This window comes from Elephantulus edwardii, unplaced genomic scaffold (assembly GCF_000299155.1).
Source record: "Elephantulus edwardii isolate Elephantulus edwardi_28Jun2011 unplaced genomic scaffold, EleEdw1.0 scaffold00092, whole genome shotgun sequence".
In the NCBI taxonomy this organism is placed as follows: domain Eukaryota; kingdom Metazoa; phylum Chordata; class Mammalia; order Macroscelidea; family Macroscelididae; genus Elephantulus; species Elephantulus edwardii.
The window spans coordinates 11,386,648-11,448,574 of NW_006399842.1; the positions used below are offsets into that span (position 1 = coordinate 11,386,648).

Here is a 61,927-nt window from a genome sequence, read left to right on the forward strand (position 1 = left end):
AAGATTATCCAAAACCAACTGGAAAAATACATCAGCAGAAAACTGCCAGAAATACAAGTTGGGTTTAGAAGAGACTTGTGACACTAGGGATATCATTACCAATGTCAGATGGATCTTGGCTGAAAGTAAAGAGTAACAGAAGAACATCTCTCTGTGTCTTATTGACTATGCAATGGAATTTGACTGTGTGAATCACAACAGATTGCGGCTAATGTTGAGAAGAATGGCAACCCCAGAACACTTAACTGTGCTCATGCAAAGTCTATACATAGACCAGCAAGCAGCCCTCAAAACAGACCAAGGAAACACTGTATGGTTCAAAATCAAGAAAGGAGAGAATCAGGGATATGTCTTTTCTCCATATCTTTTCAATCTCTATGCAAAACAGATTATTTGGGAAGCTGGACTTTATGAAGAAGAATGCACCATCAGGACTGGATGAAAACTCATCAACATGATGCAATATGCAGATGACACAACCTTGTTTGCTGAAACTGAGGAGAACCTGAAGTGTTTGCTACAGAAAATCAAGGACTGCAGTCTTCTCTATGGATTGAAGCTCAACCTCAAGAAAACTAAGATTGTCGCCACTGGGCCAACTGTCTGCATCATGATAGATGGAGAAGAGATTGAGGTTGTTAGCAATTTCATCTTGCTTAGATTCACAACTAGCAGTCAGGAAATCAAAAGGTGAGTTGCTATAGGAAATCCTGCCCTCAGAGACCTCTCCAGAGTGCTGAAGAGCAATGATGTCAGTCAGAAGACTAAGGTGTAACTGATCCAAGCCATGTTCTCGCAATTACTTGCTATGCATCAGAGAGCTAGACAATGAATAAGAATGAAAAATAAGAATCTACGCCTTTGAGTTGTGGTACTGGAAAAGAGTATTGCACATATATGGACTGCTATGTGAACAAACAGGTCTGTCCTGGAGAGGGTATAATCAGGCTGTTACTTGGAGACAAGGATTTTAAATCTCCATCTCACATACTTTGAGAAGGACCTGTCCTTAGAGAAGGACTTCAGGCTTGAAATAGTGGAGAGTCAGAACAGGAAAGTAAGACCCTAGATGAGATGGATTTAACACAGTGACTGTGGTATTGGGGACAAGTGTATCGGAGACAGTGAGATTGGCTCAGGACAGAGCAGGGTTCAGAGCTACTGTTCATAGGGTCACTATAAGTCATAGTCGACTCGATGGCACAATAACAACAGCATATGCATACTAGGGAACTTGGATGGTTTAGCGTTAAAGAACTGCACTGCAAACTGAAAAGCACTCAGTTCTTTCCCACCAGGTGTTCCACAGGAGGAAGAAGGGCAATACCCTCCCAGGTGATTTAAGGCTTCTGAAAATTCACTGGTAGGTTAGATATGAGTTGGGTAATCCACTCACTGTGTAGAGAGAAAATGCTGTGTGTTTGCCACTTTTGTTCCTTCTTCCTAATCCCATAAGAAGATATTCAGAGGAATATCTTTCATGCATAGACTGTAGTCATATAATAAGAGTTCTTGGTAATCAAATGCAGATCTATTAGGGCGAATTAAGTCAAACACAGACCTTGCTCACAAATATTCCACGTGTAACCATCTACACTCTCCTCCTTTTCCACAGCCATCGATGGAGGCCAAAGAGGCTACAAGTCACATAGTAGTTAGATGACTGATAAATGGGCTTTTACTAAGTCTCTGAGATTTCAAGATTAGCTATTATTGGTGGATATCCCCAGGCTGTAATGCTATTTGGGGGGGGGGGTGTGCAGTGGTGCTAATAGTTTCTTTTTTTAAAATAATTTTAATGAACATTTACAGAGATTTTGGATTTCCATTCATTCATTGCTGCACTTCTCTCCCCTCCCAACCCTCCCCTCCCCCCAGCTCACTCCTCTCTTTTAAAAGTAAAACACTCCCTCCCTGGTACACAATCCCCCTACATTCCTCCCACTGTCCCAAGTACATTCCACTATGCAACCTTAATTGTGGACTCTTGTGATATTTTGTGCTGTTGTGTAGAAACAAACTCATAGTTGACCCTCCAGTCAGTTTTGAGAGACAATAAATCACACTAGAGGAGATTTCTCATCTTTCTCCTGTTGAGCTGCTGGTGGATTCAAATCGCAAGCCTTTGGGTTGGTAGTACAGCTTCTTACCGCAAAGTTATCAGAGCTCCCTATTGCTCGAATACTACCTCATTGATACAAAAGTGACAGTCCATTCTCAAATGACATTATAACCACAAGTACAGAGATTAGCTTTACAATACATAATATTGAGCACAAAATTATGTCTATAGGTAGTTTTTGAAGAAAATCTCACTGTCCTTCCAGATCTGTAACAAAGTGCTTTTGGATATTGAAGGAAAAAATTAAGTCTATAGCATTCCACCTTTTGCCTCACCTTCCAAATTCATGTCCTTTCCACATGACAAATACTTTCATATTACTACATTATCCCAAATGTCATAAGTAAATTTCATATCCAAAGTTTCACTTCTGAACTAATTCAAATTCAATTAAGTATTTAGGTATATTTCCTCCTGAGGCAAAATTCCTCTTCATCTGTGAACATGGGGAATCTAGAACACAAGCTGTTATCCACTTTCAAACTATAATGGTGAAACATGAAAAAGGTACACATTGGCCTTACAATGGTAGAAACTGGAGATTAGAAAGGAATAGCAGGCACCAAGCAAGTATAAAAATCAGCAGAGTAAATAACACTAGCTCTCAACACTTGAAGATAATCCTCCGTTTTCTGAGATCTCATAGCCAATGGTGCTGCCTTCCAGACTCTAGATCCTCGTCATGATCTCTGCATTCTAGCTGGAAGACCTTTGGCCTGGACTTCAACATTGCTTTCAGACTCACAGGAATGACTGCTCCCTAAATTTTGGGGGATCCCATTCTATTAGTTCTGATGCCTCCACTCTGAGTGACTCCATTATCCTAGTTCATACAAGTGTCATTCATATGCTCTTGGCCCCTGCAGGCTCAGTTCTTCTATCCTTGGGGTTTGGCAGCCCTACTCCCTCATATTTGTTCTCATTACCAGTAAAAGTAATCAAACAGAATGCGTAATTTATCAAACAATATTGTTATTATTACATGCAAGCAAAATATTGCTGGAAATTATCCATAAACAGCTAAATTAATACATTGACAGAGAACTGCCAGAAGTCCAAACTGCGTTTAGAAGAGGCCACAGCACCACGGATAATATTGCTGATATGAGATGGATCTTGGCTAAAAGCAGAGAATAATAGAAGAAGGTTTATCTGTATTTAAATGGCTATGTGAAGGCTTTTGACTATGTGGATCATAACAAACAATGGTAAACATTGTGAAGAATGGGAATTTAGAACATTTAATTATGCTTATATTAAACCTATTCAGACCAAGAAGCTGTTGTCCAAATTGAGCAACGGTACATTCCATGGTTTAAAATCAGGAATGGTATCCTTTTAGGGCTGTGTCCTTTGTCCATATATATACTGAGGAACTCTCTTGAGAAGCTGGACTCCATAAAGAAAAAAGTGGCATCAGGATAGGAGGAAGAATTATCAACAACCTGTGTTTTGCAGATGACACAATTGTGCTTGCTCAAAGCGCAGAGGATTTGAAATGCTTACTGTATCAGAGCAAAGATTACAGTCTTCAATATAGATTACATCTCAACATCAAGAAGACAAAAATACTCATTAGCAGGCTAATAGGTAACATCATGGTAGATGGAGAAAAAAAATCAAATTGTCAACAATTCAACCTTTCTTTTATCCATGATTAACACCCTTGGCACCAGTAACCAAGAAACGGAAAGATGTATCACGTTGGGAACGTCTACTGTAAAGGAACTCTCCAAATTACTAAGGAGCAGTGAAATCAGTTTGAAGACCAGGTTGATTCCAGCTATATTCTTTTCAACCACATGCCATACATCTGAGAGGTGGACAGTGAATAAGGATGAGAAAAGAATTGATGCCTGAGTTGTATTAGAGTACTGAATATCCCATGCACTGCCAAAAGAACAAATGGAGATATCTTGAAGAAGGTGAAGTCAGAGTGCTCCTTAAAGGCAAGGAAGGTGAAACTTCACCTCACATACTTTGGGCATGTTCTTAGAAGGGGCTCTTCCTTGGAAAGTGACATCGTATTTGGAATGGTGGAGAGTCAGTAAAGGAGAGGAAGACTCTCAATGAGATGGACTGACACAGTGACTGCAGCAATGGGCTCAAGTTGTCAGAGAAGATGAGGCTGGTTTGGGATAGAGAGGGTTCAGAGCTGTTGTTCACAGGGCTGCTATGAGTTATACATGACTTGATGGCACATATCAACAGTTCAGTCACATACTCTCACATACAACTGATGAAGATTTGACTATTTGAAACCTAGGAGACTGCGATTCTACTCTTTGAAACCAAAGCATCCTTGTTTTCTATGTTTCTTCCAGTAGTTCTACTGCTCCAGGAATAGTCCCTTTATAGCTTGAAGGGTAACAAATGTAGCTCCTTTTGGCCTCTTTTCTACCTGAAAAGGCAAAAGCTTTTGTTCCTTTCAGCCTATCTCCAGTCCCTTCAGCATTGTTGTTGTTACACGCCTCCAAGCTGAGTACAATTTATAGTAACCTGATTAACAACAGATCTGAACCTTGCCCTATCCTGCACCATTGTCACCTTTCACAGTTCACTTTAAGTTCATCTCTATGTACTCACATTTTACTATAAATTGCCCATGAAACACCTTGAAAAATTTTGCTTAGCAATCGCCTTAGCCAAAACACCATGTTTATCACTTACAAGTACTACCTTAAACCAAACATCTTAACTGATTCAGATAAGTCATTTGCTACTGTATGCAAAGCATCACTTGTCTTCCACTGTGAATCACATATTTGTAAATTTCTTTATCTCATCAGTAGCATATTTAACATCCACACTTCTGGCAACATTCTATTGCTGGCACCATGAGTACTTTCTAAATCATATTTCCCTTATTATTCTCCTCACTTCCTTTTGAGCTCTTGCCAGAAGTCCCTTTGATATCCATAATTCAACCAACAGTCACTGCAAGGAAATGAAAGTTTTTACTATTGCTCTTTTGCTGTTAGGTGTTGCCAAGTCTACTGTGACTCATACTTGCCCTTTACACAACTGAAAGAAACCTCACCCAAACTAGCATCATCTTCACAATCTCTATTGAGCTTAAGCCCATTGTTGTAGTCACCTATGTCAATCTCACTGAAAGTCTTCTTCTGTTTCACTGACCCTCTACTTTTCCAAGTATGATTTCCTTTTCCAAGGGCTGGCCCTCTTGATAACAGGCTCTACACATATGACACAAAATCTCGCTATTCTTGCTTCTAAGGAACAATAGTTATTTAGATAGAGTGCCGAATATCCCATGGAATTTCAAAAGAACAATCACGTATGTCTTGGAGAAGAGGCAGCCAGAGTGCTCCTTGGAGGCAAAGGTGACAAAGCCTTATCTCACTTTGAGTATGTTGCTAGGAGAGGGTATTATTTGGAGAGAGGCATCATGTTTGGAAAGGTGGAGGGTCTTGTAAATAGAGAAAGACCCTCCGCAAATGAACTGACAACAGCCATGGGTTTGAGTATGTCAGAGATTGCAAGGATTTCACAGAAAAGGACAGGCTTCACATCTGTTGTTCATAGCATCGCTATGAATATAATACTCTACTTAACAGCACCTAGCAACAATTAGCTGTCTTGAACTCTTCCAGCCTCTACTCATTACCTATATTTAGTACCACTGCCACATTTAAGGAATTTGTTAGACCAGCACCCCCACATCTCAATACTAAATTCTAATGCTGCTAAGAAAGAAACACCACAAGTGGGTGACCTTAATAAACAAAAATTTGTCTTCTCACAGTTAGAAATCACAGTGTAGCTCTATGGGAAAGTTGTTGTGTTTGCTTCTTTTGGGGTGCATGTGTGTGTGCGTGTGTGTGTGTGTGTGTGTGTGTGTGTGTTCTATGGGGAGGGTAAGCTTGTTCAGCTTCTGTCCCTTGGCTCCTTGGTTATCTTAATGCAGAATGCTCTCTATCCTCTCCCAGCTCTGTTCTTTGCTTTCCTTTTTCATCTCTTATACATCAAACAGATACTGATTTAGGGAGCTTTGGTGGCCTAATGGTAAGAAACTCTGCTGCAACGGCTCAAGGCTCACAGTTTGAATCCACCAGGTGCTCCAAAGTATAACAATGGGCAATCTCCTCCCATGCAATCAATTGCCTCTGAAAACCCCTCTGGAGAGTCGGTTCCAACTCTGTGACACAACAACAACAACAACAACACTAATGTCTCATTAACATAACAAAGAAAATCCATTCTCACATAGGACTATAACCACAAATATAGAGGTCAAAGTTTACAACATAGGTTTTGGGGGACATAATTTAATTTGTAGTAGAATCTTAAATAATTTGGCATTTTTAAACTATGGCAAATATTGTCTCAAATATAAGGTCTCATTAACTCACACCTGTGTTGTGAGAAGAGTTTCTGGGTAGTGTAAACAATTAAGTATTTGACTGTTAATTAAAAAAATTGGTGCTTCAAGTCTACCCAAAATCATGTTGGAAAAATGACATACTTCTGGAATACCAGCCTATAGGGCACTGGTACATATGGTGGTGCTACAAGTGGGTGGTGTAGGCGGGTCTAAGGACCAACAAGGTAACAAAAAATCTCTGAACTACTGCTTCCTTGGCTACATTTCTCTAAGGGAAATAGACCACAGTTGAGTTTGAGTCCAAGTTTGCTGTTTAGAGTATGGTCTAATTGATTAGACCTCAGCCCAAATGCAGCATGAACAAACATTTCTATAATGATTTATACTTATTATTATTTTAAATTTAATTTTATTCTTTTGTGTGTGTGTCCCGTCAAATCGGATCTGACTGATACAGGAGATTGCCCCTCCTTCTCCAGCAGAGTATCTGGTGGATTCAAACTGCATGCCTCTCAGATTTATACTTATTCATTTTAAGCTGTATTTCCTCTCATGCACAAAGTGCTAGGTTCTATTGCATCAGAGTTGAAGGATGAGAAAAGAAAAACAAAGCTATGTGACCCAAAGATAGTCTTCTCTAGTCCCACAAAGCCCCAGAGAGCAGGGCCAGTCTTGTTTGGCCTGGATTCCTAAGTGCACTAAAATCAAAGGCAAATTGTATAAAAAGAGCTCATGCTAAGTGAGTCTTTACAAGGTGACTTGTGTTCCAGGCCTCTAAGGGCTAGGAAATAATTTTCTATAGTTTTGCCAAACTGGTAGAATGAGTCCCTTAAATTAGTCCTTTATTCTCAACCAATTCCATTACAGGAGTTCTGGTGGTATACTGTGGTAAGTGCTGAACTGATCAAAAGATTGGTGATTTAATCTACCAGCTGCTCCCTGGGAGAAAGATGAGAAGTCTTCTTCCACAAAGATTTGAAGAATCATCTTGAAGGTACTAGGCTGATTTAACTCCAATATACAGCATTTAGCCTATCAAGATGTTAGCTACTCTAATAACTGACAAGAGTAAAGAACAACATGGGATACTCCAGAAAATATTTTTACAGTGTAAGAAGAAAATGGTAACAGGGTTGGGTCAACCACTCGTGGGCTGATTTCAAAGGAAAAATTTCCATTTTATTTTTTATATATTCCACATTCCCTAGAAAGAGGTAATGAAAGTTGTTCAGACAAGGAAACAGTGTGAGGACTTTTTTTTCCAATGACATGTAAGATAATACATATATTTTAAAATAAAATAATAGCAATATAAATGATATATTCAGTGTGATCCCAAGACATTACTTGTGGTCTTTCCAATGGGTAAAGAGCAAAGATTGTTGCTAACATCTTACTAATAAAAAATAATACACATTCATTGTAAATAATTTTAATTGTGTAAGCAAATACATGTAAACCACTCAGCAAAACACAGAGATTTGGTGGCCTAGAGGTAAAAGGTTGCACTGCAATCTCAAAGGTTTGTGGTCCAAATCCATTAGCTGTTCCACAGAAGAAGGATGGACAATCTCCTGTAATACAGTTAACTGCTTCTGAAAACCTTCTGGAGGGTCAGCTGTGGGTCAGTTCTTACTCAGTGGTATTCAACAACAAGAAGCAGCAAATATAATGCAAAAATAAAACACCCAGTAAAATTTCAGCCTCTTAAGAGGCAGCAGGAGGGAATGAGACAAATGTATGAGAAGGACAAATCATAAAAGAAACAAAGAATGAACTTTAGATGACAGAAGGAGGGAGAAAGGAAATGGTAAATGGTTGGTCTTCAGTGTTTCGTCCATTGATGAAGGGGGAGGAATTGTTTTCTTGTATGAATATAAAGGTGAAACTGAGGAGGATGTCATGCACTTGCTGCAGAGGGTCAAGGACTGCAGCCTCCAATATGGATTGAGGCTCAATGTCAAGAAGACAAAGATTCTCACCACTGGACCAATTGGCAGCATCAGGATGGATGGTGAAGAGATTGAGATTGTTTACAGGTTCAGTTTGCTTGGCTCCACAATCAACACTCTCGGCACCAGCAGCCAGGAAATTAGAAGACATATTGCCATGGGAAAGTCTGCTGTTAGGGACCGCTCCATAGTACTGAAGAGCAATGGTGTCTCTCTGGAGACTAAGGTGCATCTGATACAGGCCATGGTCTTTGCTATCACTTGTTATGCATCAGAGAGTTGGACAATGACTAAGGAGGATAGAAGAAGAATTGATGCCTTTGAGCTGTGGTGCTGAAGAAGAGTATTGAGGGTACCATGGACTGCTAGAAAAACAAACAGATTCATCCTGGAAAGGATCAAACCTGGCTGCTCCTTGGAGGCAAGGATTCTAAGGCTCCGTCTAACATACTTTGGACATGTTGCAAGGAGGGACAGGTCCTTGAAGAGGGACATCATGCTTGGTAGGGTGGAGGGACAGCACAAAAGGGGAAGGCCCCCTATCAGGTGGATTGATTCAGTGACTGGGTAATGGGGATGGGTGTATCGGAGATGGTGCAGAGCAGAGTTTAGGGCTGTTGTACATAGGGTCACTATGAGTCGCAAGCGACTCGATGGCACATACCAACAACAACAACATGAATGTAAAACAGAATGATTTGTTTAGTTACATTAGTGTTGAATAAGAAACCCCTGGGTGGTGTACAGAATTAATCACTGACCTACTGTCTGAAAATTTGGAAGCTTTAAACCACTCAGAAACACCTCAGGAAAAAAGTCTGGCAGTCTGCTTCTGAAAGGTCACAGCCTGACAAATCCTATAGAATATCGTGATTTCCTGCATGTGTGGAGCTCCTATGAGTCTGAAACTGTTCAATGACAATTAACAACTGTGTCTGATATCAAAAGACAAGATTAAACAAAAGAGACTCTAAGGCATATTTTAAAATACAAAACAAGTGTCATATGTGTACCAGGATGTGATGTGTCCTAAAAGGTCTTAACATAATCATATATTAGTTCCATCAAACTCATCGAGACTTGGGGTAACTAAATAATATCCCAAGGTTACAAGCTCCTACCTTACTGAGGTGCTCAATACATGTGTGTCTGTGTCTTGGAGTGAAATATAGAGAAAGAGAGCTTAAACCTAAGCCTGTATTTCCATAATCCTTCCCTGAAGCCTTCTCCAAGCATCCACAGACTCCTAGACCCATCACTTAAAAACAATTTCCAATAAAGGCCTTCTTCTAGGAGTTTTTCATTTCTCAACTGCCTTCTTAGTCTCCTCATTTATTACCCTCTTTTTCTCCCCTTGCCCTGTGAAAATCAAGAAGACACCCACACTTTGGAATATTCACATTCTGCAAATTCCCCCTTTACTTGGAAGAGATGAAAGGATTGTGTTAAGAAGGTAAAATTAAGTTGGGACTTTTTTAGTTCTCCTTCTCAGTAAAAGTAACTATGATAAATGAATTCACACACAGTTGATTATTAAAAGTGTTACCCATAAATGGTGTATTTATAAAAAGTTGAGTTGGTAAAATTTGTATTATGTTTACAACAGTGACTGGAGGGCGGGGGTGATGGAAAAAAATCCTCCAAATCAACAGCAAACCAAAACTAAACCCAGTAGCTGCTAAGGCCACTGAGGTATAGCCAAACACCTTATGGGATTTGTTTCCTTGGTTTGGAAGTTTAAGGTTAAGGTTTCATGGGTCACTTCAATTAATTAGCCTTATAATGTGCTTAGTGCTTCTGTTCTATTTACTAGTTCTTGTGTGATGGTAGGATCTTAAAAGCTTTTAAACTGACATTCAAGACACAGCAATTATTCTCTAATTGTTTGAAATAACAAAGAAAGGAGAATCAGGAATAGAAAAAGGTTACAGAAGGTGTGATTAATTATCTCCATGAAAAACTGCCTACTTTGATACGAAAGTAGATCTGGACAGTGCCTGGTGACCACGATGAACCACTTTGCTCAATGATTCTACAGAAGAATCATGATCAAAAGAGAAAAAAATGCTGAACAAAATCCCAAGAGTTCAAGGAGTATTAAAGTTCTCTAGACTTTGTAATGTCAAGGAATATGGATGAATTCCTAAAACTATGGACCCAAAACAATCTTTAAACCTTAAACCAGAACTTTAAGCTCAAGTCTTCTTAAAGCTGAACAACTAACTAGTAAAAACCGCTTACCTTGAACATTATTCTCTTAAGAACTATATATGAAATAAAATTGAAAACAGCAATTCAATAATTAGTCGGAACCTTGGAAACAGTGAGCTTATGTTAACAAGGGAGGCACACCTCAAAAAAGGACGGTAAAAATGGTTGTACAACTTGGAGAAAAGTATCCAGTGTCAGTAAATCATAACTACAGAAACAGTCGGATTGATGTATGTTTTGCTGTGTCTATACTTGACAACAGCAAAATAAATAAAATTTAAAATTATAAAATCAGAATTCATATATGCTACTGTGGTTTACATGTTTGTTCCTTTGTCTATTCACACCTAAAAATATGTATCTTTGAGCATTGGAAGTGTCTAAACAATCAAAAGTGGTTTACTTAGTTGCTCTACTCACTCAGGGATAAAATTATTTTTACATCAAAATTAAGATCCATCCATCTTCAAGTTTCCTAGAAACTGAAGGAAAGAAAGTACAACAATGAATGACTGAAAACCCTAAGTCTCTGTAAACTTTAGTTAAAATTAATTTAAAAAAATTAACAAAAAGAAAGGTGACATCCTGATTTTGCAAACCTCTAGAAACAGTGCTTTCTTTAGGATACCTTTTTTGGTGTCAACCTCCCCCCGCCCAGTAAAGCCCTTAAATTAGAGGGCACATGTTTAATTCTACACAAAAATTTAATTGAGTAATTCAGAAATTCACTCTCACTTTCTCAAAATGTTGCAAATAGAGATACCATTTGACCCAGCAATTCCACTACTGGGAATATACCCCAAAGAGACCATAACTGACATCCAAGCAGATATATATGTACACCCATGTTTATTGCGGCTTTGTTTACAATAGCAAGGAGTGGGAAACAACCTAAGTGCCCATCAACAAATGAATGGGTAGAGAAACTGTGGTATATTAACACAATGGAATATTATGCTGCATTGAAAAACAAGGAACACATGCAATATTATTCAAAATGGGTGACCCTGGAGGACATTATGCTGAATGAAGTATCTGTCACAAAAGGACAAATATTGCATGGTGACACTGTTGTAAAACAGAACTGAACTTGGGATTGGGGAGAGACTGAGAAAGATGGGTTCAATAATGTATACTATATTGAAACAAATGAGGGAGAAAACTGTTTAAAAGGGATATGTGATTAGGTATTTTTGTCATGATAGAAGTCTAGAGAGAAAGCTACATGGTGGAGTGGATCTGGAGGAGGGTTTGTAAAATAATGAAAGAATTTTTCTTTTACTTTTCCAAAAGGATAGTATACTAGGGGGGGAGGGGAGAAAAATGCAACAATGAATGAATGGAAATCCAAAGTCTCTGTAAATTTTTACTGAAATTAATAATAAATTTAAATTTAAAACATAAATAAATTCATTCTCCATTCCTCAAAGAGAAATGAGTCATTATTTTTTAAAGAAAAAAAAATCTCATACCCTAACCTTCTGAAATGTACTAAAATTTTCCTCTTTCTCTTTTCTCCACATAGCAATTTTTAATTCAATATAAAAAAATGTTATTTAAGTCAAAATTCACAGAGCAAATTCAGCAATTCATACACATTATGTTTTTGTTTTGTTTTGTTTTTGTTTTTGTTTTTGTTTTTGTGGGTAACAATATGAGAATTTTTATTTCTTCCTGGGGTGTATGCTTTATTTTTTTTCTTAAATTACTACTTAAAAGTATAATGGTTGACTGGCATAATAAGTGTGCTTCATTTTCTTTGGAAATTTCCAAACAAGTTTTGACAAATTGATACCATTTACATTCTTTTTTTTGTTTTGTTTTGCTGCACTAAATATAATACCAACATTGTACCAGCTCTCCTCCCGTTTCCTTTCAACGTTTCTTATCTTTTCCTTTCTCGTCTTCTGAAATTTATCCTTGGACAAATGCTGCACTTCTTATCTTGTATAGTTAATTGTTCTAAGGAGGGCATTCTTCATCATATAAACTTGTATATTGTTATGCTAGAAGTTGAGTCAAGGAGTAGATTATAGTTCCAAGTTTGAAGGGTTCCAGTGATTCCATAAGTCTTTATCAGACCAGTTAGCCTGAGTTTCTTTATAATGATAAGTTTTGCTCCAAGTCTTTCTTCCAGTGTATTCAGAGACTTTCTGAATAAACCCTTTACAGTGTGATCAATAGTGCTGGCTGGATCGCATCCAAGTCTTCTGATCTCAGGGTCATGGAGACTACAGTTCACATGGTCCATTAATCAAAAAGACTACCTCTAACAGGTTTTCAGAGGCAGTAAATCACCCGGGAGGAGACTGCTCATCTTTCCCTTACAGAGCAGATGGTAGATTAAAACGGTATGCCTTTGGTTTAGTAGTTCAACTCCTTACCACCAAGCCACCAGAGCTACCTTGTTTTGGATAGGGAAATAGCAATAGATGTACTTTTGATAACTAGTCACAAACTTTGTCCAGTTGCTGCTCACTCAAGTAACATGTAGAAGTATTGTCTTTGTGGAGTAAGTATGTTCCAGAGATCATGGTCCTGAGATGCCAGATTTAACATCCCCTTACCTTAAAGTATTTGTTGTTGTAAGGGTTTCCAAGTTGAGAATTATGACTCATTGCAGCCCTGTGAACAACAGATCTGAACTTTCCCCATTCTGTGCCATCCAGTCCATCTCTAGTAATCTTGAGCCCATTGTTATAGTGACTGTGTCAATCCATCTCCTCGAGGATCTTCCTCTCTCTTTCTGGCTCTCCCCCTTCAAAGCATGATGTCCTTTTCCAAGAACTTGCCTCTCCTAACAACAGGTCCAAAATATACAAGGTGAACTCTCTCTCTCCCAAGGAGTTATCCTCTCCTCTAAGGAGTGGCCTGGATGCACTTTCTCCAAGGTATACTTAGTTGTTCTATTTGTCTTAGACATACATATGGCACAGTTTCTGCCCATGTCTATTAAAAACAAAAAATATAAGAGTAAGAACAGTCTTAGCGGTAAGTGCTAGAATGGTGAAAGATCAGAGTTTGGGGACAGAAGGCAGTAAGGGTAAAAGGTTTACAATTAACTCTGCTAAAACAATTTGCTCTTTGTCCTTGATTTCTGAGATATGATTCTAAAACCTTGAAATGTCCCCAATGATTAAATCTTAATTATTCATGAGAGCACCAAACCACACCTAAATGTTTATGATAGATAAGTAACTGTTTGATTAGTTGTTGTTGTTGTTAAGTGCTGTTGAGTCGCAGGCGACTCATAGCAACCCTATGAAGGAGAGTCAAATAATAGACAGATTCAAATAATTGGGTAATAATTCAACCAATCATATTACAATAGTGAGAGCCTAATAAAAGTCAAGATACTAAAGTTCTGAGAGCTTCCTGGTTGGTGATAGATAGCAATACATAGGTTAGAATTGTGCATTCTTTGAGGTACAATGAAATTACAAATTATATATTATGGTTAAATTATATTTTATATAAAATTAATATTGCATTAGTAAATAATATATAAAATTATATCCATTATACAAAATTATATCTTCTGATTAGAACATTTAACTAAAGTAAAATGGCTTATGGAGGGTCTAGCCTCTGACTTTTCGCAACTTTTATTTCTTGTTGATAAATTGTTAGTCTGTACATAGATCTAAGCCTTAACAAGGAGTGTTTGCCCTGTTGTTAGTCAAGATAGAAGCCACTAGCAGGTTGCCAGAAGTCCCTTAGGGCTTTTTGATGCAGATTGTTAACATGGCTAGTTGTGCTGGATACTTTCAGGGAGTAGACTCCACAATTTGGGGTGCTCAGCATAAATAAAATGGTTTACACAAGACCACCTGATTTAACCTCCATTTAGTCCTAGGCTGTCCTTCCGAGAAAGTGAGTAAACAAAGGAAGAACTGCTAACCCTCAGGAAGACTGTGACTGAATAGAAATGAACCAGCAGGCAGAAAAAGCTTATACAAAGAACTTGCCTGGACATGCCCTAATGGTTTGTCAAAACTAACCAATAAGAATTTACATCATCTAGTCAATCAGCATATTCCTTGCTGTTAACTTCTTGAGTCTAGCCTATATGTACCCTCACAATTTCCACTTGATTTCATGGTCTAATGAGTGGCTTCCATATGCTCAAAGTCTGATTCCCCATTCAAACGTTCTTGTGCTTTCCTTAACTCTCTTTGCTTCATTTCATCAGAATTTCAATTTTTCTTCTTTCTTCTGTGATAGAAACACAAGAAGCCACATGCAGCAGCCTCCCAGACTTGATACCCTGTGGGTCCCATCAGTTGTATCCTTTTTACTATAATAAATACAGTAATATTTATTTATAGCTATATTATGTAACGCTTTTGAGTTCTCTAGGTGATCTACACCATCAGAATGCCTCTATTCATAACCAGTAGGCCGTAAGTAAAGAGATGGGCACTCCCAAAATCCCAGCTGACATCTGAAATCTTGAGCAGGTTTGGCATCTGAAAGACTATGCCCTTTAACTCAGATCTAATCTTGCTCTCGTGGTTAGGCTCAAAGGAAGAAATTCTGCATTTGCATTGGTATTAGTGAGTTAGTTATAGTTTGTGCTATGGTTGGTGGGTGTGTATTAAAGTAGGCACACACAAAATGAGACACTTTTACCATGGAGGAGAACTAGAGATAGAGTCAGACTTGGGAGTCTATTTTCCAAGGCAGACTCATGTTTATACCTCATTAATATGTTGTTGTTGTTGTTGTTACTGTTTTTGTCTACTGTGGAGTCAGAACTGACCCATAATTGACCTTCTAGCAGATTTTTAGAGGCAGCAAATTGCATGGGAGAGATTACCCATCTGTCTCCCTCAGAGCAGCTAGTGGTTTTCAACTGCATTCCTTTGAGTTGGTAGGAGTGGCATCCACTTCCTAAACAACATGCCTCTAGAAACGATGAACTTTGATAAATGTCAATAGTTGTAGAGAAACTTCAGGTCTCTAGGGTCGCTATGAGTCATGTTCAACTCGAAGGCAATCAACAACAACAAGAAGCCACCAGAGCTTGCTTTATTAATATTAGATTTCCAAAAGTGAAAGAATTTCTATAAATACAACTGGCATTTTCCCCTTAATATTATATACTTAAAATGGTTTTAATAGGTAAATGTTCATTTATTAGGAAATTGTTAGATATTGGAATGTGTAAATCACTTACTCCAAGAAAAAGTGCTGTGTATATCATTAATATCACATGCAAGCAAGATTCTGCGGTAAATTATCCAAAAACAACAATAACAGCACATCAACAGAGATGTGCCAGATATCCTGGGTGGGTTTAGAAGAGGCCATGGTACTAGGGATATGATAGCTAATGTTAGATGGATCTTGGCTGAAAGCAAAGAGAAACAGAGGAGTGAATGTCTGTATTTCACAGACTATGCAAAGGTATTTGTGTGTGGATCACAACAAATTGTGGATGACTCTGAGAAGAATGGGAATCCTCCAACACTTGGTTGTGCTTATGCAAAACCTATACTTGGACCAGGAGTCAATCGTCAGAATAGAGGGAAGAAATACCACATGTTTAAAAATCAGGAAAAATGTATACCAGGGGTGTGTCCTATTTCCATACCTTTTCAATCTTTATGCAGAACAGATCCTCCAGGAGGTTGAGCTCTATGAGGAGAAATGTAGAATTAGGAATGGAGGAAGACTCATCAACTACTTTCATTATGCAGATAAAAAACCCTGCTTACCAAACTGAGGAGGGCCCGAGGTATTTGCTGCAGAAAGTCAAGGACTACAGCCTTAAATATAGATTGAAGCTTAACATCAAGAAAACAAAGATTCTTACCACTGAAATGATTGGCAGCATCGTGATAGATGGCAAAGAGATTAAGATGGTTAACAGCTTCCATTTGCTAGGCTCCACAATCAACACTCTTGATACCAGCAGCCAGAAAATCAAAAGACAACTTGCATTGGGAAATCTGCTGTCAGGGACCTTTCTCGAGTACTGAGGAGCAATGATTTCAGTCTGGAGACTAAGGTGTGCCTGATACAGGCCATGGTCTTTGCATGGTCAATCCTATGCATTAGAAAGCTGGACAATGTGTAGGGAAGACAGAAGAATTGATGTCTTTAAGCTGTGGTGCTGGAGAAGAATACTGAATATATCATGGACTGCAAGAACAACAAACAAGTTCATTCTGGAGAGGGTGAAACCAGGCTGCTCCTTAAGACGCAAGGATTCTGAAGCTCCATCTGACATAATTTGGGCATGTTATAAGAAGTGACCAGTCCTTGGAGAGGGACATTATGCGTGGATGGTGGAGGGACAGTGGAAGAGACAAAGACCTTTAATGAGATGGAATAACTCAGTGACTAGGATAACAGGGGTAAGTGTGCCAAAGACGGTAAGGTTGTCTCAGGATAGAGCAGGGATCCATTATACATAGGGAAGCTATGAGTCACAAGTAACTTAATGGCACATAACAACAACATTGTCAAAATGCTTTTAGTCTAGATGAAGCAACAAAGCTCTAAATATCTCTCTAGACTTTAGGTAATATAATCACACAGTGTTTTCAGGAACTCACCCTGAAATCGGACAGACCTGTGTCAAAATCTCCGTTCTGCCACTTAATGATAGAACCATGTTGGAAAAGTCACAGCAACTTCAAGCCTATTTCCCTTTCTGCCAAATGGAATTATTCACAAAAGGTAAATGAAATGATAAATGAGCTATGATTGACATGTAAGATGAGCTCGTTAAACTTCATCCCCTATATTTCAGACATGTTGTCAGGAGGGACCAGTCATTGGAAAAGGACCCCGTGCTAGGAAAGGTAGATGGTCAGAGAAAGGAAGACCCCCAACAAGATGGAATAACACAGTAACTGTTATGATGAACTTGAAATGAAGAGGATGGTACAGGATAAGGTAGCCTTCAGATCTTCTTGCTCATAGGGTCTCTACAAGTAATAATTGACTCAGTGGAAAAAACAACAACAAAAACAAATGTTAGGTGAATATTTTAATAATAAAAAAGAACTTTTATTCATACTTATTGACCTCAGGCTGCTATGAAACCCTACAGTGAAAAATAGAATATGCTTCTCACTGGAAGTTAAGGATGTGAACTCAGAAAAGAAATAATATTTGAATAGCAACCTGAAGCAAAAGGTTACATTGCAAGAGCAAGAGATGTTAGAAAAAGCATTCTATGTTAAGATGGGATGCTGCAGGCAAAAAGACAGAGGCAGGGAAAGAATAAGCCTATTCCCCTTGAGTGAAAATACAGATAGAGTGGGTTCAAAAGCTGACAGAAAAGCTTAAGATGAGTTCAGGGAGGCCAGGCAAAGAAACATAAGCAGCATTCTGCAGGCAAGGAGAGATGCTGCAAGATTTTCAATTAGAAGGGGAAAGGGATAAGATGGCCTACCTGGAGTTTAGGGTGAATTCCCACTCATGATGCTAGTATAAAACAATTTATGCTAATTGGCCAAGAGTTCACCTCATAGGAGCCTCACAAAGCATAATAGGTCTCCTTGAGTTTCCCTCACTGCACCTTCTTAATACCCTGAGTCACCTGTTGTTATCAGTCACACTATTACTTCATTACTATCTCATTCTCCCTACCAGATTATAAATTTCATAAGGATGGAGATGATGTTTGTCCTGTTAATTGTTTGTCTGGCACATAGTAAGTTTTCAAATGCCCCCTGGGTTTATTGCATAGAATGCATCATGGTGTATCTATTATCCAAGATCTTGAACACTCTCTTTTCCATTACATATTGACAGGAAAGGACCTTTCCCTCAGCTTTGCAAAAGAGAAGATTCAGCTCTCTTAACTGAATGGCAATGGCATTCTTAAGGACCATCTCATCATTAAAGTTCTGTAGTCTTTTAAATGGACTAGCAGCTCACAGAGGCCAGCAAAGTAATATTTTTTTTTCATCTCTCACTTCTTTTGTATTATTCAAGATTATTTTGGGACATTGGCATTAATTTTTAAATGTTTGAGTATTTTAATTGTTAGGATTGACTTTCATGTTACTTTGTTTAATGGCACACACTATAAATTCATAGATTACTATTATCTGGCATTTCTGAACATGTATATATTTCACAGCATCTATATCAGCAGCAACATGTTTGTTTTACTTTTTTGAACTCATCTGCTTTTTACAACCAATGATCATTATGTAACCCACTGGTTTTTTTTGTCTTAATTGCCAGGAAGCTCAGAAGTACACATGGGCTAAACTACTGAAACTATTATCAGTCAGGGTTTTCTTTAGTACTTTCCCTTTGCTCTCTATCTTATTTATCTTGGCTGCTATATTTTGTCAATATAATTTTATATGTTGTTAAGAGTATCAGTTCTTAAGCATCTGTGCATTTGTTGGAAGCTGTCTCACAACCTTTTAAAAATAGGCAGGCATTAAATACATGCAGCTATTCAAGACTGAAAGTAATATATCGATATACTCCCCCAGATGTTTTCTGTCTGCACCAGCACACACACACACAAACACACAGAGGGAGGAGGAGAGAGAGAGTTCTGCAGCTTCTAAGCCTTTTTGAGTAGTCAATTTTTTGTCCTGCATCAGATAAAACTTACAGGACTAAATAAATAGTACAATAAAAAATCTGTGAAAGTCAAAACCTGCATGAGACGACACCAAGCTATCAGAGAAGGAAAAGTCCAGTACTTCCCACTAATAGTGATCAATAAAAAAGTGGTAACAAAGCACCCTGGTAAAGGTGGGAATCCTCAGTTTGTGGACTCTGAAAACCAGCTGGAGGATTAGTTATGATTTGGTTCTAACACAACAGTATACAACAAACAATAGCAGAGAAGACTTCTTCCTTATTTTTTAAATAAAATTTTTATTTTATATTGGTTCACTTAAAAAAAAAAAGGTGGGAAACCTGTGAGACCAGACAAAAAGAAGACAGTCCCATCAAGTTCCAGCTCTCCCAGATTTAGATGCAAATATTTTAAACTTCAAAAACTATGCCATTTCTGTAACAACTACTCTATCAGCTGTCTCTTAGAGTGCAAATGAAGTAACAGACAATGCATAAACAGTGCGTATGGCAATGTGTCAAGAAAATGTTCTTTTAGAAAATGAGCAGCTGGCTAAATTCCGTCTGTGAGCTGACGTGGCAGGACAGAGGCACTCCAGTGAATGTGCTAGGACCCTCCCTCCCCAGGAGGCAGGTCAGAGGCAGGTTGGATTGTTTGCACGTGCTATGGGAGTACACCTCATATTCACCAGCATGCACACACCACCACGGAGTCAATTCCAACTCATGGTAGCATTCTGTTGGGTTTCTGAAGCTGTAAATCTTTTCAGAACGACACCAACTCTTTTTCTCATGAGGAGTAGCTTGTAGCGTCAAACCATCAACATTTGGTTAGCAGCCCAACGTGCTATGCACTGTACCACCAGACTCCTTATTTTAAAGATAATTTTTCTTACAATAGCAGTGATCACAAGTGAAATTGAGTAAAATTACTTTTATTATCAATTTAGCACCATCTACATAAGCAATAATATTTTCAGATTATAGTTGCAGTTTTTGTTTATAACTGTTGTTAGGTGCCATCAAGCTAAGTACGATTCACAGTGACCTTATGAAAAACAGAGCTGAACTGTGCCCTATTCTGTGCCATCCCCATCATTTCTAACTTCCTTGAGCCCGCTGCTGCAGTTACAGTGTCAATTCTTCTAGCTACAGGTCTTCCTCGCTTTTGCCCATACTCCCCCTTTCCAAGAATGATGTCTCTTTATGGAATAGCCTCTCCTGACAGTATGTCCAAAGCATATGAAATGAAGTTTTGTCATCTTTGCTTCCAAGGAGCACTCTGGCAGCAGTTTCTCCAAAACACATATCTTTGTTCTTTTGGTATTCCATGGGATATTTAGTACTCTTCTCTGACACCATAGCCCTAAAGGATCAATTCTCCTCCTGTCATCTTTATTAACTGTCCAGCCCTCAGATGCATACCGAGTAATTGAGAATATGATGGTGTCAGGTGCACCTTAATCATTAAACTGACATCCTTGCTTCACAGCTGCATTGGGAATAAAAAAGAGGGTTCAATAAAAACAAGTCATCATATATACAAACTTTACCTTGTTACATGATCCTAAACAACTCTTTTTCCATGCTTCAATTTTCCCATCTGTTTAATAGGATAGTAGTCAATCTTCTCCTGTGTGACTTACAGTCTCTAAAAACACATTACAGGTTTAGTGCTGAATCACCTATGACTTGATGATACTTAAGAGTTTAGCTACTCAAAGGCCAGAGTCCAGGTCAGATAATCCTTAGAAGGTTCTTTTTGGAAATTAAAGGTTCTTTTTTTGGCTTCAGGCATCAGATTTTCCTGGGATACTGTCAACACAGAATGTCAGGCCCCAGTCTGAATTTTGATTTAGTACATCTAGGGCATCATTGTTGTTTGTGCCACCAAGTTGCCTACAACTCACAGCAACCCTATGTACAACAGCTCTGAAGCCTGCCCTATCCTTAGCCAGTCTCACTGACTCCAGCATACCTACCCCCATCGTCCCAATTACCTTGTCAATCATCTGGGGTCTTTCTTTCTTGTACTATGCTTCCACCCTTCCAAGTATGATGTCTTTCTTCAAGGACTTCCTGGCCATGTGCCCATAGTATGTAAGACAGAGCTTCAAAATTCTGGCCTCCAAGGAAAAATTTTGTTTCTCCAAGACAGACCTGTTTGTTCCCTGGCCATACCAGGGTATGTTTAATACTCTTCTCCAGCACCACCAAAGACAAAGGCATGGATTCTTATTCTGTCATCCTTAGTCATTATCTAGCATTCTGATGTACAGCAAGTAACAGTGAAGACTGTGGCCTGAACTAGGTGGATCTTAGTCTCTAAACTGACATCTTTGCTTCTCAGTACTCTGGAGAGGTCCCTGACCACAGATTTCCCCCATGCAATTCATCTTTTGATTTCTGAAGTACTATCCATTTTACAGACGATGTTGATGCTGATGCTTCTGGTCCAGGAACCACACTTTAGACTGCAAGAGAACAAACAGATCCTGGAGAAAATGAAACCGGGATGCATCTGGAAGGCCAGGATGATGAAACTCTGTCTCACATACTTTGGGCATGTTATTGGGAGGTGCCAATCTTTGGAGAAGACCATCAAGTGTAGAAAAGTAAATGGTCTGCTTAAAGAAGAAGACCCTCATAAAGGTAGATTAACCCATTGGCTGTAACAATGGGTTCAAGGGTATCAGAGATGGCAAGAAGGGCACAGAATAGGGTGGGATTCAGATCTATTGTTGTTGTTTTTTGTAGTTGATTTGACGACATGTAACAGTAACAGTATGTGCTAGAGATCTCATCTCCTTCTATGGGGAAGAAATTAAGACCCTAGAGCTAATTCTTAAGATTTTAAAAATTCTATTCACAATTGAAGTAATAAGAAATTAGCTCTTGTTTATTTACTGAATCTCTGATGCCACAGCCTCACCTCAGCAATTAATCACACACTGACAAAGAAGCTAGTGGTCATGCTCACAGGTCATGTGGGAAAGCTGCCAGAGAGCAGCCAGGTTCGCCATTGGAGAAGAATGGGGCACTTGAGAAGAGACAAATATTCCATCAGGCAATCCTTTCATATACATGACTCTTGCATGACTTTCTCTTTTCACCAATACAAAGTCAACATAACCACTCAGAAGGGTTGACCAAAGGTCTAGCACCAACCAAAGCAAAGAATGAGAGAGGCAGTGGAGGCAAATAAATATGGACAAATGGACAAATAAGTAAATTCAAACCATTAAAAAACCACAACACTAGTAAAGTGCAAACTGCCCTCAGTAGCACTCGGCACCTCATGGAGAAGTTAAGATACATGTATACTTTCCCATCTGAGAGACAAATCAACTAGCCAAGTCACACTTGCTCACTCCTTGCTATCAAGTCAGAACTAACTCCTAGCTGACCCTCCACTGGGTTTCTGGGGCTATAAATTGCATGGGAGGAGGTTGCTCATCTTTTTCTTTGAGGATCTGCTGGTGAATTTGAACCGCGAGAGACACTCAGACTTTGTCCTAGTAGAGCAAGCTAATTCGATGGAAGGGAATATGGCACAGAGATGGAATGCTCTGGAGAGGTGGTCTTGGGGAACTAAGAAGATCTGGCTAGGCTGTCTGGAGGAAGTAAAGCAGGCTGAAAAACTAGGACGCATAGGAAGGTTCTGAAGCAACAAAAGAGTGAGGAAAACAGAAAAGTAAGGCTGGATCCACAGGCCGAATAGAGAAAAGAATTCCCAGGGGGACTTAAAAACCTGTCTTTCTATTCCTGCCAGTAGACAGTCCATCTGGACTTTCCCATCCCTGGGTCTTGATTTCCTCATTTGAGAAATGAGTGTTTGGGCTCCATGAGAAGCTTTCTCATTTTGTCCCATTGTAAAGCAGCCCCAGGCAGAAGAGAGGATGAACTAGCTCCACTCCTCACACAGTTTCACTTCCAGAAATGATTTGAAATGATTCAACAAGAAACTCTGCAAAAGGCTCTTTCCACTTACACACTGGATAATTGAATAGAAAAGAGAAAGAAGCCAGTTAGTATACAGAGTCAAAGGGTCTATGTTAATCAGATTAGATTCTGGAAGAGCTTGAAATGCAAAAAGAGGCATTTAAACCAGTCTCCACACTCATTGTTGTCCAGTCTCAACTCATAACTGACCTTCCATTGGTTTTCCAAGACTGTACATCACATGGGAGGACAATGCTTATCTTTCTGCCTCAGATCGACCGGTGGGTTTGAACTGCCAGAGGAGCACAACCTTTGGGTTTACAGTTCAGCCCTCTATGGTCTATGTCACCAATGTGAAACACGCTAAATTGATTAGACCTGATTCTGGAATTGCTTGAAATGCAGAGAAGAGTTTAAACAAGGAGGATGAGGAAATAGACCAACTGGGGGTTTGTGAGTTGAAGGGTATCACAGGGACAGAAGGGAAATCTGGCTCACAGGCTACTAGAGAAACAGAATGATCTGAAAATCTTAACTCCTCAGAAGGTTCTTAGTGAAAACAAAGGGCAATTTTCCCCCTTGTCAGCTCTTCCCACCCAGGACACTACTATATGCAAAAATGGTAACTGTAAGACAAACTTTTTTTTTCCACTGCCCTTCTCAACCCCACAGGACTTCAAGTAGACCAGCACTTCAAGCAAAGCCTTTTTTAATTTATTTTTTTTTAATTTTTCAACACCCACAGCTTCCATTCAATAATCAAAAGTTTTCCATTTTCATCAAAGAGGCTGAACACAGAGGGGTGGGAAGCAACTCATTCTCATCAGTGCTGGGTAGATTACAGAGCCTCCTAAGACCCACTCACTGTCCATGGCCACCAGAGATCTTCCAAAATTCACACTCAAAAAAAGACTGACTCACTCAGCCCCGTTACCAGAACAAAAGAATGTGAATACACAATTCTTCGGAAACCAAGAACAACTTGGGACCAAGGTTATCTCAGACTCCTCAACTACGAAATAAATTCATCGTCATCACTCCAATTAGCCAAAGAAAACAATTCCCGTCTTGCTGCCTCGTCTATTTCCAGGACCTATGATTTTATGGATTCACTGGGAAGAGGATTTCTATCAGCTCCTGGTGTGTAACCTAACTCAGAGGATGCTCAGACATTTGGGAGCAAGGGCAGCAGTGGTAATAATTCAAGCTTAACATTAGACACAGGGCATTTCCTTAGGCAAGTTTGGGAATCATTAACAATTCTCAGCGATACACCAAAACTTGAGTGGGAAAAAGAGGAGTGTTAAAAAGAACTGACTAGGGACCACTGGTGGCCCTAATGACAAGAAGCTGCACTGCAATCCCAGAGGTACGCGGTTCGAATCCACCAGATGCTCTGCTAGAGAAGGAGGGGCAATCTCCTCCTATACCAGTCAGATCCGATTGGATAATAAACACACACAAAAATAATAAAATTAAAATAAAAATAAAAAGAACTGACTACTTGAGATAATATCAAATGATGTTTTCAAACAGCCACTTCTGGAAATAGCAGCTATGCAGTGATTTCTATTTTAAATGGTATTTTGAAATGGATTGTCAGCCAGAGAAAGTCCCTGCTCCGGTCAATAATAATCAGAAATTAATAACCCTAAAGTGTAACCTGGCTCTGTTCTCTCAGAGAATTTATCTACTGCATCTACTCAAATTCCAGACATGGTTCAAAGGCTGGGTTGGGATGTTTAGCAGAAATAGCCCAATGGCATCCACTACAGTATATTCCCATTTATTTAGCACAACATTATTCCATCTTCTCATCATTATAATTATAAATTCTGGCATCTGTAGCCCATGTTACAGCTAAGAAAAATGAAGACATCAGGATTTGTTCAAGTACCCAAAACTAGTAAGAAATAAGGTGGAGACAAATTGAAAGCACTTGATAAAGCGTACACAGTCTAACACCAAGAAGACTGGATACAGCATGGACTTTGATCAAGAAGATATGCACGCCTAAACATCCAGGTTCTTTTGTTAAATAACATTTGTGACTAGGGCCTTGGTAATTTGTATCCTCTCTGAGCCTCAATTTCCCCAACTGTAAACAAATATATGTCTTTCCTCAGAGGTTGGAGTAGGGGCTGGGAAGTTAGACAATGTATGTAAAACTTCTAGCATGACGCCTGAGACAGTATAAATTCAACCATAGAAGTCACATGCACACATGCGCCATAATACAAATACGCCCACATGCATATAGCACACATACATACAGTACAACCTCATGAAATACCAACAATATACACACCGCATATTCACCTCACATATATACCACACAGAACACATGCCACATTCCGTACCACACTACCTCCCTGCTTCCATTCTCACTGCCAATTGCTTCCCCCTTTCAAGAGTGTTGTGGTAGATTCAAGTTTCTCTGTAAGTTTAACAGATCCCAAAACACGCTGAAGGATTTTTATTTGGTTTGGTTTTGTTTTCCTTTCTGTTGTTGCTGTTCAGAAGATCCACATTATCAAATTCCTATTCTGTGACAGTATCCTGAGCTTGCCTCCGGTTGGAGAAGTCTTCACATCTGAGGACTAGTCAAGTATCTTGTAGCATTTCCAGCTCTCTCCAGGATCTAACATTATCTACTCAAGCACTTTTGAGTCATTCCACTGAAGTCCAAGAAAGCTGACCCTCCCCAGCCCCAGCAAAGAGACATTATCTGAGACAGGCGTCCAAGCAGCAGGCCTCGCTGAAGAGAATGTAACGCATCTCGAGCAGGAAGGCGTTTTGTGGCTGAGACTAAGTGAAACAGAAGTAGTTTTGCTCACACACAGAAGGGGAACTGTCATTTTCCTATTCATCCTCTGACATCAGCTACCGTCTCTTCAGTGACGGTTTCTCTGCAATCAAATTAATCCTGGGCGATGAAAAATGAACCTCTCCCCCACCCTTGCTGCTGCCTTTCGCTTCACGCCCCCAGAAAAGGGTTTCTTCACAAGGCTGCCGGTGAAGGTTTTTTTCCAAGTCACATGATCCAGGATGCAGGGGAAGAATCCTTCTTGGAACAGAGATGGGCCCAGAACCAACTCAGATGAGGAGAGATAAGGTGTGATGTGGGGAAGACTATATAAAGAATGGACCCTCGGCTGCAGCAAGTACCCAGCAGTGGGGCCCCTTCTCAAGACACAGCTATGCATATGCCAGCGGGCCCCGTCTCCAGCCACTTGGGGATCAGGACCCAGAGTTATTTCTGCTTCACCACGGCTACCCTGGCATTGTGCCTCATCTTTGCTGTGGCAACCATTATGGTGCTGGAAGTTCAGAGGGCGGTAAGTGGCCTCCTTTATTTTCATTTTCCGATCTGATTTATGTCTACTTTATCCCAGACAGAGTTTTGAGAATAAACTAAAAGTTTGTATGACAGGAAAACAGAATATGTACATTATGTAAAGAAGGAGAGAAAAGAGACTAGTATTTCACTCTCTGAAAGAATTTTACCATTTGGGGGGGGAGGGGGAATCTGTAGCACCATCATCTCAAAACTTACTCAGGTTTGCAGTGCACCAAAAGAATAGAGGAGAGTTATGAGCCTTCAGAAATTAAGATGTAAATCTTGTTGAGCCAGAGAACATTATCAAGGAAGGAAGCAGTAAAGAAACCAGACAATATGTTTACACAACTTGTTATCATGTCTTCAAGACCTTGAGACCAGATTTTAATGTTTCATATAGTCTATCTAATGTTCCTGAAGTGTTAAGAGGCCTCATCAACTACCAAGAGTTTTTAATAAGGAGTTAAGGCTCCAAAGCCAAAAACTCTCAAGCAAAGAGGCAGGTGTAAAGACCCAAGTTCCTTAAAACATTGGGTATCTCAGAGTTAGAGCCTTCAAAGTAAACTGAAAGCTTGCTCACAAGCCATGTCTTTGATGAAGTTACAGTGTCAGAGGAAATGGTGAACAGAGAGGCCCAAAGGAGAAACATTTGTAGACTCCTCAGAAGGCTAAAACCAAAAAACAACTGTGAGGTACACACTGTACAGAGTCAAATCTATCTCCAGACATTTGCTTTGTTTGAAATAAATGTTAAGCTTTGTATCTGAAAACGGAAGATGTGAGAAAGGAGGAAGTTTCTTCATACTTCAGAAAATGAGTATTTACAGAGGACTCACTTGTATGTATTTTGTTGAAAACAGGCAACTGACAGTACATATTGCTTATGGATTTTCTTTTTAATTCAGTAAAGAGGAACTGTTTTTACTCTTAAAGAATAGGTAATTTAAGAGCATAAACCAACCCCCAACCTTACTAAAGTAAAAACTCTTTACATTACTTCGCATTCTCTCTTCTTTATGGTAAGACAATCCTAGCAAATTGTTTCTGTTTCTTTGGTCATCTTAAACTTTTCAATTATTACGAAGAACTTGACATTAAAAGATTTTGTTGTCCATTTCTCAAATACCATAAAATTGAGGCATTTTAATGGAATTGTGGATTGAATTATTAATAAAAGTGAAACAAAATAATCATTAACATCTTACATAGATAGAACTTTTTAAATTATAATTCATTAAACTAATCTACTTATAATTACAATATTTTTAAGTTAATATAGGGCACATTTTTTTCTTATAAGGCTCCATAATTTTTTAAAAATATTTTTATTTGGTGTGAACCAGAAGAGTGACATAAGAATGACCAAAGAAAAGAAAGTCAAGTATCTTTTAAGGAGTTAAGGGGCAATGATAAAAATTGAACAGAAAGGAAGGAAAAATAAAAGGGGGGAAAGAAAAAAGAAAGGAAGAAAGATAAAGTCAAGATGATGAAGGAAGTTGAAAGAGGGAGGTAATAATGATATATAAAGCTAGAGACAACTCCAGCAGTACTCACTTCAAACACCCTATAGTTGATTTAATTCACTCTCACAATACAACTACAGAGGATCTTTCTTCCTCACCTTCACAGAAGGGAAAAATAAGAAACAGAGGAGATAAGATTTGGCCTAAATCTCATCCTTAGAAAGTGATTATGACTGCTTGATTACCATCAAGGGAGAACACTACAATACAGCTACAGAAACACCTAGAAATTTCTTTTCCATCTGACTTTCAGAAGATTTCTCCTTGACTTGCGCCTTATGATGGAAAAAAAAAGGATATGGCTCATGATATAATCACATGGTTTCGTGTGCTGTGATTTCCCAGCCCAAGAAAAATCAGTTACTTTCTTAAAAGTTAAGTCTTGTGATATCAAAAGTAATGTGATAGGGTAGGTAAAGGAGACAGGAAAGATCCGGTGTGAAAAACAATGTATACGAACTTTGTAAGTAAACCACTATAAAATAAAAATTGTATTCAAATTTAAAAAGTAATGCGATTTTAAAAAATGCTAAGTAATTTATGAAAATAATTTCTCATAAATTGTTCAGACATTAGGTATTGCAATAATTAAGAAGGAAGAGAGAGTTCTTGAGTTCTTGAAGCCTTTCTACAGGAAGAGGGGATGTGGTTTAGGACAGATAACGGAGTGCTGGTGGTGTAGTCCATAGAGAATCAATGTGCTTCTAACCCAAAGACCAGAACTTTCTGGTGGTTCTAACCCACTAGAAGTTCCAAGAGAGAATGATGGGCTCTTTCCATGTGATTTACAACCTCTGAAACCCAATTCAAGGTCAACTTTATGAATCAGTTCCCATTCAATAGAACAGGGAGGGTGGAACTTAGACAAATGGAAGGCTCTCACAGGACCTCTGGGAGGCTGGGGAAATAAGTGGAAAAGACCCAAGGAATTGAGGTTTGAAAGAGAAATAGCATTTGACCCAGCTATCCCACTACTGTGATATATACTGTCAGTGCAAAATTTTCAATAAAAGACAGCAAAGACAAAGAAAAGGGAAATGTCTCTTATGTCCTTGAAAGTTAAAAGGTTACATAAAAAGATGGGCTTCTAGGTTGACTCTGATTTCCCCAATGAGTGCAAGCACTTAACAGGCTTTCACTACTAATCAAAAGGTTGAAGGTTTGAGTTCATCCAGAGGCACCTGAAAAGAAAGGCCTGGCAACATGTTTCCACAAAGTATCATCCTTTGAAAACCCTGCGGAGCACAGGTCTATTCTGACATGGAGTCACGATGCACTCAGTGGCAAATGTTTTGTTTATTTGTTTTTATCATGAGGTCCCTAATCTTGGAGGTACATCTGCATTTGAAAATTAAAGATGGGGTTTATTTAGTCTCTGGAAAGATCCCTGACCATTCCAAATGATTAGAGCAGGGCTCAAGAGCATTATATTATACCTTTTCGAGAAGAGAAAGTATCTATTTGCTTTACCATCACAAACAAAAGGAATTTTCATTTATTCTCGCAATATCATTCTACTAGTCCACCAACAATGAACTGAGTACTTGCTTGGGGGTAGTGGTTACTCCTGCTGCTACTGATGTGGTTTTTTTTTTTGTTTGTTTTTAAGTTCATACAAGTATGGGAGTAAGTTGAAATAGCCTATGATGTTTCCCTCTACCCAAATTGCTCTTTATACCTAGCATTCATTCAAAGTATCAATCTAAAAACACACTTAATAAGAATATTCTTAGGAACAAGACTTGTGCTAAACTATGAGGGGAGAATGCACGTAGGCCAGACAGGCCTCCTGTCTTCTGGGAATTCTTTCAAGTTAAAGAGATAAGGCCCAAACACCAAGAGTTTACATTCCAGACAGACTGTGCCAAATGCCATAGGCCAGAAAAATAAGGAGCTTCTACTTGGGCTGAAAAGCAAGGGTGTCAGTCTAGAGACTAAGGTGCAACTGATCCAGGCCGTGGTCTTTACAATTACTTACTATGTGCTATGCATTAGAGAACTAGATAGTGGTCAAGGATGACAGAAGAATTGATGCCTTTGAGTTGTGGTGCTGGAGAAAAGTTTTAAACATACCATGAACTGCCAAGAGCACTAATAGGTCTGTCCTAGAGAAGGTGAAACCAAGCCGTTACTTGGAGGCAAGGATTTTAAAACTCCAGCTCACATACTTTGGGCATATATCCAGGAAGGACCAATCTTTGGAGAAGTATATCATACTTGGAAGGGTAGACGGACAGTGCAGGAGGAAGACCCCAGATGAGATGGATAACTGAGGTAATAAGGGTAGGTGTGTCAGAGACAGTGAGATTGGCTAAGGATAGATAAGGCAAGGGTTCAGAACTATTGTGCATACGGTCACTATGAGTTACAGTTGATTGGACAGCACATAACAATAACAACTTGAGATAAGGTTTGTAGAAATGCAGGGACAAAATCAGATCTCAAGAATTAAAAGATACCTTTTCGTGCCCTAAGTTTCATTATGAAAATTTCGAGACTTACCAAATAGTACAATGATAGAAACCTACTTAAATTTGCAGTGTTAAGGTTTTGCCAAAGTGTTAATGTGTTTGTTTTCTATATATACGTTGCCGATATCATCACTGTTCGACATCAATTACTTCAGCAACTCTACCCTGATTTTTTTATTATCAGCTAGGATAGTCAACATTCATTCCTTCGATAATAATCCTAGTACACAGCCAGCACTTAAACGTCATGATTTGACTGGAAATGTTTCTTATAGCTGTTTGTTTGTTTGTTTGTTTGTTTGTTTGTTTGTTTGTTTGTTTGTTTTGGGACCCAATCTCACTTGAAATAGTGCATTTGGTTTTATCTAGTGTAATCTACAGTGTTGGTATTTAGAGTGACTCAAACTTCCACACCAGATCTACTGTCCCTATGGTCTTGGTTTCTCAGTATTAACAGAAATACCACAAGCGGTAATTTCAAGAAACAGTAACTTATTTTCTTATTGTGCCTGAGGCTAACAGGCTGAAGTCAGGCTTCCAGCTCTATGAGATCTGTGTGATATCTCTCTCTCCCTCTCCCTTTCCCTCTCCCTCTCTGTCTTTCTGTCTCTCCATCTCTGTCTCTCTGTCTCTCTTCCTCTCTCCCCTCTCTCCTTCTTTATGTCTCTCTCTGACTCTCTTCCTCTCTCTCCCTCTCTCCTTCTCTCTGTCTCTCTCTGTCTCTGTCTCTCTTCCTCTCTCTCCTTCTCTCCTTCTCTTTGTCTCTCTCTGTCTCTGTCTCTCTTCCTCTCTCTCCTTCTCTCCTTCTCTTTGTCTCTCTCTCTTTCTTCCTCTCTCCCTCCCTCCCTCCTCATCCTTGCAGTTCCAAACTTGAAGATGATTGTGTCCTCTGATAGTGTTCCTCCCTGTATCTGCTTTCCTTTGTTTTTCTATATTTCAAACGTGAAAAGCTTAAAACACATCCTACACTGAAAATAACCTCAAAGAGAGAAGCCTTGTTCCCCAATAGGCGTGTACTCATAGGTATGTCGTTGAGTACCATTCCGTAGCTGACCCTCCGCAGGTTTTCAGAGGCAGTAAATTGCACGCGAGGAAACTGTACATCCTTCTCCTGTGGAGCAGCTGGTGATTCGAACTGTGTGCCTCTGGGACCACAGCACAACTTTTACACATATTATTGGCAAAATTCACACTCTTAACAATTATTAAATCTGAATCTGTGTTGAACAAGATCCTCATGTGATCTTTTCAACGCACTTTAGAACTTCAGAAATACTGAAGTAATCTCTTGTTTTGTTTATTTTTATAGTAATGACTTTTTTAAATGTTCCAGGCTAGTTCTGTTATAAAATACTTGACATTCTTCATTTACCTTTTTATATCCTCATGATTGTATTCAGATGAAACTTTTTTTCAAGAATAGTACATGTTGTTGTTGTTGTTGTTATGTGTTGTTAAATATGACTCATAGTGACCCTATGAACTACAGATCTGACCCCTGTCCTCTCCTGTGTCATCTGCACACTTCTAGACACACTAGAGCCAGTTGCTGCAGTCACTGTGTCAATCTACCTAATCAGGGGTCTTCCTCTCCTTCACCAACCCTCCGCCCTTCCAAGCGTCATGTCCATCTCCAAGGAATAGATCCTCCTAGCAACATGCCCAAAGTAATAGTACATAACGTTATATACTTCTTATTGTTTCACAACTGGAAGCATATGGGAGGTTGTCTCATCAATGGTGATGATTTATGTAGTCTTCTGATTAAGGTGATGACTGCTAAAAATCTTTTTTGTAAAATACTTTCTAGCATCTGAATAATAACAAAAAAAGGAAAACTTCGAAGACATAGAAATACCCTCCCTTCAATGGTTTGGCATTCCTTGGCAATCTTGCTGTGAACCAATCTTGAAAGTTGAGTGATGATGCTGACCTCATTTCATCTTTGTTTCTCCACTTAACTAAGCATTTTTCTGTACACAAGCACTCTCCATTGGGAGGAGAGGTATAGGTGCAGACCACAGGTCAGGTCATTCTACATGAAGTAAAATAATTATCAAAAGCACAGATGGACAGTAAAATCCGGGTATGAGGAAAGTAGCAATGGAATCAGAACAAAGAGTCGTCTGGAAAGCACAGGGTAATAGCAGGAAGTCAGACTAGGTGGCAAAAAGCCACTTGTCTTTGGACTGGAAGGAGATTCTGAATCTCTGAACCCAACCTCACTTTCATAGGGAAGGAAGGCTTCTGGTGCTCTGATTGCCTATTAAGTGATCTTTAAGCCCTTACTACTCAGAGTGCTCATTGACTCAGAAGCATTAGCATCTGTCTGCAAACCCAGAAGGTGCAAGGTTCAAGGCCCCAGCTGCTCTGCAGGAGAAGGATGGGCAATCTCCTCCCGTGCAACTAACTGCCTCTGGAAATGCACCAGAGGGTCAGCTATTGGTTCAGACCCTAAGGCACTCAACAAAACAAGGCCTCATTCCAGACCTTTTGAATCTAAATCTTCATTTAAATAAGATCCTCATTTGAGGCTACGTCCTCTGAAGTGCAAAAGAGCTTTAAGCTATGGGGTCTATATTCCACAATGATGCTCCCAATGAAAATAACCTTTCAGCTGAGACTTTTCTTTTAGACTCATTTACTTTCCCATCAAGTCTCATCTCCTGGTGAGAAGTTACATTTCCACCCCAGGTATACTGAATTAAAATCTGCCTTTTAACCAGATTCCCCAAGTGATTCTTATTTATACATAATGCAAACTCTCAGCAGATGCTGGAATCAGAATGAACTGGATCAAAGTCCTCTGAGAAACTCTGCTTGACCCTAAAGAAGTAGAGTAGAGTGAAAATTAAAAGTTACACATTCAAAAACAATAGAATTTAAAGCTTTCCTCTGTCTTTCACCATCTCTGGGACCTTCTCCAATAATGTCTTGGGCCTAAGCCTTAGTTAGTTCCTAGTTCTTGGAGTCAAGGAACAGTTAAATGAGGTAAGCCTAGAAAGCACGTTCACCCCAGAAATAATCCTCGTTATTAGCACATGATAACTCAAAAAAGGCATTCCTAAAAAAAAAAAAAAGCATCTCAGGATCATGAGTAAAAACCCGTTGTACAAGACAATTGTGAGGTTAGATGGGAAGAGGATATAGACTTTCTCCTGAGACATACCAGACAAAGCCACCTTGTACAATACTCAATCAGAAGAGAATTTTTGGCAAAAGTAAACCGGGAAGCTCGTTACTCCACACATCATTGTTCTAAGAAAAGAAATGAGCCTTTCAAGGTATTAAAACAAACTAAACACATTATGCCAAAGAAGTATCCAACATAATCTTCTAAAACACTAACACTTCAGATACAGTGCCTGATTATACCCACAATGACCCTGTGGAAATCCCACTGCCATCAAGTCAATTCAGACTCATAATAGACACAGAGGAGAGGTGCCTAAGAGGGTTTTCAAGGTCCTAGATCTTTCTAGAAACAAACTGTCTCATCCTTCTTGCTTGGGTGACTCAGTGGTTGTGGATGTTAGCTGCCACTGAGTCAGCTCCCGCTCAAAGAAGCCCCCCTGGGTAAACTCGAATGAAGCCCTGCTCAATCCTCCGTCATCCTCACTCTCTCCACTGGGCTTCAGCCAATTGTTCTAGTCACTGTGTCAAGTGCAGTGAAGAATTATTAGTATTTCTATCTCAGTTGTTAAAGGAGACGAGGAAACGATTCTAGACAAGGAAGAGGATTTGCCTCAGGTGTGGAAGGACAGGTTGCAGGTCACCAAGCCCCCCGCCACACACAGGGAGAATATTTTTTATCGTTGGGTGATACACACTGATACACATTAAGTCTGAAAAAAAGAGGAAGAACATTCAAATGAAAACAGATGGAAGTATAGTCGGTTGCTAACTTGGCGATGGGGTTTCCTGAATTGTACAACGGAACCACACACATCAAGTTAGGAGGGTCGGCTTGCCTATGTCTGTTTCTATCCTTTGTGCTTCCATACTCAAGGCCAAGATGCTGAGCATGATGGCTTCTAATTTTCCAGTCAGGAGGACTCAGATACTCAGGCAAGATTGCAGAGGGAATAGTAGGGCTGGGAGAATACCATTTCCAAGAAAAAGTTGATAGACAGGATATAGCTTAGTTCCTGGGGCAGAACATGAATCAGTAAATTTTTAAAAGTGTTACTTCTTTATATCCTGCTTCTCCACCACCATAGGCAAAGACTACATGGAAAAGAGGATAGTATCTCTCCTGGGTAATGAAAAGAAATGGGAGACTTATTTCTTGTCCACAATGAGCAGCCAGGAGAAGCTGTGGAGTCCTACTTCTAGAGCACTTCAAATATCAGAATAGTACATTTCTATCTTTATTCCCTGGGACCACAATGAAGTTTATTAAAGGGTCAAGAAGCTTTCCTATACTAATTTTTCCCCTTCACTTCTACCTCTCCAATATCAGGAAAACAGAAATCATGAAAATGACAGGAAGAGATCTACTCTGATGCCCTGTATAAACTAGTCATTAGTCCTCCTCCTTGGTATTACCTCTTACAACCTTCCTACTTAAGTTTGGTCTGTGGACCTTCAGCATCACCTGGGTCCTTGTCAGAACCAGATTCTCAAACTGCACTCAAACCTACTTGGATTTTTCAGGGACTGCCTCCCCAACTAACCCATAAAATCCATCAGGAAGTCTTCCAGTGACTGATGCCATACCTGGCACATGCCCAGTACTCCTTCCACATGTGCTGAATGAGTGATTCTCTGGTAGTGCCCAAGAGTTATTGGCCTCTGAGATGTCTTTGCTGCTCTTGATGTTTCCAGAATTCTCCCACTGATGTCCCTAGACACCTTCGAGCAGCTGGCAAGTTCAACGATCTTGACATCACATTTCATTTAAATGCTCATTCTCTATGCATTTGCACATCATGAAAATCAGTGGTAATGTTGGCAGTCAATTAGATGTGTATTACATTTTAAAATGTTGTTCACTGTCACGCAGAGACAATATGGAGGGGAATTTTGTAAAGTCACGTTTTCCTATGAACTGCATGTGTAATTGAAAGACCACAAATGTTCAGAATGATTCTTTTATGTGGCCCTTAACTAAAGAAAAGGCATAAAATATTATCAAGAAGTAGGGGAAAGCCTTATAAATCATGAACATCTTTCTTTTGTTGAAAAGCTCAGGCCTGACTTCCCTATAGCCTCCAGAGTTGGGTTACATTTGGGCTTTGCCTCCAGGAAATTTCTTTACCTCAAGACTACCACCTACTTGGGCTAAAGAAGAGATCCATGTATCAAAAAATATGCCTTCAGCATAAGACAAAGACCAGAACTCCTAGGGAAACCATGAGTTGTTGTTGTTATATGTTATGTGCTGTTGTTATGAGTCGTTTGTGACTCATAGTGACCCTATGTACAACAGCCCTAAACCCTGCTCTATCCTGTGCCAATCATACTGCCTCTGACACACCCATCCCGATTACCCCAGTCACTGAAACAATCTACCTCATAGAGGGTCTTCCCCTCTTGCGCCGTCCCTCCACCCTCCCAAGCATGATGTCCCTCTCCAAGGACCTGTACCTCTTTACAACATGTCCAAAGTATGTCACCCCTGATGGCCCTACATGGTCATACAGAATACTTTGAACATGCTATGTCAGTAGCTGCAGACATATTGCATTGGCTGGGAAGCTGTTTCAAATATTTACACATATATATGCATGCAGGCAGCTCTGGTGACCTAGTGGGTCAGGAGTATCACTGCCAACCCAAAGGCAGGGGGTTCAAATCCCAAAGCAGCTGCATGGGAAAAAGATGTGAAGCTTCTGAAAATCCACTGGAGGAGAGTCAACTTACGAGTCAGTTCTGATTCCATAGCACATAACAACAGTAGCGTATGTGTATATAGGGAACTTTGGTGCCGTAGTCTGTGGGTAAGCATGCTACTAATCTAAAAGCTGAGCCTGTCTGCCAGTTCAAATCCACCAGCGGTTCTGCAGGAGAAAGATGGGCAGGCAACATCCTCTTGTGCCATTTGCAGCCTCAGAAAAGCTGCTGGAGGATCAGTTATGGGTCCAGTCTGACTCAGTGGCAATGATTTTTGTTGTTGTTGATATGTACTTAAAATTTACAATATCATCACAATGTTTAGCATATAAACATTCAATTAACTCAGAATTTCCAACCACAAGAAAGATAAATATGTACCTTCCCAGGTATGTTTACAACATACTTTGCTGTTTGATGAAACAAATGTGGAAAAAGCTCCCTCATATATGAAATACATGACTCTTGATTGTTCTTATGTTAACTAAGGACATGCTGTGAAGCAATACACTGGGAGTTAAAAACACAAGTTTCTGGCCCCTGAGCTGCTAGAAACGTCCCATGCAGCCTTGCACCAGTCTTCTTACCTCTCTGTCCCATGTACCTCCCTTGTGAAATGTAAACAGTATTTTTTTTATTTATGTTTTTGTAAACAGTATTTTTTATTTTGCATTTCTGATAGATAGTTGAGTACATGGATAAAGAAAAAATATTTCTAAATTAAGTCAGTGAATTAATTTTAAAACTTAAGAGTCTGATGAAGGTATTTTTTAAATTAATTTTAATGGAAGTTTACAGAGACTTAGGATTTCCATTCATTCATTGTTGCACTTTTCTCCCTGCCCACCCCTCCCCATGAAGATAAATTATAAAGTGCATAAACCACTGAGAATATCCAAAAGGGTGAGACAGGTGTCAGGAGATGGGGGAAGACTTGGTTTTTTATGATTCTCATTCTGCTTCTTTTCTTTCTTTTCTAGGACTCTGTTCCCAACCCAGTTGTCAAACCCATTGTTGGAGGTAAGCCTATGGAATTAGGAATAACTGTGTAGTGAATCACACTGATGATGCCATAAGGTTTGGGAGATGATTAGTGGTTCAATCACCATGAGAGTGCCCAGCAAACAGTAAAGGAAGAACTGAGCGGATGCATACAGATTTACCCTCGCAGCCCCTGATCAATACTATTGCCTCCACCAACCTCTCACCTGGCAAGCCTATTAATGAAAATCTGTACCTCAGGCATACGCTTTTGCACAGGCACTGACAGGAAGAAACACAGAGTAGTGTGAAGAACTTGAAATCCAGAGTTGGGCATAGATGGGTATAAATCATGGCTCTACTTCTCTTCAAACCTCAGTTTTTCCTACCTACCTTCCTACACAGACTGCAGAAATTCAAATATCATTGTGATTTTACTGTGCAAAATAAGTTTGGTTCCTTGGTTCCATCCCAATATTCCCACAGCCTCTTCATAACAAAACACTCCATCAACCAAATGATGATTCCCATGACCAGCAGAGAAATTCCTTGTCCGTTTTTTAAATTTATTTTCATGGAAGTATACAGAGAGGTTGGATTTTCATTCATTCATTGTTGCACATTTTCCTCCCTCTCCCTCCCTTCTTCCACCCCCAGTCCACTTTGAAATGCACCTCTTTCCTTGCCAATTTTAAAAACAGCTTTTCTTTCCCCCTCTCTATGTATAAACATTTGGAAGAGTGAACATAATCAAGGTAGATTGTGTGCATTGTGGTTCACTTGTGCACACCTCACAACTCTCTAAGGGTGATTAGAATCCTTATTTTATAGGTAAGGGAACCAAAGCTCAGATTGGTTTACCAGTTTGCCTATGACTTCACAGTGAGTAAGGAATGAGGAAAGATCTCAAAGCAGCTGACCTACTTTGGATCCTTTATGCTTAGCTAGGATCAAAGGGTCAGACACATAGTGAAACTCAGTACTGTTCTAATGCCTCTACCAGCTTTCCACATCTGAGAATCATTTCACACACACTGTGTAAGTGTTCCTTTTTCCTTTCTTTTTATTATAGCTTGAGTGAAAGTTTACAAAGCAAATTAGTTTTCCATTCAAAAACGTACACATATTTTTCCCTTGACATTGGTTGCAAACCCACTCTCCTCATTTCCTTCTGGTTTCTCAGTCCCGTTCTCCCTTCTTTCCCACTCCTTCCTGCCTTCTTCTTGAAGTTTATTTTTAGGTGAATTAGGCCCTTTCTGGCTATTGGCTCACTGTACTGTACTTTCTTCCCTGGTCTTATCCATCATGTTGCAGGTTTGTCTGTTGTTTGGCTGAGAGTTGATTCCCGGTGGTGGGTTCCGTTCCAGGTTTGTAGGGTGTCCAAGGCATATAGTGTCTCAGGGATCTGCCAGTCTCCTCAGACCAGTAGTTGCCACACTCTTGATCACTTCCTCTGCACCTGCCCGCCCCCACGCCCCCCAGCTGCTTGTTTTAATGTCTCATCAGTGTGCTGTTATCCAGTGCTGGGACAGAAGGCTTAAGGTGACCACATATGTAGATTTACATTATAGTTGACGTGGTGGAAATAAAGGTCGTGGTAGAAGAGCTAAGATCAAACTTAAGCCTCAGCTTTGCAGACCAAGAGTTGGGTTCATTTCAGTTAATTCTTTCCATTGCCTGAGAGTTAAAAGAGCTTTTCATCTTTCCTGGGATTGTTATGTGACCTCTAATACCCAGGGACTCCTAGAAGCCATGTAGTTGTTACTTGCCGTCAAGTCAACTCCTACGTCAAGGTAACAACTTCCACAGAAGAATCTGACTGCTATGATCCATAGGGTTTTCAGTGGCTGGTTTCTGGAAGTAGACTGCCATGAATTTCTTCCTAGTCTCTCTTACTCTTGAAGCACCACTGAAATCTCATCATCATAACAGCACAGCCTCCAATACTAAGTAGGTGGTGGTTGTGTATGAGGTACATCGGCTGTGTTAATAACTCGGGCCTCCCATTCACTGTGCCATTGCTTGTCTATCATACAAATCCTGAGAAGTGTGAAACAGAAGCCAGAGCACATATGGATCCTCACACTTTCCCTCTTCTCCCTTTTAATTCAGTCTGCAGTTGAAGAGATGATCTCTCCAAAAGCAGATATAGGGGTTGAAATTCAGACTTTCTTGGCATTCTAGTTCCTGGCCTGTGGGGACCTGAAGGAATGCACTTTTCCTCTGAATGACTTGCATTTCCTTTTTCTAACATAATCAAGGGAGTGAGGCAAGCAGGGCAGGATGACCTTGCCCTGGCATGGATGTCGCCACAGCATTCCATAAGGAACTTGGGTGGCATAATAGGCTGAATGCTGGGCTACTATCTGAAAGGTTGGCAGTTCAAGGTCATCACTGTTACATGGGAGGAAGATGAGGCAGTTTGCATTGACTGAGATTTACAGCCATAGGAACTCAATGTGACGCATTAGTCAGGATCAACTCAATAGCAGGAGGGTACAATGTTCTATAAGTCAATCAAATACCTTAGGACTCTTCATTCACTTTACCTTTCCAGTGGTTTACAACACTTACATAACTCAGGAAGCTATTTTCCTACTTCCATTCTCCTGAAAAATGTGGCTATAAGAGGAGACCAAATGAGGTTGACTTGCTAATCTTTTTATTTTTTGTCTGTTTTAGAAGTTCTGTAATTTTAATCACAGAACTGCCAGAAAGTTTTGGCATAATATCAATGTAAAATCACAGTTCTTTCATTCTTATATATTGGTGCAGTCAGCTTCATTGTGGGCTGTCCCGGGTCCATCTGAATTGACAGTTCCAGAGAATATCCCTTTAATGTAGTGAGGTTTCTTTCTTCTTCTTCTTCTTTCCCTTCATTTTTTAAAATTATTATTAATTTTAGTGAAAGTTTACAGAGACTTTGGATTTCCATTCATTTATTGTTGCACTTTTCTCCCTGCCCACCTCTCCTCCCTAGTTCACTCTTCTCTTTGAAAAGTAAAAGAAAAATTCTTTTATTGTTATACAATCCCTCCCCCGAGGTCCACTCCACTATGCAACCTTCATTCTGGACTCCTGCCATGACAATAATATCTAATCATATATCCCTTTAAAAACAGTTCTCTCCTTCATCTGTTTCAACGCAGTATATATAATTTATCACATCATTCTCAGTCTCCCCCCAACCTCGATTGTCAGTCCCGTTTTGCAACAGTGGCACTATGCAGTATTTGTCCTTTTGTGACTGAGATACTTCACTCAGCATAATGTCCTACTGATGAACCTACCACCATAAGATCAATAAAAGCTATCATTGACAGCAGACACTAAAATAAGTAGAGTAAATATTCGCTATTATCCAGATCTTCCTGATTCTACGCGGCTATGGTCCAGGCAATCAGAGGCCCACCAGACTGTAGACAGGAGAGGAAGTGTGGAAGAGTTAGCAGCCCTCCTTCTAATCGTCCTAGAAAGACTGAAACCTAGAAGAGCCCTCGCTCCTATCAAGGGACCTGTATGGGTGCAGTCTGTAGGGAGTGTGCATGGCTAATCCAAAAGTAGCTCTTCTTGGCAATTCTAATCCACCAGCTGCTCCTCAGCAGAAAAATGGGCAAGCTCCGCCGATGCAATTTGCAGCCCTGGAGAAGCCCCTGGAGGGTCAGCCAGGAGTTTTTTCCACTCAATGGCAATGAATTGGAAGGATTTTTTGGTTTTTTTGGTTAATTCCTATCATGGGGACTAATTCATATGTAAATTGCCTGAATCCAAGAGGGTTTCTCCTGCTTAGGGAGAATGCTCTTGCTTAAGGGGTAAATTGCTTTCTAGAAAGATGCAGACATATTGTTACATCAGTTCCTCTAAACACATTCCCATCATTCAAAACTTATTGCCGTCAAGTCTACTCTGACTCATAACGACACAATAAGACAGAGTAGATTTGATGGGGGAGTTGAGAGAAATTGAAAGAAATCTGTTCTGAGAAACAATGTATTTTAATTTTGTAAATAAATTGGTATAATTTTTAAAAAAAGAGTAGAACTGTCTGTCCCACATGGTTTCCAAGGCTGTAAATAATTCAGGAAAGCAAACTGTCATATCTTTCTCCTGTGGAGCAGCTGGTGCATTTGAACTATCAACTTTTCATTAGCAACTGAAAACTTTAGCCATTGCACCACTAGGGCTCCTTACATTATTCAAAACTACCTTTAAACTTTCTTTCACAGCAAAGCTAAGAGAATGAAAGACCTCTCTATAAGAAATAAACTACAAAATTAGTCTCTTAAAGCATAATAAGATCATGAAGAAACATCCAGAATGGTGGTGATGGTGTGTGTTGTGAGTCTGAACTAGCCCAGAGCTGACCTTCAGCAGATTTTCAAAGGCTATAAATTGCACGGGAGGAGACTGTCCATCCTTCTCCCACAGAGTCACTGGTGCATTCGAACTGCATGTGTTCGAGTTTGCAGCATAGCTACTTACTACAAGGCCACCAGTGCTAGAGGAGTCTAAATCTACTATCCCCGTCCCTGTTCCAAAGAGGAGAGAGGAGGAAAGTGCAAAAGAAATGAGGAAAGGGCAAAAAAGAAAATCATTTGGTCCGGTGAAGTACGTTGAGATTTCATACTTGAATTTAGCACATACAAGTCTATAAATCCAGAGATCTTGGAGCTTCCTACCTTTCAAACTCTTTTCAAAAACTCTGGGGAAAGAATGAAAGAGGAAGGGAAGAAAAGAGGAAGAAAGGAAGGGAGAGTTAGAGGGAGGAACAAAGGATTCTTTGATCCCTAGTCCTCTAACAAGTTTTTTCATATATTTCACTTAAACTCTGTGGATTCCATGCATGTTGGCTTCAATTCCTGTCCAGGAAATGAAAGCCAACCATTACATTATAGCTTATATTTTAGGTGGTAGACTCTGCGCTCATTGTTATGCATTATCCCACTTCATTCTCCCAGCAATTCATCAAGGTTATTGTTGTTGTTGTTACTTTTGAAAAGCCAGGACAGCTCAAAGAGGTTGAACGCCTTACACAAACCCACATACAATTTGAACCCAAGTCTATTTGGTTCCCAAGTCTAGTTTTCTAAATATGCTACCACATCTAGAGCAACTATCAGGTATTTTCAAAGTTACTTGAAAATATTAGTAGAGCTCACTAGATGACTCCACACTTACCTTTCTTTTTAAGGACCCTCCAGAGGATTGCCATTAATTCCAATTTAAACTCAATTTTTTATTTACTGATAAACTGCTATGTGTATTCTATTAGAGCAGTGTACCCTAAAGACTCTTTGTAAATCTAAGGTTACCCTGTTGTTCCTTTTTTAAAAATATATAAAAATGCAGAGTATTCATGTTTCTATAATTTGTCAATATAGGGCCAGTAAGGAAATGGTCAAGTTGAAGTCATTTGAAATGACCTTAAAGTCAAAGAATCCACTTTGATCCCACATTCTACTAGAAATGGAAAAGAATCTCCCCTAAATGTCACTGTTGTGACAACTACCTATTCTACCAGAAAGATAAAACTAATAAGCCAGAAGATAGTAGTGCAGTCATTAAGGTAATCCTTTCTTTGGAAGGATTAAAATGTTTTCAACAGATGGAAGGAAGATTCTGTACACTTTCCTGAAAGAATCAGATGGTCTCAACCACTTAGGTATATAATTGAAAAACTCCAATCCACCAGATAACTCTGGGAGCTTTGCTTTAATGAGTATTTCATTAATCAGATGACTCTACTTAGAGGCATTGTTATATTGTGCCACTCTAGCAAAGAAAAGAAGAGTAAAAGAGAAAAGAACTGCAATTTCTCAGATATCTCCTTTAAACCAGATGACTGCACTAGCCGCTTGACATTTGTAATCTCATTGCATTTCCCAGCATCCTTATTCCCGGGATAAAGATTACTTACTACTTCTCCTTTGCATTGTCAACCAAAGGCATATGGTTCAAGTCCACCAACTACTCTGTGGGAAAAGGATGGGCAATTTTCTCCTATGCTATTTCCTGCCTCTGAAAACCCACTGGCCAGTCAGCTATGAGTTGGTTCCAATTCAATGGTATACAACAATGCAACTTCTATTTTATAGATACAGTAACAGAGGACCAGGAAGGGAAAATAATAGCATTATAAAAGGCTTTGTGGATTCCCTAGATGTTCTTTTGAAGGTGCACTGTGTCTTTTCTTAACACCAAAATTTCTGTAGAGCTGGAAGGTATCTGGCACTCAGGACACATATTATCTAGCCTGAAAGGTGTATTAGCTTTGACCCTGGAGAGCTACTTGCACACTGTTAGGTCTTTATGGAAGCCCGATCCCTCTTAATTTGTTATTTAGCAGGGCTCAGTTCATGAGACTAAAGTCCTCTGCTGAAAATTTTCCTACAAGAGGGAGACCAGAAAGCTTATTAGGGTTTGTTTGCCCAGCACCTCCATCCATCTGTCTCGTCACTTTTCGGTTCTAGTGTCTATGGTAACTGTAAGTCCACTTCTCCCTTCATTTAACCTTCTCTGCTCCCTGGAAAGCCTAAAAGAAAGGGAAAGAGCACCATATGAGAGTCAGGAGACTTGTGTTTTGAACCTAGCTCTGTAACTGTGGAGCCCTCAGCCAAACCTTCAAGTTCTCTGGGCTGTCTCAGCGTTTATAAAACTAGAGGCTCAATTAACATGACATCAAAGGGCTCTTTATGCTTTAACATTGACATCTTAGGGTAAAGTCCACTCTTAAGGTTTCTTTACTGCTGACTTTCAGGAGCATGGTCTTTTCAAGGACGTTGAACAATCTGTTTCCTCTGTGTAACTGGCCAAGAAGGACACAATGCTAGTTCTTTCTCTGTGGGATTTTAAACAAAGCCCAAGAAAGGATCATGGTCCTTCTAAATGAGGCCAACTTATGGAAAGAAAACTTACTAATCTTGTATATCTAAACAAAGTTTTATCTTCAGAGAAATTCACTAAGTCTTGAGTTGTATGCCCCATTGAAAAAGCAAGGAGTTCTGAGCTCTGGTTCTGTCTCTATATTAACTCACTAAGTGACCTTGACCTAGGACAAGTCTTCCATGAAGATAGAGTAAGGAGCACATCTAGTATAGGTTACCAAATCTAGACCATGTGATCACTCAGAGACCTTCTACTTCTATGAACCATTCCTTAAAAACCAGACTTGGGCGTAAGTCAGCTTTGTCCCTAGAGCAAAAATGTTCCATTCCACCACTTCAGGTGTCTAACAATCTCAATGTATGAAAATAGTCTTTTAAATGAAGTTTAAAAATGTACCTACAAAGATGCATGGTGGAGGTGGAGCTAATTCCCCACCACCACCACCACCAGGTCTAGAAGTGCATAGTTTAAAAGATCCTTCTAGATAATCAAATCTAACCTGCATTTCATCTAGAAAGGGAAATTGAAGCCTAGAGAGGGATCATTTTAACTCCTAAGCAATTAACTGATCCACTAATGGCAAATAGTTCTCATTTTCATTTGTCAAAGTGTTCTCTTCTTCAAACTAAGTCCTTCAGTTCCTTTAGTCCCCTCAATCAAATTTAGCAAGAAAGTGAGTGAGGCAGGATGTATTTTTCTCTATATATTCACAGCATTAAAAATCCAGAGACATTACAAGATTCTAGCTCCACATATCATCATCTTTTTATAAGTCACTTCTTCTTGACCCCATATCATAGATGAAAATTATATCATGACCTCTGAGGGTAGTAAGGAGCTTTAAACCGTTCAGCCGATGATGACCTATGAAATGTTCACTTAGCTTTTCTCACATCCTCACAGCCTTCAAATCAGGCCACCTCATTTTTTAACAATACTGGCTAGTCAAATCTTATTTGAGCTGCTAGCTCTGTTGACTTACAATGTGACATAAGTATCCTTAGTTAAGGTCTTTCTATGGCCTTCTCCAAGAAATGAGGATGACAGAAGTGTTGATTATCAGCTGAACTCATCTCCTTAAACCTCTGCTTGGAATCTTTGTGTTTAGATCCTGTGGATCTGGCAGCACTGTCTTCTTGCTGGCAACCTTGTCATCAGCTAGAGGATAACAAGGGTGCCCTTCTCCAGAATGTTCTCTAATTTTACTAGCCCATTTTTCAAATGTTCCTCCAGGGTCTGGCTCCCAGTACCCCTTTCTGAGTCAACTCCAGCAATATCACTTTTTCTTTAGTTCTAAACCCTCTGAAAAGATTCTTTAAGAAAAACAAAATGCACCATGCCATTTGACTTCAGGAAATGCAAATGTTTCACTATAGCTTGGTTTTTCTGTATTTTTTGGTTGGTTTCTTTTTTTCCCATCTTTGGGTTTCTCAGAATTACAACTGAGGTCACTTCACTAAACATGTATAGACCAGAGAAGGGGGGGGGAGAAAACCCAAAGGAACCTGCATGTGTAAGAGGCAACAAGTCAGGACTTGTTCTGCTACAGCACTTGTCTACAGAAGTTCCCTTGAACTTGGCTTGGTAGGAGAAATCTTTGACCCATGAGCCAAACCTGGCATGATGTGCTAGCCTCAGCCGAGGGCACATGTCTTATCTTCCTATATAACATGACTTGCAAAGTCAATTAAGAAATGATCCTTTATTATTCCAGTTCTGGGGAGCAAGAAAACCATGCATATTCACCTCACTGGGGTCACATGTACTTGCCTGGAATCTACAAAGAGAAACAAAGAACATAGGTCAGATGATTCCATTTATAAAATATCTTCTTATAAAATATTTTTGGGGTTCCAGAATTTGGGGGCTGGGCAAACCCCAACCAATCTGCAGCCATGAAGTCAATTCTGATAGTCTGAGACTTCCATAGGATTTTTGAGGTTGTACAGTGCTTAGGAAATAGCAAATATTCAAAAACATTAACTATTATTGTTGCTACTGTCGTAACTACTACTATCATCATCTGCGTAATTATTGGAATAATAGCATAAGGACAGGAAAGAGGTGAGGGATGATACCTGAGGATGCAGCAGGAGTCAGAAGACAAAGGAACACAAATGCCCTAGTAAAGAACTTGAGGCTGATCCTGAAGAAAAAGTGAAGTCAGAAATTCAAAGCAGGAAGAGATGTAGTTAAGTCTGTCTTTCTAAAAATCCTTCTGACTTGTTGCTGTAGGTGGCATGAAAAGCCCACAAGGAGGACGTTGGAGCAGAAGAAATCTCTAATGGCAGTAAAGTTTCATTAGGAGAATAAACCATCCTCAGTACTATGATTCTAATTCTTTAGAGCCCAAGAGTGTGGGCCATGAGGTGAGACAAACAGGGCCAAGGAAATATGTTTGGAGGATGAGTGAGGGATATTATACTCGTCAGGGACTCCAAGGCTGCAAATCTTTACAGCGGGGCACCTTTTGGTTATTAGTGCAACACATAATGTACTATTGTTAGTAGCTGTCCAATTGACTATGACTCATAATGACCCTGTGGATCTGAATTTTGTTCTATCCAATGCCATCTGATATACTTGAGTCCACAGATAAAACACTGTGCCAATCCATGTTGTGGAGGGTCTTCCTCTCTTTCACTAATCCTTTGCCTTTCTAAGCATGATGTACTATAGTATGAAAAAGACTGAGAGTCTCTTGCAATTTAAATCCACCAGTCAACCCAAAGGAGATAAATGGATAGTCTCCTTCCAGGTGATTTACAACATCTGAAAATCTGCTAGATGGTCAGCTATGAGTTGGTTCCAACTCCATGGCAATGAGTTAATTAGTTGCATTGAACCAATTTCAACTCAAGGCAAACTCACACGCTACAGAATTCCATTTGATTTTCTTGGCTATTTCCTCAACAGAAGAAATCCCATTTTCTACTTCTATGGTACTTCTGGGTGTGTTTGAACAGCCAATCTTTAGATGAGCAAACAAGCACAAATTGTTTATGCTGTTCAAGGATCTATATCTTTTTCTGGTGGTTTAGTGGCTGGATTGAGCTAACAATGAGCTATGGGCTGGAAGTCTCTTGGTTTACAGTCAACCAGCACCTGGTGGGTGTGCATTGTATTTAAAAGGCTTTAATTGATTTGGGGATGAACATTTTTCTAAGTGGGACAGCAGTAGTCTATATGCTGTCCTGAAGTAACTTGGGGTTGCTGATTCAGGCTTGGAAACAGGAGTGGCACCTACTTCCTCTTCCTCTTCCACATGCCCCTAGAAACTCTATGAACATAGAGAAATTATGATAATTACAGAGCAAGGTTCAGGTCTTTTGTTCATACGATCACTATGAATTGTACTCAACTCGACAGCACTTAACAATAACAGCAACAGTGGTCAGAAGCTGTTCTGCAATCCCAAAGGCATGCAGTTCAAATGCCCTAGCTTCTCCATGGGAGAAGGATGGGCAGTCTTCTCTTATGCTATTTACTGCCTCTGAAAACCTGTTGGAGGATCAGTTATGGGTTGGTTCTCAACTGTACACTGCACACAGCAAAACACATCTGTGTGTCTGTGTGTGTGTGTGTCTGCGTCTGTGTGTGTGTGTGTGTGTGTGTGTGTGTGTGTGTGTGTGTTAACAATTACAGCTTGCTCAAGTCCACAATCAACACTCTTGGCACCAGGAGTCAGAAAATTAAAAGACAAATTACTTTGGGAAAATCTGCTGTCAGAGACTTTTCCAGAGTGCTGGAAAGCAATGATGTCAGTTTAGAGACTACAGTGCACCTAATCCAAGCCATGGTCTTTGCAATTACTTGCTATGCATCAGAGAGCTGGAAAAGACTAAGGATGACAGAAGAATCAATGCCTCCAAATTGTGACGCTGGAGAAGTGTTTTTTGGTTGTTGTTTTTTTCACGTCAGATGTGTAGCGTGCCTATGTAGTAACAAGGTTTAAATGGTGGCACATGTCATACAGAAGTATGAACACTCAATCATCAAGCTTATGAACTGGCAAAGAATCTGGAGAAGAGTCTTGAACATACCATGGACCGCCAAGAAAACAAATAGGTCTGTCTTAGAGAGGGTGAAACCAAGTTTCTCCTTGGAGGCAAGGATTTTGAAACTATGTCTCACATACTTTGGGCACGTGGCCAGGAAGGATCAGTCCTTGGAGAAGGACATCATACTTGGAAAAGTGGAGGGACAGCATAGGAAGAGAAGAAGAACCTGGATGAGATGGACTGATACAGTAACTGGAGCAATGGGGGTTAGTTTGTTGGAATTAGTGAGACTGGCTTAGGACAGGGCAGGGTTCAAACTGCTATAAATAAGATCACTATGGGTCACAGGTAACTCGGCAGCACATAACAAACACACACCACACACACATACACACACACACACACGCGCGCGCGCGTGCGCACGCAGAGGTGGCCTAATGTTAAGAACCTACACTGCAATCTTGAAGGCACATGGTTCAAATCCACCAGCTGCTCCACAGCAGTAGGATGGACAGTCTCCTCCCATGAGACTAACTGTCTTTGAAAACCTGCCAAAAGGTCAGCTATGGGTCAGTTCCTACTCAATGGTACACAATAACAAATAGATAGATTTTCAGAGGCCTTTAATCTCACAGAAGGAGACTGCCCATCTTTCTCCCAAGGAGCAGCTGGTGGCCTTGAACCACATGCCTTTGAGATTGCAATGCTGCTTCCTGCCTCTAGGCTACCAGAGCTCCATATAGATAGATAGATCTATATCTATCTATCTATCTATCTATCTATCTATCTATCTATCATCTATATATATATTAGATATATACACACATATATATTGTCTAACTATATCTATCTGTCTAACTATATCTATCAATCTATCTCTATTTATATAAGAGATAAAGACAGAGTATCTCCTTTCATGCAATTTACAGTCTCAGAAACCCAATACTCACTACCAGTGATAGATATGAACTCTAGGAGTCAGAACCAATTCTTTGATGGTGGGGATTTTTAAAATTTTTATAGGAACCCTTATCACACAGCAGTTAAAGCATTGATATAATAACCAAAAAATCAGCAGTTCAAACCGACCAGTCACCTCCCAAAAGGAAGATGTGGCAGTTAGTTGCCTCCATAAAGATTCACAGCCTTGGAAACCCTGTGAGGGAAGTTTTACTCCACCCAATAGGGTTGTTAGGAGTTGGAATTGACTGGACAGTAACAGATTTTATTGTTATTATTACAGCCTAGGCAAGTTGACACATAGACTATAGCAGATGGCACCAAGAGAATGACATTGAACCCTCAGACTCATTACCAAGGGATATTTCAGATCAGAGCCTCTTTATGGGTCAACTCAACTCATTGTCATTTAGGGAACCAGCCCATAGCTGACCCTCGAGTGGATTTTCAGAGGCTGTAAATCACATGGAAGGAGACTGTCCATCTTCCTCCTGTGTAGCAGATGATAGATTTGAACTATCTGCTTTGGGTTGGCAGCACAACTTCCTCCCTACTAGGTAGGCCACCTGAGCTCCACGTAAGGTTGCAAACGTCTGCTCATAGCTTCTGCTGAGAATGTTTCTAGCAGCCACTTTGTTCAGACAGCAGGGGGAACCCTTCACTTAACTTTCAGCCACCTTCATCATCAAGGCAAGCTTTGGATCAGAAACTGGGAATGTAATAGGAAGAGATTGTGTAAGGGAAAACCATCTGTCTCCTGCTTTGGCTTCAGGTGTCACAAGCAGTAACCTTGTTCAGACAGCATTGTGAACTCTTCCCATAACTCACATAACTTTCAACTCCTCCTAGCTCCAAGAAGCCAGGAGGGATCTTCTCAAGTCTGTGTAGAGAGGGCAGTGGGGAAGATTCCAAGCCCAGCTGCTACCTCTCAGGGGCCCAACGAGCAAATGCACCAGATAGGGCTGCTTCTGTTGACCATCTCTGGTGCATCACTGAAAAGAAATGTCAGAGTCAGGTCATATTTCCCCAATTTTATAGGGGAACTAAGATCCAAAGAGGAGAAGGGAACTGCCTAGAATCAGTTAAATCTCAAAGTTATTCCAGGAAATGTATAACTTGGTCCTTTGCATATAAAATAGTTAGAATAATGATAAAATGCTAAGTTACAATCATCTATAAATATAAGTATTGTAACAGTAAGGGGTTTGAGCCCTTAAATGTCTTAATGGCATAAACATTATTTTTCCTTCTGCCAAGGAAGCTCCACATAGCAAGCCTCCTGCTGAGATCTCTTTTATCCTATTTTGCCTTTAAATTGAGCACAAGACCATGTTCATCTCTGTTGTCTAGCAAAATAGCCTAGTGCAGGAAATCTGGCCCCTGGGATCAGACAGAAATGGGGTTAATCTCAGAATTTCTACCAAGTTGTTTGTTTTTGTTTTATTTTAAGTATATCATTTGTCTGAAGTAGGAGTGGCATCCACTTCCTAGATAGCATGCCTCAGGAAACTCTATGAACTTTGATAAATGTTTGATAGCCGTAGAAAGGCTTCAGATCTTTTGTTCATAGGATCGCTATAAATCAGGCTTGACTCAAAGACAATCAACAACAACAGATTATTTGTCTCAAAGACAATCAACAACAACAGATTATTTGTCTAGACATCCAAAGTAACTCACTCTCTAGTTGATTATTCTGAGAATTTTATTACTGATAACATTTAAAGGAATTCACACTAGTAACTGTAGACACTTGAAGGACAGTGATAACTCCTGTCAATAAAACCATTCTGACTACTACTGCTTGGCTCAGTGACATGAAACAGTTTGCTCACCCTCTCTGGTACTGTTTCTTTCCATCTGTAAAATGGGCTTAATGACTCCTTAATGAAGTTGCTGTGAAGACTGAGGGAACTGAAGTGGGCAAAGTGGCAAGTATGGCCCCTAGCACAATGTAGCAACTCAGCTCATATTCTTTTCCTTCTCTGACTTCTAAGATCTTCTCTCAGAGCTCAAGTATAACTAATCAATTAAAAAAGATTCTAAAGTGGTTGATTGTTTGTTGTTGTTGTTGTTATGTGCTGTTAGCGTGTCACACCTGTTCGCTCCTGGAATGATGTCTATCGGCACACTTCTCCGTGTGTGGGTTTATTCTAAGACAAATTCTCATATTCTAGTTATGAATGAACCTCAGCGTGCACTGGGACAACTTTTGTTGTTATGTGCCATTGAGTCGTTTGCGACTCATAGCGAACCTATGTACAAACAGCCCTAAACCCTGCTCTATCTTATGCCAATCGCACTGCCTCTGACACACCCATCTCGATTACCTCAGTCACTGAATCAATCCACCTCATAGAGGGTCTTCCCCTCCTGCACTGTCCCTCTACCCTACCAAGCATGATGTCCCTCTCCAAGGACTGGGCTCTCCTTACAACTGTCCAAAGTATGTCAGACGGAGCCCCAGAATCCTTGACTCCAAGGAGTAGTCTGATTTAACCCTCTCCAGGATGGATCTGTTTTCTTGGCAGTCCATGGAACATTCAATACTCTTCTACAGCACCACAGCTCAAAGGTGTCAATTCTCCTTCTATCCTCCCTAGTCATTGTCCAACTCTCTGATGCATAACAAGTGATTGCAAAGACCATGGACTGTATCAGATGCACCTTAGTCTCCAGAGACACACCATTGCTCTTGAGTACTTTAGAGGGGTCCCTAACAGCAGACTTTCCCATCACAATACGTTTTTTTTATTTCCTGTCTGCTGGTGCCAAGAGTGTTGACCATGGAGACGAGCAAACTGAAGCTGCGAACAATCTCAATCTCTTCGCCATCCATCCTGATGCTACCGATGATGGCAATAAAAAAAAAAAAAGAAAAGAAATAAAGAAGTTTTCCTGTTGTCCCCAAAATGAGGATAACCATTTATTTTTTATTTATTATATTATAATTATTTATTATAAAATAATAATTATCAAAAAAGCATGGAAAAAGATCTGGTATCTTCAGTTAATTCCTTAAGCATCAATGAAATTCATTATGTAACTCCTTATTTTTAGGAAAGTACTCAGAGGACATCTTGCGTATCCTGAAAACAATTCCATTCAAGAAATCATGGGCCTACCTCCAAGGTCAGTAACTGAATTCATGGATTTCTAACCATATTAGTCCCACTTCTTGTGGTCTTCCCACAACTCCTAACCCAGGGCGTCACAAGCAGAGACCCACAGTTAAATGTGACTTATAGATGTATTCTGTTCAGCTTGCATGAAACACCTATCATACCTAAAGGGTATGACATTATCGCTCTCCAAAGCTACAAGGCTCCTCCTTCCTCGGCCCCACTCACTCGTTTATGTTGCCCATCTTGTGTTTGTTGGCATTGTTGTCCCAGGTGATCAGTACCAACACCAGCAGCACCACCCCTCTCTAGGCAGCCCCTGCAAGTTAGAGTCAAGTGCACAGTGCTTTTCCTAATGTAAGGGTGGTGGAGTCTAAGCCACTGCCTCTGTGAGGTTATTCACAAAGGAACCACAAAATTGCATTGTCCCCCAGCTCCACAGCTTAATGAACACCTATTAGTCACCTATTTGCTTATCGCAGCATGTTTCAGGTAAGAGCTCCCTTATAAATAGAACCAAAAGAGGAAAGAATGAGATATGGAGAAGATGGCCAACAGTCTCTGAATAGCCATTACGTTCATTCTAAAAATTCAGTTTTTCAGTCAGATTAGCTCATGCTTTTCAAGTGAATTGTATCAAAACTTACAGGGAAAGCACAGATCCAATTAAAACTAATGCATCGGCCTCTTAGTGTTGAAAGGATCCTTACCAGTGAGTGCCGATCATTACTTATTATGATATGAGTCAGGGAGACTTGGTTTCTCACATGAACATGACTTAGAGGGTTTGCTAATTCTCTGCTTTTATGTAAATATCAGATGGCAAAAGCATATATTGTGCATGTGAAGGACATACCTAACCATGTTTAGCTATACCTTTAAATAAAGACATTAAAATTCAGACAATATCCTCAAAAAATGTGGGGAAAAAATACAACTACTAAACAACCTAGCAGTTCCACTCTAGACATAAAACCTGAAAGTTGTTGTTGTTGTTGTTATGTGCCATCGAGTCGTTTCCGACTCATAGCGACCCTATGCACAACAGCTCTAAACCCTGCTCTATCCTGCGCCAACCACACTGCCTCTGACACACCCATCCCGATTACCCCAGTCACTGAATCAATCCATCTCATAGAGGGTCTTCCCCTCCTGCGCTGTCCCTCCACCCTCCCAAGCATGATGTCCCTCTCCAAGGACCCGTCCCTCCTGGCAACATGTCCAAAGTATGTCAGACGAAGCCCCAGAATCCTTGCCTCCAAGGAGCAGCTTGGTTTAATCCTCTCCAAGATGAATCTGTTTGTTTTCCTGGCAGTCCATGATACATTCAGTACCCTTCTCCTGAAAGTAGATACTCAAAAAAGAGACATGTATACCAATGTTCCTTGCAGCAATATTCTCAATAGCCTAAAGGTGAAAACAGCCTAAAAGTCCGTCAGAGGATGAATGGATAAACAAAATATGGTGCATTCATACAACACAATAGACAATAGTATTTAGTCTGTATGGATGCAGCTTGAAGACATTGTGCTGGGGCAGGTGGAGAGGCGGGAATCAACAACAACAACAAAAAATACTATAGGGCTTCCATTATATAAAATTATAAGAAAAACCAAAGGTATAGCAGTAAAGACAAGAGAGGGTGAAGGTTTATTAGTAGTTAACAGGTCCGGAGGAAAAGGAAAGAGCAGATGGAAAGAGTGATGGAAAAAAATCACATTGATTATGGATAGCTTTCCCTGGTTTGTTATTCTAATTGCTGTCACTAAATTGGACATTTGTCAAAAATTGAATTAGTATAAGTTATGTAATAGACATATTTACAACAGCAGCAAAGAGCAGCTGCTAAACCAGCTTATGTTCAACCAAACACCTCATGGGATTTGGTTCCTTGGTTTGGAGGTTGGAGGTTCAAAGTTTCACAGGATCTCCCAGCTAGTGGCCTAATAACACGTTTGGTGCTTCTATTATACTTTCTAGATTGCTGGGTGGGTTAAGAGCATGCAAGTGACCATCACACAGACAAATGCACAGCACTTGGTCTCTATTTACCAGTACCAAGAGAGAAAGGAGTATCAGGACTAGGATACGAAATATGTGATTAATATGCATCAAACAACTGCTTCATGTGTCACAATACCAGAAGAAGATGGTGCCCACCCTCCAAAAATGAAAATTTCAATCAAACATTCCATAGAATAATTTTTATCAAAAAGGAGAAAAGCAAAATAGAATTTCAAATTCTCATGGAGTATAGACTTTGCAGAACCACAAAAGTTAGAGAACTCTTGAGATTGTTACTCTGAGATAATCTTAAAATCTTAAACCAAAAATATTCCCTCAAGTCATCCTAAAACCCAACAGTAGTTTAACCTGACCTAGTCCATAGGGAACGGCACAGGGAACCCAGATACCAGACCTTCCTGGTGGTTTGACTCTCCCTACTGTTCAGACGGAAAAAGATGGACAGTCTCCCCTTGAGCAATTTACAGCCTCTGAAAATCTATTGGAGTGTCAGCTCTGAGTAGGGTCCAACACAATGGCAATGAGTTTTAGGTTTGAGAGTGAAAAGCAGGTCAGCCTAGAGCATAGTGCTCTTTTAAGTACTATCTATATGGTATCAAATTGAAAATAGTAACTGAAAGACTCAAGAAATTTAAAGAGCAATTAATTTACGCTAATGAGGGAGGAATAACTCAGAAAAGAAGGTGAGAATAGTTGCACAACTCAAAGAAGGTAATCAACGTCACTAAACTGTACATTGTCTTTGCTGTTATTTGTCATCAAGTCAGGACTGACTCATAGATCACACTTCAGTGGGTTTTCAGAAGCAGTAGATGGCATGGGAATTGATTACTCATCTTCCTCAGCAGAGTAGCTGGTGGGTTTGAACAGCATGCCTTAGGATTGACAGTGCAATTCCTTACTACTGGGCCACCAGCCTGAAAACTAGTTAATTGATGTGTGTTTTGCTGTATATATTCTCAACGATTAAAAAATGTAAGAAAACATCAATGCATCAGTAGGTTTTCATTTTTGCTGTTGTTGTTGCTTGCTGTCAAGTCTGAACTAACTCATAGATGACCTCCAGAAGGTTTTCAGAGGCAGTAAATCACATGAGAGGAGACTTCCCATCCTTCTCCTGTGGGACAGCAGGTGGATTTTAACCATGTGCCTTTGGGATTGTAACAGATTCTCATATTAAAAAAATAGGTAAAGGATATATCCTACTGTGGAAGTTAACAGATTGAGATGTTCCTGAACCTCTCAATGCCTCACCTTTTTAGTAACTGGAAAGTATTAAGAGTTTCTAGTTCTGGTGCTCTGTTCAGTGTCATTCAAATATTAAGTTCCCTATCAAATGTTCATTAATAGATTGTATCAATGAACAAAATAGCTCATATCTTGTGAGTAATATAGACCAAGGACTTATATTCTAAAAAAAGGAAAGAAGAATACCATAACAATTATTAAAGGGAAAAAATTTTATTTTAGTTGGAATAGCTATAATACCGATGATGTTCTAAAACTTTAGCACTGAGATTAAAGGGGTGGGGGGTATTACATAGATAGCGACTGGAGAAAGTAACATGGAAACGATTCTAGATAGTTAACAAAAGCAAGTAATGCTATAAAAACCATGGGCCTGGGATGGGAAACCATGAACAAAACAACTTTTCAACCTCTATCTGAAACTTTGTCAATAATTCTGGTCTTTTTTTATGTTTCTCTTCTCAGTGTCGAAGCATTTAAACCAATCCATATTGTCTTGGAATTCAGATGGAATCATTGATGGAATCAAATACGAACAGGGGCATCTGGTGATCCAGTCCCCAGGTCTGTACTTTATCATTTGTCAACTGCAATTTCTTGTGACTCGATGCCCCAAAACTTCTCTAGACCTGAAGCTGGAGCTTCTCATCAATGAGGTCCCCAAAAAGCAGGCACTGGTGACAGTGTGCAAGACTGGCGTGGAAAGCACAGAAATATACCAAAATCTCTCACAATTCTTGCTGGAGCACCTTCAGGTCAACTCCACCATCTCAGTCAGGGTGGAAAAGTTCGAGTTTGTGGATACAAACACTTTCCCTCTAGATAACGTGTTGTCCATATTTTTGTATAATAATTCAGACTGAGTACTTTTCCCTGACCTTCAGGATGAAAGAAGCTCTCCATCATCCAAACTCTTCATTCATTTAAACACTTGGACAAAGAAAGAAATTTTAGACCAAGACTAAAGCCATAAAGAGTATTAAATAGTCGTCTTCTCCCTCTTTCTCTTGGGAAAATACAGCTCCAGGGAAAAGGCAGGGAAATGATGTTTCCTGGTGAACAGAGCCCCACATGGGAACCGGAAGGGATGATACTAGCTCTATCACTAACATGCTGTAGGATCTTGAGCCATTCTTTCACCTTCCTGGAACTCACAATTCATGTCTGGAAAATGAGGGGACTCAATCTGATCTTCTTCAAGCTCTCTTCCATCTCGGGAAATCAAGCTTTCTCACGACAGACCTGTGAGTCAAGATACTCCAGTTTTATGGAAGCCCCCAACCAAAAGAAGACGCTTACACCTCTACAAAATTGATAGTACAAGGAGCCTGGCTGCAGCTGACTTCAGTGAAATCAGAAGGTGGAGACAAAGTTCAGGGTGCCTTGCAGGACTGTGAAAATTGCACAAGCCAAAAATAAATAACAAAAATGGTCAAACTGACCATCTCCAGCTCTAAAAGACTCTCTGAGTATGTGGAAAACCATTCACGGAAGCCTTATTTCATTCCAGCTCATAATGACAAGAAGTTGACAGCAGAATAGTGTATGTCTGTCCTGTTCTGAAAGGGCTATGAATTCAACAAACAATCTATGCACAATGGCCAAGACAATGAGTCCTTTAGACAGGGAATAGCAGCTGTCATCATTCACATGATCTATTGTCATTCCCTGCTTCAAATAACTTTCAGAAAACCCTGTTTCGTCAAGAACTCCTAAGTCTCTACACAGCTGGAAATGATGAGGAGAACTTCCAAGCAATGGAAACCTCCTCACCAGGCTTTGGTATGTATAGGACTTCTATAGTTATAGCAACTTTTCTATTTCTTCATCATCTTTGAAGAAGCACCTTACTTGATATCAAAGACTCTGACAAGCCATTGAAGTTGGCATGGCAGTTCCTATGGTTCTATTTCAGTAGGAAAAAGACTGTTGTTTAACTGCTATGCAAAAGAATGAAATGCAATGTGCATTTTTTTAAATTTCCTCATGAAGGAGAGGATAACAGAAAAAACAAAAGGAGTAGGAACCTAAGCAAATTTGTCTTAGATAATATTTAAGGGAAAGAAAGACCTAGCAGTGGTGGTACAGATAGTGTGGACTGGGGAGAATACAAAGTCCAAGAGAAACATTTAAGTCATTTGCTGAGCAGCGTGTATTGCTAACCACCTTCTAGCTTTCCTTGGTGAAACAGTCAAATCTGCATTATAATGATGTGTGTGAGGAGATTCTCTGGCAGAAGCTTACATCTGAAGAGGTGTTGACATAGCAAGCCAAGTGTGGGCTGTTTGTTTGTTTTTTTAAATGTGTTATGTGGAGTTACTAAAAAGTAAAACATTTGACGGATTTTTGAGAACCCTGAAACTAGTTAAGGAGAACATCTAGTATTTGAGTTATACTGCAGCTATATAGGAAAAGAAAACTTGTTTAAGCTAATGCATGTACTCTGAAAAATGTAAGTTTGTGTAATCAAAAGCAAATTTTCTACCATTTTAGAATATAATTCTCCTTTTCACCAAGCTTCCTTTGAGAGATGGTACCTGACCTCCCCAGCCCCTTATTCATGACCCTCAAAAGACTCTTCACCCACCTTCTCCTATTTACTCACTCATTCACGCACTCACTCATCTCCTTGCCTTTTCATTACCAGCCATAGATTTGGAATTACATGCTTCCAGGTTCCAATTTTCACTTCCCTATTTAGGATAACAAGGATTCTTTCTAAGCTACAGGTGTTGTGGGGTGTTTGTTTTGTTTTGTTTTTTGTTTTACTGATTTGCTTCTTTTGCACTGCGACCAAAGCCACTGCCATGGAGTCAATTCTCACTCGTGAGAAACCCTGAATTAGGTTTCCAAGCCTATAAATCTTAATGTGGGCATACTGCTTCCTCCTCACACAGAATGGCTGATGGGTTATCATCACCAACTTTTCGCTCATTTCAGTCTCTGTCAAACAAAGCTCCAAATGTCAAAGACATAGAGGGTCAAGGTATTTAAAGGGATCCTGTAGTAAAAAAAGTATCATTACTAACTCAGGTGATAAGTACCTACAGGGTAGATAACCCAGAAAGATAAATAGTAAATTCTGTCATTCACTGGTGAACCAGCCACTGGAAATGTTATGAGTAAATAACACTGTTTTTGTAAGGAAAATCAATACTTTTTATATCTAGGAACCTAGGCTACTTGAGACCTCTTTGATAAAAGCACAAAATTAATATAGAATCTGTAGAAAGGGAGATGTGTGAGATAAGAAAATAATACCAAATCAATGTATGCTAAAAATGCCTTTGGAAACTGTAATACCGCTTCCTTCCTTCACATTTAGTAAGTTTGCTTCACGTGGTCTCCCCACTACTCACTGATATTTCCTGTATCCACGAGTCACGAAAAAGTGATGTTAGTCTGTGTCTTCTCTGGAAAGATCCTTAGAAAGTACTTTAGTTTTAAATATTTCACATTCTTACTAAGAATTGGAAAACAATTTTGGCAATTTCTTAAAAAGTCTAACATACACCTTCCATTTGGCCCAGCCATTCGGCCCAGCCATTCTACCCTTAGGCATTTACTCAAAAGTAGTTAACATATATGTTCACATAAAAACTGTATACAAAAAAAAAAATTGAAAAACAAACAGAAAAAAACACTGTACACAAAAATGTTTACAACAGCTTTTTTTGAAGGCGCTTATAATTAAAAAGTAAAATATATAATGCAGTGGATGGACAAATTGTGAAATAGCCATACAACAGAATATTCCTCAATAATAAAAAAAGGGGAAAAGTTAACATAAATGTCAAAATAATTATGTTAAATGAAAAAGAGTAAACGCTGAGTAAAAATTAATTTATTTTCTTTAAAAAAATCTAAAACATACAAAAAACTCTAAGAAATGCAAACTCTTTTATAGTGACAGGAAGTAGATAAATAATTGCATGAGATGTGATGTCTAGGGAACAGAATGAGGACAGAAGGGTTACAAAGTGGCATGGAAAAAATTTTTTGGAGTAATGGACACTTTCACCACCTTGCTTGTGTAAGGTGATAATTTCATGGATGTATACGTATGTCAGAATTTATCAAACTTTACACTGTAAATGTGTGTAGTTTATGGCATGTCAATTATAACTCAATAAAGTTACTTTTAAAAAAAGAAAGAGAGAAATTACCATGAGTGTTTGAATGAAGTCCTAGTAACTTGTCTAAGTCCATACTTATAGTAGCCCCAATACCTAACACCTCCTCACTCTTCCCCACCATGCTCTATTTGTATTCTCCTGCAGTCTTTCTGTAATTCCCCTCAGCAGGTCTACAGAGACAGCACACAATACTCAAGAATTTACTCCTCCCTCCCCTCATCCAACTTCAATACCACACACATTCAATACCACACAGTATGTAAGTAATCAAATCAGAGGAAGGGGCATTAAAGCCCTACTATTTAAAAATCTGTTTCTCAAAAAATAAAGAAATCTATGATAAACCCATTGTTTGTTCCAGAAGAGAATTAAAGTTTTGCCATCTAATTTTTTATTATGAACATCTATGTGTATAGATATATATGTGTATATTTGATTAGGTATTATGCATATGTGTATAGATGTATGTGTATATACTTTCTTCTAGTAATTGTTTTGGAGTACATCTGCTTAACCTGGGTCGGGTGAGCCTTTTGCTCTAGTTCTGACAAACTTTATATATGCTCATATTTATTTTTAATTATGAAGAGGAAATATTATTCCATGCTATACTAGCTTATTTAACAATTGTTTTGTTTTGCTGTGTTTGCTTCTATTTCTTTCTAAAAATAAAATAATACAGATAGAGCTAGAATATCATCCTCCATCCCTTTCCCTATTCTTGCCTCAGAGGTAATCATGCCCTGAATTTTGTATGTTTACTTGCATAATTTTGTACTGGTTCCCCTATAAGAATGTAGATACAATTCTGTGTAGTTTTAAAAAATATAACAATAAATAATATTATACTTATCAAACACTTTGTGATCTAGTTTTTTTTCCACTTAATGCTAATTTTTATATTTGTTCAGATTAACACAAGTAGATCTTGTTCATTTCATTTCTATACAATGCTGATTGTATTGTTTGAATAAACAACATAGTCCTGTTGATAAACATTCAATTTGCCTCCAGACTTTTTCCTACAGTCCTCAGTCCTCACCTTACAACTGAGAAAATAATTTCTATGACTACATGAATTGATTTTATGGTATTCTAATGAGTCACAAACCACAGCTTATAAAAAACACTGCTCTAGTAATTTCTCCGCAGCAACTCTGCAATGCAACAGTTCAGTCCAAAATGGATAAGCGTTGAGTAGCAAGCACAAATGTGGAGGCTCTCCTTAGTGTTTCTTCAGCTGCACTGCAAAGGTTCCAGTGTTCGGATACTAGCTTGGAGGTTGTAGCAGAACTGGGATGGGGGATGGTCTATAACACAGGCACATTCATTCCAGAACTAGCAGCAGTAGCAGCTTCCGGATTGCAGGGGTTTCCTGTTCACAACAGAGGTGCAGTGTTCTAGAGAGGGCAGCTCTCTCTGCAAGAGCCCTGAGGAAAAGGAAGTTATCATGGCAGCTTTTGAGGTTGTTCCTGAATGCCAGTGAAAGCTCAGTCTGAGTTCTATTCCCTCAATCCTCTAGACAATTGAATAACCCACTAGTATCCTGATACACATCCTTCTTTGTTAAGCAAGCTAAGGTGAATTCCACTGTCTGATGGGTACACACCATCAGCACGTGTAAAATTGAATTCAAGATACTCAAGTCTTGAACTTACCACTGTTCCTATGTCCCAGATAGCAAGAACTTCCTCAGTCTCTCCTGACCTTTCTTTTCCTTTCCACTAAATCAGCGTCACTCCAATTCAGTCCATTTTCTAGCCCCAGCCCCAGCCTCATACCCTCACTTGCACTACACAAATCACTTCTAACTCAAACCTGTAGCTGCTGTCTGGCTCTTTACAAATCCCTTTTTTATACAGGAATAATTCCTCCTCATTGTTCTTGAGGTTGATGATATTCATTTCAGTTTATCAGTTTACATACTTATGGACTTTCTGTATGCTTAGTTATTGAATGCTCAGAGCAGCCCTATCAGAGACAGAGATAGACATTATTTTCCTCCTGTTGCCAACAAGGATGTTTGCACTCCAAGACACTGAGTTCTATGACCAACATCACTCAACCAATAACCCATCCAGAAAAAGCAACAACTAAACTTCTTTCTAAAATATGGAAGTGTAAGTTAAAAAGCTGATATTGAGCTTCTCCAGCGGTTCCTTCCACAGATGTAGTCGATCTGATTCCTATGGATACCATCAGGTGAAGTCCATGTGTATAACCTGTGTTTGTGTCTCTTATAAAATGTATTTGCAATGAATAAGTC

The 61,927-nt window shown here is 39.5% G+C and overlaps 1 protein-coding gene across 1 annotated transcript; it reads left to right on the forward strand.

Annotated features, from left to right (window-relative positions):
* Positions 1–26,277: 26,277 nt before the first annotated feature.
* TNFSF8 (tumor necrosis factor (ligand) superfamily, member 8) lies at positions 26,278–56,388 on the forward strand. Its single transcript, XM_006890709.1, has 4 exons — positions 26,278–26,472; positions 37,284–37,323; positions 52,191–52,262; positions 55,991–56,388. Exons 1-4 carry the CDS (start codon positions 26,278–26,280, stop codon positions 56,386–56,388), a joined length of 705 nt encoding a protein of 234 aa, XP_006890771.1.
* The last annotated feature ends 5,539 nt before the right edge of the window (positions 56,389–61,927 follow it).

What these genes read in the sequence shown, in the direction of transcription:
- TNFSF8 (XM_006890709.1), top strand. Translation starts at nt 26,278, where the DNA reads ATGGACCCTCGGCTGCAGCAAGTACCCAGCAGTGGGGCCCCTTCTCAA. An exon ending in TGCTGGAAGTTCAGAGGGCG is followed by an intron (nt 26,473 to 37,283) that starts GTAAGTGGCCTC and finishes TTTCTTTTCTAG; the next exon opens with GACTCTGTTCCCAACCCAGT. An exon ending in TGTCAAACCCATTGTTGGAG is followed by an intron (nt 37,324 to 52,190) that starts GTAAGCCTATGG and finishes CCTTATTTTTAG; the next exon opens with GAAAGTACTCAGAGGACATC.